General features: G+C 41.1%; 1 protein-coding gene across 1 annotated transcript; it reads left to right on the forward strand.

Annotated features, from left to right (window-relative positions):
* Positions 1–21,500: 21,500 nt before the first annotated feature.
* LOC149302969 (protein fem-1 homolog C) lies at positions 21,501–32,748 on the forward strand. The gene is made up of 2 exons (XM_089481879.1): positions 21,501–22,044; positions 31,439–32,748. The coding sequence occupies exons 1-2, from the start codon at positions 21,501–21,503 to the stop codon at positions 32,746–32,748; spliced, it is 1,854 nt and encodes a 617-aa protein (XP_089338005.1).
* The last annotated feature ends 32,367 nt before the right edge of the window (positions 32,749–65,115 follow it).

Raw genomic sequence — 65,115 nt, forward strand, 5'->3', positions numbered from 1 at the left:
TGAGAAAAATGATTTTTTTGTTTTTATTTCCTTCTATTTGCCACTCTGCCCCAGTTATGCACATCTGCCCTCCCAGATATGCCTTATATGCCACTCTGCCTCCAAGAAATGCCTTATACCCCATATATGCCACACTGTCTCCCTAATAAGCCACTCTACCCCCAGATATGCCTTTTAATCCCTTATTTGCCACTCCGCCTCCCAGACACGCCTTATACACCCATATATGCCACTCTGCCTCTCTGACATGCATCCACCCAGGTATGCGTTATATCCCCTATATGGCACTCTGCCTCCCTGATAAGCCTTGGACACACCTGCAGCATTACCAATATCAAGAGCCCCTATATGCCACTCTGCCTCCAGAAAACCATTCAACCCCACCCAATGCCACTCTTAACCCCCCATGCTACTCTTAACCCCCCTATGCCACTCTTAACCCCCCCAACTTACCAGTGCATCCCTTTACTTGTGACCCGTGTTCAGACTTCTTGGTGTCTAGTGGGGCAGCCGGTGGAGCTTTGTGCGATGCAGCCCTCTGCTGCTGGTAGCCAGTACTTCAACCGGGTCTTCTATGACTGAGCGCCGGCAACACATGTCCATACCTGGGAACTTTCCGGGTTTAACCCGGAGATTGCCAAGTGAAGCACCGCTTCTCCAGTTCTCCGGGTCAAGACCCGAATCCTCCAGGTCGCAGGAGTTGGGTCTTGACACGCCCCGCTCCCCGCCCATTTTCCCTTAAAATGGGGGTGTTTCCCACTGACGTCAGGGGGACTCCCACCGGCCTCACGGGACCGCCCGCTGACGTCAGTGGGCCGTCCTGGCCACATTCTGCAAGGGAAGGCTCCAGGTAGCCGGAGCCCAGAAGTTTCAGGGTATTGCATTACATTTACATCACATTTATTTATAAAGCACCGGCAGATGATCTTCCGGTGCTCCACCATAGAAGCCCCGGCAGCAGCAGATGTTGTCTGTGCGCATCCTGCAAATGTTCACCAGCTGCGGGATGCGCACAGACAACCTCTGTTGCTGCCGACACTTTCGCCGGGGCTTTTGTGGTGGAGTACCGGAAGGTCATGTGATGACGGCGCTTCGTCATAGAAGCCCCCAGAGGAAGTGCAGGCAGCAGCAGAGGCTGCCAGACAGTGGCGTCGGCAGGGGGGGGCCAGAGGGGGCCATGGCCCCCCCTAAATCATGCTGTGCCCCCCCAATTGAAACGCCGTCTTTTTTTTTTTTTTTTTAATAGATCCGGAGGAGAGAGAGAGAGGCGCCGAGCGGTCGCTGAGGAATAAGTTCTCAGCGACCGTTCGGCGCCTCTCACTCTTTTCCGCGACCGCGAGGCCTCTGCCTTGGTCGCAGTGCCGGCATTTCAAGCCGAGCGCCGGTATATGATGTCATATCCGGCGCTCAGCAATGAAGCAGCGCACACTGCGGCAGAACCAGGAAGACAGAGACCTCGCGATCCCGCCGCTGGACTTCTACAAGCCCAAGGTAAGTGAACTTCAAAGGGGGGGGGGAGGGTAGAAAGTTAGGAGGGGGTTAGAGAGTGAAAAGAGGTAGATAGGAAGTGAGAAGAGGTAGATAGGGATACATTGGGAGGGAGAGAGGGGGTAGATAGGATAGATTGGGAGGGAGAGGGGGTAGTTAGGATAGATTGGGAGGGAGAGGGGGTAGTTAGGATAGATTGGGAGGGAGAGGGGGTAGTTAGGATAGATTGGGAGGGAGAGGGGGTAGTTAGGATAGTTTGGGAGGGAGAGGGAGATATTAACATATATTGGCAGCAGGGGCTAATATTAATATTAATTGGCAGCAGGGTCTAGTATTTATATTCATATTGGCAGCAGGGTCTAGTATTTATATATATATCGGCAGCAGGGGCTAATATTAATATATATTGGCTGCAGGGGCTAAGTTTATATATATATTGGCTGCAGGGACTAATAATATATATTGGCAGTAGGGGCTAATATTAATATATACTGGTAGCAGAGTCAAATATTAATATATATCGGCAGCAGGGTATAATTTTTATGTATATCGGCAGCAGGGTATAATATAAGTATATATCCGCAGCAGGGGTTAATATTAATATATATCAGAAGCAGGGTGTAATATTTCTATATATTGTCATCAGCAGGGGCTAATATTAAAGAATGAGAAATAACTGCCTAACGTGTGTGTGTATATGTGTGTATATATATATATATATATATATATATATATATATACCGTATTTTTCGCTCTATAAGACGCACCTGCTGATAAGACGCACCTAGATTTTAGAGGAGAAAAAAAAGGAAAAAATATTTTGAGCTAAAAAATGGGCTAAAATATTTATTACAATAACTGAATAAGCTATGAACACAGTAAGACACACACAGTAAGACACACACAGACACAGTAAGACACACACAGACACAGTGAGACACACACACACACACACACACACACACACACACACAGTAAGACACACACACACACAGTAAGACACACACACAGTAAGACACACACACACAAACACAGTAAGACACACACAGTAAGACCTCCCTCCCTAACCCCCCTTCTCAGTATCTCCCCTCTAACTCCCTAACCCCCCCTTCTCAGGATCTCCCCTCTAACTCCCTAACCCCCCCTTCTCAGGATCTCCCCCCCCCCCGCCCCGGTCACTTACCTTAAACTCCTGTGTTGGAAGCGTGAGGCGTTTGTCTCGGGTGCCGGCGCTTCACTGCTGAGCGCCGGCGTCTGACGTCATATGCCGGCGCCCAGCGTAAAGCGCCGGCACCCGAGACAAACGCTTCCAACACAGGAGTTGAAGCGCTGAGGCAGGCGGCGGTGGCGGTGGCGGCGGCTGCCGCCAGCAAAGGATTCCTGTATATCTGTCAGGCAGAGGGGCCCGAGAGTTGCCGAGCGGTTGTCTTCAGCAACCGCTCGGCACCCCTTGGGCCCCCCTGACTGGCAGAAATCCACGACTCCTCTGCTGGCGGCCGCCGCCGCCTGCCTCAGTTGCGACCCCGGATTTATCGGCGTATAACACGCAGGTAGGGTTTAAGCTCCGGATTTTAGTTAAAAAAGTGCGTGTTATACGCCGATAAATACGGTATATCGTTGCCCCCCCTCCCTCCCTCCCTCCCTGCCTGCCTGCCTGCATGCATCTTCGCTCCATAAGACGCGGCTGATTTTTCATCCTACTTTGGGAGGAAAAAAACTGCGTCTTATGGAGCGAAAAATACGGTATATATATATATATATATATATATAGTGTATATGTACCGTTTTATAATTGGCCCCCATACTTTGGTTCCTGGCCCCCCATGTGCCCCCCCTAAATATGAAAGCTGGAGACGCCACTGCTGCCAGAGAGGAGGATCCCGGTCCCCTCCAGCCCTGTGGGGGATCTGGATCTTAGTCTTGTAGTCAGACCTCTCTTTGAGGTCTGATTAGAAGACAACCTCGAATATAAGACGGTATATATAAAATCAGTAAATACCAATACTTTGGTACATAGTGTACTAAACAGTTAAATGTAGGATTTGAGAGCAGCTATGACTCCAGCTTGCTTTTAGTGTAACTTTTATTTTTTCCACTGCCTAATAGAAGACAATGGACTTTCAAACTTTACGCATTACATAGGAAATACCTGGGTATTTTAAGAATTTTGTAGCAAAAGAAAAAAGTTCCGTATTATTCTGGCCATGTGATCATTTTAAAAATCATGTGGTTATACATTTCTCAACATTTGCACTTCCTTGTGCTTACATGAGGCTGAAGACAAAAACGTGGAGTTATGACTTCCCCAAAAAGATTGTGAAGAACATACAAGGTTCGTATATCGTTATTTCACCAAGATATCAATGTCAGGCAGAGAGAAAGAACAGCACCGACAAAAGACGTAAGTATTAAATATATTTACATGATCTGTGGTTTCCTAAAAAAGACCAGCATGAGGTTTGGTGGGGGCAGCACAACATTTACTGTGAAACCTATTACTGTAGTAAAGTTTATGGTAGAAACTACAGGAAGAAAATGTTGTACTTGCCTAAGACGTATCAGGATCTGTTATATGTGTCAGGGTACAACAGTTTACTAAAGTGGACCTCTCAGCTTACTGGGGGCAGCTAATGAATACTTCTTCTCCTGAAGAAGACTAAGTTGCCCTGTCACTTCGAGAAAGAGAAGAGAAGAGAAGCATTGTCAGCTCAATACAATTACGAACAAGAAAGTACAAACCATAATTTGTCATGGACGCACCTGCAGCATTACCAATATCAAGAGCACATTGTATGTCAGAGGGAGAGCAATATTAATCCCTCACTCTACAATATTTGCAGTTTCTATATTCTAAATATAGTTATTTTTAATCAAGGTTACATTTAACTACCGGTAGTTTCTTGACCATTTGGCAAATAAATATTAAAGATTTACAGGTACAAGCAAGAGAGGAAATTTGAGGAAACTGGGAAGACATCCTAGAGAAAAAGAACATCATGTGACATATGACAGGGAAGGATATTAAAAGGGAGAAGAAGAAGGCCCATAGAGGAGTAAAGTGAAAGAGGAAGAAGTGAATAAAATTACCGTATTGGCTCGAATATAGGCCGCACTTTTCCCCCCCACTTTAAGTCTTTAAAGTGGGGGTGCGGCCTATATTCGGGGTCTAGCGCCCGACGCCCAGGACATGCAGTCCTGGGCGCCGGGCAGGGTTAGGATACAGATCCCCGCAGCGGTGCATCCTGCATCCTACTCCCCGATACGCTCAGACAGCCTCCCCTGCCAGCACTTTCCACGGGGGGGGGGGGTGCCGGCACGGGAGGTTGTCTAAGCTTTACCTCTGCCCCCAAGACTTACCAGAGGAGACTCCCGGGTGTCTTGCGGGGCCGGCGGGGGACATCTACGCAATACGCATACACAACTTCCGGTGCCGGCACATCAGCTGAGTGCCGGCACCGGAAGTTGTGTACGCGTATTGCGTAGATGTCCCCCGCCAGCCCCGCAAGACACCCGGGAGTCTCCTCTGGTAAGTCGGGGGGGGGGGCAGAGTGGCAGCATATCTCGGGGGGGGGACAGTGGCAGCATATCTCGGGGGGGGAGGAGGACAGTGGCAGCATATCTCGGGGGGGGAGACAGAGTGGCAGCATCATGTTTTTTTGGTGCTTTTTTAAAGAAAAAAACTTTTTCTTTAAAAAAGCACCAAACTTTTAGGGTGCGGCCTATATACGGGGGCGGCCTATATCCGAGCCAATACGGTAGATTTTGGGGATGCCCCTGCATAAATTTCTCACATTGATTTGATGCACCTGTTCGAAACCTTTGGGACATTAAAATTGAAGTGCATGATCTGCAAGTGTCCTCCTGATTTAGCCATGTAGTCCACATAAATGACTTATGCAAACCCCTGAATTTGTCACAAGCCTACCTGGAAACTCCAGGGGAAGAGCTGTTTCCACAGGGCTCCAGGTTAGTGTTGTCTGGAAGCAGCATTTGGTCATAACCAGGTTTGCCCAGGTTTCATCAACTCCCCTGTCAACTCTGCATCCACCTCCCACTCCTATAAGTCTAACTGGGGCTAGCCCTGCCATTGGAGTGTGGGAGTTAGGGTTCCCAGGTATGCAATGCTATGTGCTATGCTTATTTCTTATTTGCTTATTTTAGAATTTGAGACACCTACCATATAATGCAATAATTCCTATAAGGCAGCCTTTCCATATGCCTAAAACACTAATTATATAAGTCCCAGGAGGCAAATGGATTGGTATTGCCCATTGTCCTCTCATCCACATCCGCCCCATCTTGCCAAACCTCTACCTGTATTGAATATGCTTCCCTTCATGTCCACCCATGTCCTGCTTGGGTTCCAAGAATCCTTTCCAAAAAAAGCACTTAAAAATGTGTAAGAGGTATGAGTAGGTGAGGAAACTTTGATGAAAGTTCACTGATTTAACTGTACATTATAAGAGGACACCACAGCCCTTTTGCAGCTGAAGCTCACTGGGGTTGGCTCTTTATAATTCCATTTCCTGCCCTTTTGGTTCCAAAAATGTGAAGGTCTTTTTTGATTCAGAAACAAAATTTGCTGTTATTCACCCTCATTCACTCTTCCAAACATTCTCTCACACTCTCTCACTCTTTTTCAGACTCTCTCAATGTCTCCATAGCGCTTCTTGTCTTGCCTTTTCTTGTTCGCATCTTCTGTTTTCTTTCCTGGTTTGCATCTCCCCGCTATCCGCTATGTTATCAAGACCTCCCAGGATGCTTCTGCTATATTGTTGAAGTGATCCGGGAGGACAGGTTAGCTTAGCAGACAATGGGAAGAAGCGGACAAAGAATGAAGGTATAACAAAGAATACAGAAGACACAGGGACACAGAAGTGGTTGGCAGAGAAAGGAGAGATTGAGAGAGAATGTGAGGAAGTGTGTGAGAGAGCATGAGTAAGAATGAAAGAGAGAAGGGATAGTGAAAATAAACGACAGAATGCAAATGAAAATTCAGAGCTCTCTGCTTTGTTTTCATTTGTTTCGTTGGTATTCCTCCTCATTTTCAGACTTTTGTACGAATTAAGGAAAGTTAAAAATTGTACAAATCCAAATGCACTAGTCTATTTGATATTTATATATACATCTGATTATCTTAGTCTACATACACTAAATTATTGCATCGCCTATGGGTTGATGCCCTATATACCCACATGGATGGTGGTGGGGAGAAGCAGATGTAGACAGAAGACAGAAGAACAAAAAGAGGTAAGAGAAGAAGCACAGCTGTGGGAAATGGTTTCAAAAATATATTTGCAATTAGTTCTTGCTTAATCTTTTTTAGTTGAAGATTGGATTGATTTATACCTTGAGGCTTAAAAACTCTTTTGTATGTTTTCATAATGGGATTTATTGTTATATAACAAAGTACAGAAAGCAGGACAACATTTTATCCAGCTATATTAGTCAGAGGCTATCCACACAGTCTAGATGCATATATATATATATATATATATATATATTTATTTTTTTTATCATTAATTACAGGTTACATGAGAGTTTTTTAGGTTTAGTTATATAACTAGACAGCATGTACTATCCGTGAATTTAAAATGTTCTTCTCCTTAATTATTGGTATTATTGGGACTTCATGAGGCAACCTTGATGGGGATAATAAATGCTATTGTGTATACGTAACCAGAAAGTACTCTAATAATGCAATATATTACCCAGCTATAGAAATAGTGATCTTGTTTTATAACAACACGATGGCATTTCCATTAGAAACACTCTTTATGCCGGCCAACCCCCCCTCCTTGCTAACCTTGGCAACCTTGCATGATTCACTCACATCTATGTCTTTCCTATAGGTATTGCTATCCCAGTATCTCTGATTAAATCTGTACTTAATACCAGTACAAATAGAACTAATTGTCACTAAGCAGTCACTCAGCTGTTAACAGCAAAGTTCCATGGGAAATGTATTACAAAGATCACTTAGTAATACTAATCAGAGTTGGGATGTTTAGGATCCATGCTAAATTTTAGGTGATGCCAGTAGTGTATTTTAGTTACTTTAGGTATTTTGCAATGTTTATCTTTACCTTACACCCTGCTTTAGTTGTTTGCTAATGCCTCCAAGGTATCAGCTAGTGGATCACAGTGGCCCATTTCTAGAAACAAAAAAAGGTTTATGGAGCCTGGTTCTGACTCCTATTCCCATACAAGTGAAATAAGAGTTTGGGTGATCTGCAATGCCTGGTGGTCTAATGGGAGGAAGAAATTAGATTTGTGAGATATGTGTTTCTGGTGGCATAAAAGTTTCCCTAGTCCTAATCAGGCAACTTTGGCCATTTTAGGCACCTGCTTAGGAGCAGGGTTAAAGAGATCCATGCAAACTAATGCACAGATCATGCACCACTCAACCACAAGGCTAGCAAAAAAGCATACTAGGAAGTAGGAATGCAGGATTTATGCCACTTGATACGCCCATTTATACATGCATGCCTGTAACAATTTTTTTAAAAAAATTCTCCAAAATTACATATTATTATTTATTTTTTTTGTATTTGCAGCATGATGGGAATGAATCATTCATGCAGAAAACATTCATATAAAACATGTCAAAACCAAAAAAATACCAAAATACAAAATGTCAACTCCACTGAAGACAGCATGTGGAGTCTAGCAGTGAAGCTTTCAATGGAGAAACCCGGAGAACATGAAACAACAGAGACAGAGGAAGATTGCAGAACTGAAGATGTATTTTACAAATTTGTTATCCTCCATGCTGAAGCTGATATTTCAGAAGCTCTTAGAATTAAAAACATGCTAGAAAATGACTTTAGCATCAAACCAGGCATCGTATTTGCAGAGCTGCCCGCTGGAGGATATGTTCTTAAAACCCTGGACAATGCAGTAAATGGTTCTGCTTGGACTATTCTGTTGCTCACCAAAAATTTTCTGACTGAGACTTGGTGTGAGTTTCAATCTCATGCCACACTAATTAATTCCATTAACATGTGTCACAAATATAACACTGTCATCCCAGTAAGACCAAAAAAGAATTATCTGCCAAGGGAAAACACTCCTTTTATTTTGAAGCTCATCAATGCTCTGGAAGAAGGTAGCCCAGGGTTCTCACAGCAAGTGCAGAAAACATTTCAGGAACAGCTGTATCTTAAACAGCATGCAGTGTGGAAGGCGGAAAAAGCGAGAAGAGATCAGCCTGAGCAATGACTGTCCTTTACTTGCTATACCTCATATGTCCAGTATGAAAAGCTTGCGTGGCTCTGTATTCAAGGATTTCCATTTGTAATATGACCAAGGACATTTCTATTTCAAGTTTATGTGGGGTGTCATGTGCTCATGCTTTTGTATTATTGTTGGGCTTAACCATTGTAACTTAGTAGCATTAAATTATTTAACTTTATGTGTATGCCTCAAGAGGAGTCATCTTTAAGTTTAACTACAAAGTATAGGTATATTTTAATCTCCCAAAGTCACTATGCTTTATGAAGAGTTAACTCCAAAGAAGCTTCTTTTCCAATAAAGGCTGAGTTGACATTCTTAAGAAATAATGATTTCAAGAAATTGACCATTTTCTCAACTGTGAGCATCGCCAAGAGAAATTGTATATGTTGATAAGGGCTATGCGTATATGTTACAGAGGTGCACAACTCTTGTCCAATAGGAAGACAAACAGACCAGGAGTACTGTAGATCTTTGCCTGAAAACAAGTAGTTTAATGAGTTTTTAATTGATATGTCTATGCTCGAGCTAGGCTGTCCAAAATTGTCTCCTTGAAGACTGGCGTTGTGCAGCCCTGATATAATACCTATGGTAATGATCATACCTGGAAAGTTCCCAGGGTAGGCTACCTGGAGCACACCCTCTTATGGGGGGCTTCATTTAGGGGTGGGGCTAGCCCGAGACAGCCTTTAGTTGGCATGAACTTTGTGGGAACAGGGAAAAATGGGGAGTAGGTGGAGTGTGAGCAGGGGAGTTGGTGTGGCCAAACCCCACCCCCTTACACAGAGAAAGAAATAGCCTGCCTGTCCTGTGCCACCTGTTCCCCCTAAACAGCCTGCCTGTCCAACTTCTGCCCCTAGACAGCCTGCCTGGGCTACTTCTGTCCCTAAACACTCATTCATTCACCCATTCACTCTTCCCCACCCCCTTACCTCTCTTGCAGATTTCACTGGTCTGTGGGTCTATTTTGGTAAACAGCCTAAATAACAAACCTTGTGTCAGTGTCTAAATATTTCTGGACCTAACTGTATATTTACAGCAAGCAAATGTTACTAAAATCAGTATAAAGGGGCATAAGAAGTGATACATTTTTCTTGATAACATGGTGGAGAAAGACTGAAATTCCTTGACACATTTTGGCAGTGCTACAAATGTAAGCTCATGTTCTGCCGGTTGCCTAGCAGTTTATGTTTTGTTTCTCAGCTAAACCCACTAGATGTTGCCCATCCAAGTTGCAGGCCTATGCTAATTTATGTCTGGCTAAAAATACTACAACGTTGTCTAGATTAGAATCTGGCCTTATAGTGACCTTTCAAGCAGAGCTGTAAATAATACCAACACATGAGATCTTTAATTATATATAATATGAAACACTTTTTTTTGTTGCAAAAATTTTTTTATGGTGAAGAATATATAAATTTACCAGAACTGCTGTTCCCATTGTAGCCTATCATGCTCTACAAAAAAGAAATACATACGAAAGCCACTACAGAATATATGTTCAAATGGCTTTTGGCTCTTGACTTACTCTGCTCATGCCTTGCCTTCATGTCCTGTCCAAAAAGCGTGTTTCATATGTCGGTGTACCGGTGTTTATTATCAGTGCTGAACAATGGAAACTGTTTACATCTAAATCAAACGAAAAAAACTGCACCTACTTTGTTTGATAATTAATTAATGTATGGACATTTTTGGGTTAAAGAAAGGATAGTGAAGTTATTGTATGAAGTCACAAAGTATAGAACACACAGTGGACCTGAGTTGTGGAAGATCAAATCACAAAGGAGATCCTCCATGTTATAAAATAAAGATGGAACTTTCCCCATTGTGGCTTTTAAAATGTACCTATTTGCAAACCTTACATAACCAGCATATAAAAATGACATAAAATAAAGTTAATGCAAATAGGTTTATAAAAAACATCAAAAGCCTAGAATGGTAACAGTTTAGAATTGCTTTTTTCCAGCAATACAGCACTGTTGGTGTTTAAACTCTTACTCATGTATGAGTCAAAAATAATAACTGCCATGCCTCACCAAACAAAGGTTCCCACCCTAAAGTAGTACAGTATTTCAGGTGTACATGGAGAAAAGATATATATTTTAACTGTTTATTCCTCGTGTATGCAGTCCGCATTATGTGATCTTCTAACACGGGTCGAATTAAAGACAATGCTTCCGTTTAAAATCTTTTGTACAAATTACTTTGTAAATTAGGATTAGTACTAATAGTATATAGTTTATTTTTACATTTTAAAACATACTTATGTAATAGAATATGGTTACTCAATATGAGAAAGCACACCCTCCCACATGCTAAAGAGTGACAAAGATGATAAAGAAATGGTCATTTTTGTTCTGTGCTAGATATATTTGGTTCCCAAACTGTAATGCTGCCCAATCATTTTGAGTTTGGTGGGGAATGTGGGTTGACCAGGGAGGGAAGGAAGGGATTACATATGCCACAGGGAGTGTGGCCCCTGAAGAAGGCAGGGAATCTGGTGTTCCTCACCATGGCACATGCACCTCACTTACGGGGGTTAAAGAATGACACCACATGCTAAATCACATATTGGTTTCCATTAGCAAGTTGGAATGGGGATAGGATAGCATTTATCTGGTCATCTATCCTGAGGGACATAGTGTGTGTATATATGTATGTGTATTGTGTTAGAGTGAGTGGTTAGGGTGAGCAGACTGACCCCAGCCAGTCAGTCGACATATTGATTAAGTAGCCGGCACTCAAGCTGTTAAGGGTCAGGTGACACAAAAACAGGCACTGATAGGATGTTGTCTGTAGGGGTAGAGCCTGTCCCCATTTAGTGTGCCGTGGTTCCGCTCCTTTGTGAAATACTATACTATAATATACTATTATTCTGGCTTCTTGTAATGCCTCCACAGCCTCTTCCCCGTTCCTCCAAATCTAGCAATTTGAAAGAAAGGGAATATTCTTCTGTGAAGTAACTAACAAATTTTAGAAATACACATAACCACATTGTAACAAACAAACTTAGTAGTCATGTTATAAACACTACACATATATAAATTATATATAAATTATATCAATTTTGACATCACTGTTTCTTCAGCGATTTTTGATTGCATTAAATTTATGAAGTCTTTCCAGCTTATGGTGACACTGAACAGCTTATCGTAACTACACTATATGGACAAAAGTATTGGGACATCTGATCATTACACCAACAGGGACTTTTATGACATTGCATTATAAATACATAGACATTAATATGTAGTTGGTCCCCCTTTTGCAGCTTTAACAGCTTTCACTCTAATAGGAAGGCTTTCCACAAGATTTTGGAGTGTTTCTGTGGGAATATTTGCCCATCCATGCAGTAGAGCTTTTGTGAGGTCAGGCACTGATGTTAGACAAGGAGGCCTGGCTCACAATCTCTGTTCTAGTTCCTATCAAAGGTGTTAGATGGGGTTGTGCGGGCCAGTCAAGTTCTTCCACACCAAACTCAGCCAACCATGTCTTTATTGTTTTATGGACTGGGGCACAGCCATGCTAGAATAGAAAAGCACCTTCTCCAAACTGTTCACGCAAACTTGGAAGCTATCAGGCTTGCGCTGCTCGGGCATGGAAACCCATTCCATGAAGCTCCCGCCACACAGTTTTTGTGCTGATATTTATGAGAGTGGCAGTTTGTAACTTTTCAGCTATGGAATCAGCAAAGCGTTGTCAACTTTTGCGCACCATGCACCTCAGCACTTGGCGACCCCGCTCTGTGATTTTACGTGGTCTTCCACTTCAAGGGTGAGTTGCTGCTGTTCATAGACACTTCTACTTTCCAAACAAACCACTTACAGCTGACCGTGGAATGTCTAGCAGTAATGAAATTTTACAAACTGACTGACTTATTGCAAATGTCAGTCCTACCCTTGAATTCACTGAGCTATTTAGAAGGTTCCATTATTTTCACAAATGTTTGTAAATGTAGACTGCATGGCTAGGTACTTGATTTTATATACCTGCGAGTGATTTAAATACCTGAATTCAATTCAAGAGGTGTGCCCCAATATGTTTGTCCATATTGTGTATATATTTTAAAAATATATATATATATTTCTGCCTGCACTTTAGTCAAATACATGTGAATGTTGATTCTGAAAATCATAATGGATTGTACAGCAATGTAGACAGCACCTGTAACTATGACAACAGCTAAATCCCAACTTCCTCTAGAAATATTCATAAAAGAGAAAAAAAAAATACAACTAGAAAAAGGGGGAAAAACACATCAAAATGTAAAAGGATAGGTGTAATGTGATGTTACAATCCATTTGGACTGAGTAAACAAACTGCTCTATTGTGAAATAGGGTTACTTAAAGCATCCTGGCATTTGGGACACAAAGGGGGACTCTCCTAAAATCTGGACTTTGGCCGTCAGGATTCTAGTGGCAGAGAGTAGTTTATCTAAAGGGACACTTCAGCCATCATATGCACTTTAATGTTCTGCCTGATTTCAGTGGAAGTACTTTTTTGCCAAAAAGTGTCAGGAAACTAGACCACAGAGGGTGGTGCACTGCAGCTCTAGAGCTGTAACTTCCCTTAAAGCTAATTATTATTATTATTTGAACATATTGAATGTATATAAAGTACGTAAATATTTGTTTGTTGGTGGTGAAGCTGCATTGGACACTAAATTGATTGCTTCAAGCAGCCAAGGCTGACATGAAAAGTCAGACTGTGAAGGGGTTCGTTTTTTAGCAATTCTGCAGCTGCAGCTTTCCCATACGACTTTTATTTTATTAGTTGTCCAAATGAATGAAGGCAGGTTTCTTGAAGACAGCATGCACAAGAGAGAAATCCTCTAATCTTGCTAGAATAAATTAAAGCAGCTGTAGGTGACCATTTACAGAGGAACAGGAAGGTATACTGTAGTATTGTTAAGTGGTAAAAATAATACTTTTATTAAATTACACACACTTTAAAATGTTCCTTTGATGCAAACTGTTGTTCCTAGTATCCCTTATGTCATGACTTCTATGTATCCAAGTGTTGAAATCTATTTTGACTTGTTTATTAACCACAGCTGAGTAAAGGCTTATATATCTGTTTACACTACCATTCTTTTCTGTCTTAGCTTGTAACCCCACAGCTATGTTGATAATCTTATTGCTAAAGAGGCAAATAAACTGGGATTTAATGTTCTGTTTAATTGTGGCTACAAGTACCCTACTGTCCAATTACTTCATAGAAATGTTGCTGTTCCTCCGTAAGAGGGCCCCGCAACTGAAATATAAATTACTACATATATACCAGTATATACATAATTGTTAATTGGTTAAACAGTTTTACTTAAATATAAGTGTCTGATTTTACAAAAGGATTTTGGGCACTTCAAATGTCAGAATTGTTTTTCAACAATATTTACTGGTCTGCTTTTTCTACCGTGGAAACATCAATTCATTTCTGGCTTTTTTAAACACTGAAAGCATATGTTTGTACAATCACTGTTTTGTTCACACAACATATGTGTTGGATTGTAAGCTTGCAAACAGGTTCCTATTTACCTAATGTATCGGTTTGTGGTAGTCGATTCTGGTTTTGTCATACCCTTTGAATGTATGTTCCAGACTCACAAAGTATAGAACACACAGTGGACCTGAGTTGTGGAAGATCAAATCACAAAGGAGATCATCCATGTTATAAAATAAAGATGGAACTTTCCTCATTGTGGCTTAGTCAAAAAAGAGGCCAGACCCCCACAAAGCCGATGAAAATTAAGCAAAAAAATTGTCAGAAATCATCGAAAGCAGCGCCGTCTTGATGGATTTGCGACAGGTTATGTCCACAGATATGGGGGCCAAGATAGAAGATAAAACAGAGAAGATGAAGAAAAAGAAGATGCGAAAGTGGAAGCAGAAGTGGTTGGCAGAAAAGGTAGGGGAACATTTAGAGAGCATGAGAGAGAGTGAACATGAAATGACTGAAATGAGAGTGTGAGAGAGTAAATGTGGGCACTGGGCAACAAAGTATTTCTCATACTACAAGTTGGGTAAAACATATGTTATCTGAAGAAATGTGATTTTTTGTTTAAATATGTCAAAACCCTTAGACACAAAAAGGTTAACTAGCAAGATGAACAATGAGATACAGACAATACAATAGTATCTAGTTACTGAATATCACTACTTGGCAGTGGAATAATTATTAAAACCTGGCACATTCAGAGGAAATCTAGAGCCAAATTAGAAAGAATGCACAAGGTCTACAATGAGTAAAGCACATGTTTAAACAGAACTACATGACGTGTCTACCTCCCGAGTAATCATATTTGGTCTTTTTGTCAAACTGACATCTAAACTTTATTTAAATGTAGGCACTCTGCTAGGAAATAAATTGTGCAATAAATAAAAAAATATTTAATGCACTGAATGTGTTTCCGTTCCATTACAAATAACAACATTTTTTTTTCAAATTTAAATACAGGTGCTGCTCCACATACTTTGATTAATTTAATATGATTATGACTTAATACAGCAGTAGAAACATCTTAGTACTGTGGAATGCCTGAGCCCTTCCCAGAAATAATTATTTAAGTAAAATGTTGTATTAGTCATATGTTTTCCTAGGAACACTTAATAGTCACTGGACACAAAGGCAGGCACTATTGGTTGTTTTCATATGACTAAACCTTTAGATGAAAAAAAATGACAGATGTGCTAAAATTTTATCTATTTTTGAGCTTATATGGTGGATAAACATGGAAAACCATCGTTAGGGAAAGGTAAGAGTGATTAGGAGGTGACAATTGAGAACACCTTGTTTAAGAGACAAGATTTTCCTTTCTGCCAGATAGGGTCGCCATCAGAAATTTCGGGGCCCCTTCCAGAACAAATGGTCTTGGCCCCCTCCGCAGATGGCTACCCCACACACACACCATCAGGATTTTCTCTCCAAACCATCTTTTTTAATGTTGAAAGATCAAAAATTATATTTGAAATTTGATTTGAACAGTCATTTTATCTGGTTTAAAATATGGCATTTTTTTTTTTTATAGAAAAGAGTATCTTCATCTACAGTTTGACAATCTGCTGGGGGCATTGACAAGCTGTTTGGTGGTAAAGATGGCACAGACAAGATGTTTGGGGGAAAATATGGCATAGATAAGCTGTTTGGGGGCAATTTGAAAAGCTATTTGAGGAAAAAATTTGGTGCAGACAGGTGGTTTGGAGGTACTGACCAGTTGTTTGAGACATAGATGACACACACAATCTGTTTGGGGGCAATGATCAGTTGTTTGGGGCAAATATGGCACAGACAAGCTGTTCGGGGCACTGAAAAGCGGTTTGGGGATGAAGATGGCGCAGAAAACCTGGTTAAGAGCACTGACAAGCTGTTTGGGGACAAAGATGGCACAGACAAGCTGTTGGGGGCACTGACAAGTTGTTTGGGGACAAAGATGGCACAGACCAGCTGTTTGGGGACACTCGCCAGCTGTTTGGGACAAAGATGGCACAGACAAGCTGTTTGTGGGCACTGAAAAGCTGTTGGCGGCAAAGATGGCACAGAAAAGCTATCTGAGGCCACTGACCAGTTGTTCAGGACAAGGATGGCATAGATAAGCTGTTTGTGGAGCAATTTGACAAGCTGTTTGAGGACAAATATGGCGCAGACAAGCTGTTTGGGGGCAATGGCCAGTTGTTTTGGGTAAATATGGCAAATTAAAATAAAACAATTTAAAAAATAAATAGAAATGTGGTGAAAATAATACCCCACTGATGTCACCATGAAGGAAACATCCAGCTCCAACAAAATGTAAACAAACAAAAATTGTCTGGAAAAAAAAAATATATATATATTGTGACAAACCCTGTAGCATGAGGGCCATAAATGTCACATTTATGGGGTCCTAAGCACAGGCCTCTAGGGCAATCAGAATCAGGAACACCAGCTTGTAGCAAAATAGCGCTTTATTTTAACTGTTTAAATGCAACACCCCAAAACAAAATCATAAAAAGAAACACCTAGCTCCCAATTGGAGCCCTCTCTAACTGTACAATGCTGGTCCAGACTGACCTGCCTAATCACCCACTAACTTTTTTCCAGAGCTAAGCCAGGCTCTGGAAAACCTCCCCCAGACAGCACACAGGTAGGTATTGCCTCACTTGGCTCAGGAATGGTCGTCTTCAGGGCCTCTCCTTACCCTGGGAGCACAGGGAAACATCCTGTTCCCCAACAGTCTCTCTAAGTATCAATCATACCATAGGAATCCTGGACCGGATCCTGCAGACTTCTAGCCACTTGGAAAATCCGGCATGGATGTTCCACAGAATGGAGGAACGGAGCATTGGCCTACCCTGCTCTCCAATTGCTCCACCCCAGGGACCCATATGTATGATCTGCATAGCAGCTGTATCCAGATGCCATGCCAATCAACTCCCTGGGGTTCACAGTCTCACAATATATATACCGTATTTGCTCGATTATAAGACAAGGTTTTTTCCAGAGCAAATGCTCTGAAAAATACCCCTCGTCTTATAATCGGGGTCGTCTTATAATCAGACCTCAAATAGGTCTGACTAGGAGACGAAGATCCAGATCCCCTGCAGCGATGCAGGGGACCTGGATCCTCCTGTGTATGCCCCCCCCAACTTACCGGTGCTTCGGAGTCCTCGGTGCTTAGTCTGGGCAGCGTGTAGAGCTCTACACGCTGCCTGGACTAAGCACCGGGGACTCAGATGCAGGGGACCTGGATCCTCCTGTGCTATGCCCCCCGCCCTCAACTTACCGGTGCTTCTAAGTCCCCGGTGCTTAGTCTGGGCAGCGTGTAGAGCTCTACGCGAATCGTGCAGAGCTCTACACGCTGCCCGGACTAAGCACCGGGGGACTCAGAAGCACGGGTACGTTTGGAGGAGGGAGGGGGAGGGAGTGTTAAATGGGGGGGCATAAGGCATTTCTGGAGGCAGAGGGCTCTGTGAAATGCCTTTTAACCCCCTTAATGCCACTCTGCCGCCAGAAATGCCCTTTAACCCTCTATACGCCACTCTGCCTCCTGAAATGCCCTATACCTCCCTATATGCCACTCTGCCCCATAATATGCCTTTTAACCCCCTAAATGCCAGAGTGGCATATAGGGGTATAAGGCATTTCTGGAGGCAGAGTGGCACATAGGGGGTCAAAAGGCATATCATGGGGCACAGATGCATATAGAGGGTTAAAAGGCATTTCATGGGGCACAGTGGCATTTAGAGGGTTAAAAAGCATTTTTGGGGCAGAGTGGCAAGCCTGGGGGCAGATGTGCATAACTGGGGGGGCAGGTTGAAAAAAAAGGAAATAAAAACAAAATATTTTTCTCAATCATAGCTTTTATTAACAAACAATTGTTCACATAGTTTACATGAATTAACATTTACTGGTAAAACTTTTTTCCTATAGGGTCATCTTATATTCAGGCTTTTTCTTTTTTTCATACATTAATATTCACATTTTTGGGGGTCGTCTTATAATCAGGGTCATCTTATAATCGAACAAACAAATCGAGTTTATCTTTATGAGCAAGTCCTAAAATTAGCACTATATATATTTACAAAAATCCTTGCAATACTTAAACACGGGCATTTGAAATACCAATGGGGGGGGCTAGTTTTAAAAAATTTATGATTTGATGTCCCAAAAAGAACATGGGCACAGACTTACCAGATGTCAAAATTCCAAAGAAATGCACACCTCACAAATGTGGCCTTTTAGCCCCCAGTAAACCCAACAAACTTATCCATTGTTGGTATCACTGTACTCAGGAGCTGTTGCTGAACATATATTGGCATGTTGTTTGACAGTGACATATACAGTAAATTTATACCCAGAGCACAATGTGTATGAAAATAAACAAACAAAAAAATACTACCACATACTTGGACAATGTCTGGTAGTGGAATTAGTGCATAGAAAGAGTTAGAGGTGTCTAGTTTTCAAACATAAATGGTTTGATGGGGTAAATTGAACTGACTGGTTTCAAATATGTCCCAAATAGGACATGGGGCAGAATTTTCAACATGTCAAAATTCTAAGTTGAAAAACTGAGTTATGCATGCTACAAATGTGGCCTTTTATCCCCCAAACAACCTGACAAACCCATGCATGGCTGGTATCACTGTACTCAGGAAATGTTGCTGAACACATATTGGGGTCTTGTTAATTGACCTATTTCTATTTAGCATTTTTTTTCATTTACTTTTGTAAATTAGTAAATTTGTACATTTTTCAAGTCAGTCAGAAAAAGTCCTTTTTTCTATTTTCACTATATTTCATGTGTTTTATGTAGTGAATTTATTATTTAGGTATTTATGTAATAGAGTATGGCACTTAGAAAAATGTATTTTATTTACACAGTTGAAGTTATAAACACATTTCCTGCTGTTTCTATAAACATTATATAGTGTCGAAGAGCACTCAAATACATTAAACATTTTTTTAGATAATGGAAATAGGTTCATAAATTGAGGAAAAGGGGATGAAGGGACTTAAGGTCAAAAGAGGGACTTCAAAAAAAAAAACACTTGGGTGTTATGTTTAATACCGAGCCGTCAGTGTAGTTCACATGAACCGTTTTCTAGTATATTGCTGTTGGAGGCAAACAAATCTTTGTATAAATAACAAAAGAAAAAAAAAACATTCTCTGCAGAGTTTTTCAGGAACGTTCCATGGCAGTCGCTGCACTTTCCAGAAACATTCACCTGTAAAATGTACCGTGAACGCGACCGACACAACAAGGTGTAACTTAATGTCACGTGACTAATCATATCCCCTATAATCGCTTGTATTGGCAGCCGTTCCCTCACAATTCGATACCCATTGTTGTATTCCGCCCGTTACGTCACCCTAAAGCCATCATTGTACCCAATCCTCTGCGCTCTCAACCAAACCCATTGCGTAACGACGTCAACTACACGTCTGTTCCCATCAACTCCCTCCCCTCTGTTCTGATTGGTTCCTGAGCGGCTTGGTGGTGAGTAACCGCTGGTGACAAGTTAGATGCGCTCTCTATCAGGCAGAGGGGAGCCCCGCCTGCCCCGTCACACCGGCCGCGGCTCTGCGGAAGCTGGACCTGGGGAGACACGGAGATCACCGAGCGACAATGGCAGCGGTAATGATTGCTAGGAGACCATAAGAGCACCATATGATTTTTGAGTATGCGGTAGTCACACTGTCAACGTCAGTAGCCCTGTTTAATGCTTGTAGTCGCCCCGAGCGAGGGTAATTGTGTAGGTTAACAGCCATTTCTACGAACGCTCACGATACTTGACACTTGTCAGAGATCTCGTTTTCCTGGAATCCCTGCGGCCAGCGCTTATATACCGATTATTCCCGGTTTCTGGGCCGTCTTCTATTTCATCTGCTCTTAAAAATAACTTTAGGCAAGATACGGTCTGTGTTCATTGACCTTCCTGTAATAGTTTTCGATCGGCCTTTGTAGTTTTAGTAACTCTTCCAGATCCTTCTAGATGGCAATAAAAGTAAACATTCGGAATCCATGTACAAGTTAACCATTTGTGCTGAAGCAGCTCTTGTGACTTCAGGAGACCCAAAGGCCTGTCTAATTTTTTACATAGAAATTCGTACCTCAGGATCTTCTAAGACCCCCTGCAATATTCTGCTAATTAAGGCCTGATCTATGGACGGTGACAGCAGAGATCCATTACTCCTTACACAACAAAAGCCATGCTTAGGTGCGCCTTCTCTTGCTTAGTTAGCAGGTGTTGGGGAAATGCCTGGCGCTTATAGTTTATTTAGAAAGCCTCACTAATAATATAAATAATAATTTCCAGAAATTGTATGTGTCCGTGTCTCTCCTCCTACGGCGGCTTTAATGTAAATTATTACACTCCTGACCTAAATCTGTAATTCTTAATAGACTTGTGGATGACCTATAGCATATACTAGATAGGCGATGACCTATAGCGTATGCTATGATAGGCCTGCAATGTAAAGAGCTTATGTTGATGAAGTAAACAAAGAAAAATGGCTGCTATGCCACTGAAGGCATCTAAGGTGGTTTATTCACTAAATGGTGAGATGAAAAAAATGGGAGCTTGTTGGCTTTTGTATACTTTATGTAGGTCAAGTCCAGTGAGTTTCTTCCTATTATTATTATTATAACCTTTAATTTATTAAACGCCAACAAATTATGCAGCCCTGTACAACTACTTATGCAAGAAATGCATTTTTTCCCCCTTGTATTTTAGTTAATGTTTATTTAGCGAACAAGCCCCCTATTCAATGAACTTACATGTAATGACTAATGATTTTTGATGCATTTCATCCAAAAAATGGAAATTTTTGCTGTCAAATGCCAAAACCTTTCCATGTTATTAACACATCCACGGGAATTATATGCCCTATCATTAATATGATGTAAATGCTTTTTGAGGGCTAGCCTATATATTATGTTAACAGGTTGTGTGAGTGAAGCACGTGCTATTCCTGTGGAGCAGAGAACGTTTTTGGTTTTTTTTTTTGCAAAATGATGTTCATGTATCAATATACATAGTGTGTTAAGGTAATATAACTCCTACGGTGAGGAGTAGGTGTCAATCTTTTCAGATGCGTGGTTTTTAAAGTAAATATGCTAAATGCGGTTTTTTTCCCCCCCTCTTCAGCTTTATGCATCTGTGAGACCGTATTTATGCTTCTCGTGAGACAGCAGACAGGATTTCATACATTGTGTTCTTTGTGCCTTGCCTGGAACTTCTGGCTGCCATTGAAGCAGATTGGGTCCCCTCTGCTACGTACACCCCGTGACAGTAGAGCAACCATGGATCTGAAGACTGCGGTATTTAATGCAGCCCGTGATGGCAAGCTGCGCCTTCTTTCCAAGCTGTTGGAAAACAAAGCCAAGGATGAAGTGGTCGTGCTCATGTCTGAGAAAACAAATGGCGCCACGCCGCTCTTGATGGCTGCCCGATACGGTCACCTTGACATGGTGGATTACCTGCTGGATCAGTGTAGTGCCTCAGTGGAGATTGGGGGGTCTGTTAATTTTGATGGGGAAACCATAGAAGGAGCACCTCCTCTTTGGGCTGCATCGGCTGCTGGGCATCTAAAAGTGGTTCAGTCGCTGCTGGATCACGGGGCATCTGTGAACAACACCACTCTCACTAACTCGACACCTTTGCGGGCAGCCTGCTTCGATGGGCACCTGGCAATAGTGATGTACTTGGTAGAGCACAATGCTGACTTGGAGGTAGCCAATCGTCACGGGCACACGTGTCTGATGATTTCCTGCTACAAGGGGCATAAGGAGATTGCCCAGTTTCTGCTTGAGAAAGGGGCTGACGTTAACAGGAAGAGTGTAAAAGGTAACTTTAAAATATTATGTTAACACAATTTGCGGCAATTCATTAGCAAGGCTGGACAAGTGTATGTAGAATGTATAAGCCAGTTAGTCGGAAAGGTAAATACCTATAGTCGTCGATTATAAAGTAGCACAAAATGGCAAAAGCAAAACACTTTCTTAGAGCCTTGGCTCCCGGCCCTGCATTATATTTTATTATAAGCAATATGCAAGACTGCACAATGTCACATATAAACCGTTAATTGGTTAATAATGTTATGTCACATGCATACAATTGTTATATATTAAATGTATTATTCTTATTTGTTTTACACATCACCATCATATTCCGCAGCAATGGGTAGAAGCCAAATAGTCTTTTAAATAGAATGCATTAAGCATACCTTGGGGACTGGAATGACCAGCGATTAAAAAGTCTAGATGTCAATGGGTTTTTCTACCTAGTGTGCAGAAATTAAGAGCGTTAGCATACAAAATGTTAATGCCTGCAAAAGCTGCCCGTTAAAACAGGTGTTTGAAAATGTGAAACTAAGTGTGCTGCTGCAAGCTTGTAGACCATGGGACCACATACGCTTTAATTGGTAATATCTGAATTAGTTGAATTAGTTCTACTTTGGGGTGCATTCACTGAACTAAGAGTTTGCTTCAGGGTAGAGCTGAATATGTTCTGATACGTTATTGAAATTCATCTCACGGATACCGATTTGGCTCTTAGCTGGGACAGCTCAGCGCTTCATGCAGTAGGTGATCGCTGGGTTATACCCCCTGCGTAATATATTGTGATATCCGGGAGCTGCAATCTTCCGCTCTCCTGCAAGCACCTCGGTTGTTGAAACATACTTTTAAAGTGCTGCATACATTCCCCTTATTAATATAAAGTTACATAAACAAAATGAGGTTAAATGTTCGCCTAAAGAAAAAAAAAATACAAGTCTTGGCTAAGTATTCTAGCATTCTTGCCCCAAAGCAGTAGTTTACCGATCAGCAGTTTATAGAAATTAGTCCATATAGGGACGTGATAAATGTCGTTTCATTGAGCATATTCTGTTTACATGCACATACATGTTGTGCTGTGTGCGACTGTGCAGTGTGGAAGAATTTTTGTTAGGTTAGCATGAACAACATTAATGCTATTACTACTATTACTGTGTATCCATTCAAACAATTATTCATTGGTCACCATGCAGTGTTTTTTTACCAAGTAAAATGATGGTTGGGTGACGCTAACAATTCACTGGACTAAATTCACAATGAAATGTGAAGTGCTTTAAATTGCTGATTTTGAATAATTTTTTGTTCCGTTTTCTTATTAAAAGACATGCTTTCCAGTGTGTTACTGACGGCAGATGAACGCATGCACACACACCTTCTTCAGCTGCCCTCTGTTCCAGTGTACTTTTGTACCGGCGTGCAGTGGAACATTTGCATTCTTTTCTAATGAAAATGGTGGCGTGCATGTAATCCTAATTTACCTACTACATTTTAGGAAAGCAGGTTAACGTTCATTATTCACAATCTGTAGTCAGTGTAATTTTTAACATTGATAATACCTGTGCCCAAGCAACCTCGCACAGTCCTGATGTGATGGACTACCCATCCTATGATCAGCCATCCAATGCCTATCGGTCATAGACTGACTTAATCGTTCTCAAGTCTTGCAGAGCTTCCCATACCTTTGTGATACAACTCCATAGGTAAATGTTGTTGTTTAATTAGTGACGGTGTCAGTGGTGATGTGGGAAGATGCAGAAAAGCGGAAATGTTGAAGCTTTGAGCACGAGAGTTTGGAGAACAGTGCTGTATTTATAGGGGTGCGTAAGTTCCAGGGAGCAATGTTCGCTTCTATTCATGCAAATTCTTAACTGTTACACTTACCTCCTGGCAGCTGCCAGATGTCCCGGTGTCAGGAGAATAATCCTGTTTTTTGTTTGTTTTTTTTTTGGGGGGGGGGGTGCCCCAAAGAATTGTATCTGGATTGAATTTGGCGTGCTAAATATTTTCTTATTGCATTAGGTTTCTTACTGGTTTCCTGATTCACCTTTTATGTCTATGGACATCTTTCATTAAGATTCAGAAAGATTAAGTGGCAGAAGCAAAATGCTTTTGGAGACTTGGTTGCTCTGAAAATCCTGGTAACCTTCTAGCGGAGGGAAATCCATGTGTAACATTAACATAAAAATTACCTTTTTGTCAAAGCTGCCATCTTGCTATCATTTTATGATTGTAGTTTGCTAAACACATTCAGGCAAGGTCCAGAAACTGCTGCATTGTCCTACCAGGGATGATTTAATTATCTTTAATTAATCTAATTCTGAATAAAATTCAAAATATTACCTTTTAGTTGGAGCATTTGACATTGATGAATTGCAAGCATTTGCCATGGCTGTTCTTTACTACAATAAAAAATTGAGGTTATAAACCTAATGTTGAGGGTACTCTATTTGCCATATGATGGTGTGTTATCAGTTTGGTCATATAAATATTACAAGTGGCATAACACTAGAGTTTTGTGCATTTGGATTCATACAAAATTTGCCAGTTTCGTTAATTTGTACAAACGTCCGAATACGCCGAGGGACCCCCACAAAGCAGAGAGGACAGAGAGTCTCAATGTCTCTACCAACCCCGTCTGTATCGCTGTCTTCTTTTAACACTTTTTTTTTTTTTTTTTTTCTTCCTCTTCTCCCGTTATCAGCACTGTTGATCAGGCCTCTTGGAGTGCTTCTGCAAAAGGGCGGAGCCTCCTCACACACCCTCTCCCTTATTGGAGAAGCGCCGTGGCTCCACCCTTTAGCAGAAGTACTCCAAGAAGCCAGAAAAATACAGACTGATTTGCAGAGAGAGAGGTGCAGAAACGCTTCTCTATCTCCGCAGATCTTTTTGGATAAGAGTCTGGGTAACACCTAGTTCATTTCTGCTCCAGTGGACTGCTATTGGACTCCATGGTAACTCATAGAAACCCCATGCTTCTAAACAGCTGCTATGTTACAGTATGCAGGAGTAAGTGGCCAGTCCCTCCATGTAAAGGAAGCCATATCTTCCTGTATATACATTAAACTGTTTTAGTATATCTGTAGAGTCTATCGGTTTCATTCCTAGAATGAGTAAACATTGCGCAAATATACATATATTTTTTTCTAACCATATGATTATTTTAAGAAACATTTTTAATTGCTCAGTAGGGAATGTGAACAGTTTACACTACGCTTCTGCTTACGTAACTTCCCGAGCCAAGCTATCGTTTTGGTTGATGGCATTACATACAGTATTCAAGAGTAATAAGTAGTGGCTTCCACACAGAGAGCTAGACTTCAAAAACTTTTTTACGATTATTTCTGTCTTTCATCTAAGTACTCTCCTACCCATGATCTCCTTCTGTCCGAGAAGCTGTTTCTTGAAACATGGAAGCCTCTTGATGATCAGAAAACACACTCTTTATGCAAGGTGCTATGCAATCAAGTAAATATTTATGCTGCTTACACAAGCCATGTATTGATGCAAAAATAGCCGAATGCGTCCGTACACCCTGCACATCTGATGTCAGATTACTTGGAAAGGCAGCAGTCCGCTGTAGTGAACACTGGATGTACTGCATGTAAGTCACTGGAAACTAAGAGACACTCGCACAACGTTTCTGCCCTTCTACTTCAAATTACAAACACCTACTTAGCACACATTGCTAGGTACCCTTGTGACAATACCAATATACCACATTTGTCCATTTGCACTCCTAAAGGTCATACATTGTGCACCCCTGGCCTTCTTAATCTTTTTTTTTTTTTTTTTTTATAAAAAATTATTATATAGATTTATTTTTTTTTGTTTGCAGTTTGAAAAGCAGGCAAGTATAATTGTTTCTGTCTAGACTGAGCACTGTAGTGGATGGACAGGCAACCTAAATACTCCCCTGAATGCTCTTGGACTTTTTAATGCTTGACTAGTTAATGACTCCACGAGGGGTCTAGCCTTGCACACGAGGCAGTACTCCGGAACCGCCATTCAGCCTGCCAGTGTCGGAATGTTTGCACGTTACTTCCAATATTAATGCAGCATTGGGTTCTCAAACACGGTCCTCTCCATAGTTAAAGATAGTTAAAAATGTATGCCTAGCATTATCTATAAATGTTATGCTCATTTCACGTAAGGTACATGCTGCTGATCGTTTAAAAAGTGTGTGTGTGTGGGGGGGTTAGATCAGCTGGCTGGGACACTGAAAAAAAACTCTGATCCCTGCTGTCAGGCCAAGAGAATCAGACAGTATGGCACAACCATCCCCCCCCTCCCCCGACTACCTGCAAACGAATGGGTATTTTGTGCTTTTGGGCTGCAAAACAGTTCCTAATGAGACATAGGCATCGGGAAATAAAAATTGAAAATTTTCAAGTTTGGAAAAGGTAACGAGCAAGTTCTATTTTGTGCCCCATAACTTAGAGAAAAAAACAAAAACTGAATGTCGGGTTTTTCAAATTCAAGCCACTAACATTAATGTATTTTGTTCAACTGGACTCGTTTGTGGACTGTTTTCATACTAGAGTAGAAAGCTCTATCTGTCCCTGGGAAAAGAAAATATTATTTATGTATGTGGGTGCATGAAAAAAGGACAATGATGGCTAAGGGGACATAGTGTAAAAATTGTTTTGGGGCACAAAACACTCTCAGTAAAGAAGAGGCTAAAGAGTCAAAATAACAAGCTATTGGCAGTTTTAATAAACGTAGTAAAGCTGTGAAGGTGACCGTTCAACTTTAATATGGTTAGGAACCAGTGTGATCTGAGTGGGTTTGTAATAAAATCTTATCCTGCTAATAGAATAAAGTTTGCAGCAGACAATCCGTACACAGCGGAGGTCACAAGGTGACTTTAACTTAACCATATGTATGTGCTGATCTGTTGCCCGGCAACCGTATTTCTTTCAACCCCCCATAGCATGACGCATACTGCAGAGCCTTTGACATACTGTGAAGTTTGCAGCATTCTTCCCTCAATGATTGGGCCCGACAAAGAATGTTGTATAAATTTAATAGGACTTTTTCATTAAACCACAACTGACAAAATGTCACTCCAATCCAAGTGATGTACTCTTTCGTTTATTTTTTTCATTTAACCCTTATTTTCCAAAAAAAAACATAAAAGGTTTTTTTTATGTAGTTGCCGTGTCACTGCCATTCCCATGCTATCACAGATTTTCCACTGGAGTAGTGAGAAAGTTCAGGATCGCTTCAGCCCACTCGGCTGCCGTAGTCAGAATCAAACCATGTTGTCAGAACACCCCTGCGAGATCACATCCAGTCTGAGAGATCGCCAAGCTCCATTCTGTTTGCCGTTACCGTAGCTACCCAGCATTTGACTTGCATCTATTGGGAAGCTCCGAATAGTTTGTCTAAACATAAGCATGTTCACTCTGTAACTGTGGTGCCCTTGGATTAGCCCCGGACACTGTCTTCTCTAGCACTTGAAGGCCGATATGCTTTTGAAGGAAGTCCAGTGGGGATCAGTTCTGTTTTTTTTTTTGAGTCCTGCTACCTGACTAGGATTTTTTCCCTTGCATAGTAACACCGGCTTCAGAAATAACTTCTGGGGAGGTGTCCACACAGGTTATTTATTCCTGTGGAGGAGGGAGTTGGCTGCACCTGGAATGTGTATTACTCTATCACTAGTCATGCACCATCTGACTCCAGTTAGGGCTATTTCAGGGCTTTAGAGGACACTGGAACCTGACACCTTTTCAGGTTAGAGACTTTTACTGTTTGATTTCTCGCACAAAGTATTGGTGTTTTCCAGTGGGAGATGTGACCATTATTCACTATGTGGGCATACGTTAACGCTCACCTTCCTCATTAGTGTTAAAACTTTACTCTCCTTTAACACCTTAGGGTATCAAACTTGTTAGATGTTTGGCAAAGTGGGACTAGTCGGTTAAAAGCAGTAAAGTGATCAAATGAAAACAATCTGGAAATAACGTCCCAGTTATACCTCTTGTGTACAATCAACAAATACAAGGCCAAGAAAGTTAGTGTACTGCTTATCAGTCATTGATCAATGACCAGCACCTCTCAGAAGTACAAGAAATGATGCCTTTCATGCCTATAAGCAGTGGTCAGTGCATGGAATCTGGAGCTTAGAGTGAAGTTGCGTTCCATGATAAAGTCCCTGCACACAGGCAGCTGATTGGTGACTATGCAGGAGCAGATATCGGACATTGCGACCCCCGGCTACAACCGTGATGTGAATGTATATCAGAGTTAATAATTGTGCAAATATGTATTTTATGCTTATATTCATGTACATTCTACATCAAATGTCTCCAGACCCCAGCAGTCTTCCCATCAGAAGCATCACTCTTGTGGAAAGAAACTCTGGAAACTCTGCGCAGCTCCACTTTCCATGGTTTGGCACACTAGCCTTTTAATCAGCGTCTATGGTCACAGCTGGTTTCGTGTTTGAGCCTAGCTGCTTGTGAAGAATGGATTGTGGCTCTGACTCTGCAAAACACCTGGCGGTGCAGAGAAGTAAAAGGAGCATGTTATTCGCAGACGGGGATCAGTGAAGGAGATTGCTGTAGGTTAATAAAATGTCTAACCTTGAAAGGGAACGTCTACCGTTTTGTTTAGTAGTTGTTTAGTCAGATTAAAAATACATTTTCAAAAATACTGAACTCGGCTCTGGTTTTCATATAATACAATATTTTCAGATAGCTGCATATTAGCTATGTGTTCCAGCTCTGCTGTTTTCTCCCAATCTATTAGATAAAAACCATGCTTCCTTATGGCCTTAATCACCCAACTAGACAATCTGACCAACGCAAGCCTTTGGAGGAACGGACTTTACTAGCATTGTCACAAAGAATCAGCTCAGTGTGGTATCGGCAGGGAAAGTCACCCAAAATATCGCATGACTGACAACAATGGCAGCCTCCAGGTCTGCAGGTAAAGATAGTTAATTGGAACCAAAATACTATTATATTATACTATACAGAGTTGTGTTTTAGGCTTAAGGTGAGACCCCCCCCCCATGGGACTTCCCTATAATATAACATTGGAATCCTTTTTGCTAGCAGGTGAGCACTGGAGGCACATGTGGTTTATGTGAATAAGACATTTTATATAAAATTGTGAAAGGACAATCCATTTTATCTGTGGGATTTTTCGAGGGAAAAAAAACCCCACTTTCACTAAGCAAGTTGCTTTAAACATTCGTATTAATCGCAGGTCCTATTGTGTTTCCTCCGTTTAGGAGCACGGAGGAGAAGTAGAGAGTTGGGATCTGCTAATTATTTGGCAGCGTACGATGTAAACAGTCAGGACACTGTACATTTGGGTTCTGGCTGAGGTACGGGCACATTCCTCATCTAGGTGTGTCTGCAAATTGTTTGAAACGTTTCTACAGTCATGTGGCCAGGGTCCGAGACTTTGTGTTTGATGTTGACACGATGAAAAGGGGTCTCGGATACCTGACTTGGCATCCGTAATCTTTCCAGGGTTTTAGGATTTCTGTACTATTTTTTTATTGTTTCGCTGACCAAATCTGCGAACTCTCACACATTCCACTTTTATCATCATTCTATTATTGGAGGATGTATAGTACATTTTAACCCCCTTCTGTGTACATGTGATACTTGATATGCAACGTGCATACAAATTAGCAATAATTAGAGATGTGTAAAGCATGTTTTGTGTACGTGATTAGATCCTAATCTGTGATGTGTCTTGTTTGTAACCTTTGGAGTGATCACCTCTTTCCGTAGAAATGAGGCACATTCAGCCTGTCTAGTTTGCCGTCGGTTTTCTTCTACCTGTTGCCTGCTTTTGGTATATTCACTTGTGCCACTTACACTGAAATGCTCTTCCACTTACCCAACACTTATTTGTTCAGGTAAAGATAATATCTTTATTGGTTAACTGACGTATAATGGATTGCAAGCTTACCAGACTGTCTAGGTCTCTTCTTCAGCACATAGTTCACACAACACAAAATGCCTGAAGAAGAGACCTAGATAGCCTTGAAAGCCAGCAATCCATTATATGTTGGTCAGCCAATAAAAGTATCCTCTTTACCAAATTTACTTTTACTCTTTATTTATTCACTCTTGGAACTTTTTCTCACTTTGATCCCTGCTTTTTGTACCAGAACATTCGCGGATAGTTTTGACAGTGAAAACGCTCCTGTAACTAGCCGTGTAAACAACAATTATCCGAGGAGTGTTTCTAAGAGTATATTTAGGATCCCATCCTCGTTTCTTCTCTGACAGCACGAATCTGACTCATACTGTGTCTCTCCTTGTATTAAATCTATACTTAAGGATCGGTGTCTTCTAACCTCTGATCATTTAATTAGGATTCTCCTGCTTAGCTCTGCTTTGCCTGTCTATTTTCAGCTTGCACTTGTGGAAGGTGGTGACGGGGAAAGTACCAAGAAAAAAACTGATCAGCAAACCCCCAGAATATATTCAGTGTGATCCTGTAAATACAGATCTTAAACCTTGTCTGTCGCAGCAGTTGTGGCTACATATGATTGTTTCATTTGATAGAGACTCCTACAGTTAAGCTGACAAAAAAAAAAGAATAAAATATAGATATTTTTTATGCTCTGTCCTTGGATTAAGTGCATTTGCTAAAGCTTTATTATGTGTGCTTGTGCCAGTCTAAGACCGGATGGTTTTATGAAGCTCAGAAAGTAAGGCTTCTTCTACATTGTGTCTTATGTTTATTTTTTTTTCTTTTACACAAATAACAAATTGACTCCAAGATAATGCAGCTAATATACAGTACTGGGAGGTAAAAAAAAAAGCTGTAAAGTGAGAATGCCTTCACAAATAGACATTTGTTTTTTAAACAAATATTGATTTGATTTAGATATTTTCTTTGCATTTTTTTAAATGATAAAACAAAACTATTAACATGTCTATTTTTGAGAGCATTCTTACTTTACAGCATATTTTTTTTCACACCTGCCTAAAACTTTTGCACAGTACTGTACATAAATGGCATATAAAACATAAACGGAGTTTACTATCGCTGACTCCAGCTACTGAAAGAGAATGCATAATAAACTGCTCTGTGAGGTTCCCATCATCTGTTGGAAATAACAGTATGTTGTGAGGTATGCAAAACACAAGGATGGGTTTGACTGAGTTTTGCATAATTAAGTTGATTAAAAAAGTAGTCCTAGGGGCTTGTGTTTCTCTTTTACAATGTAAGCTTTTTGCATCCGTTAAGATGCTGTGAGCTTAAAGCTAAATATCTGTGTGTTTATTACAGTCCCCAGTTAGGGCTTGTGGCCGATTGAAAAATACTAAAGAATTTTAAATATTGATCTCCGATATATTTTATATATCATTTTTTTTTTTCTTTGACCGGGTTTCTTACTTTTGTGCCTAATGGCAAATCTTTTCTCATTGCAGGAAATACAGCATTGCATGACTGTGCTGAATCTGGCAGCTTGGACATCATGAAGATGCTCCTCAAATATGGTGCTAGGATGGAAAAGGATGGCTATGGCATGACACCACTCCTTTCTGCCAGTGTTACGGGACACACAAACATTGTGGACTTTCTCACTCAGCACCCACAGACCAGCAAAACTGAACGTATCAACGCACTAGAGCTCCTCGGAGCTACTTTTGTCGATAAAAAGCGGGACCTCCTGGGTGCCTTAAAGTATTGGAAGAGAGCTATGGACATGAGATACAGTGACAGGACTAATGTTATCAGCAAACCTGTTCCAGATAATTTAATTATGGCTTATGATTATGCCAAGGAGGTAAATACAGCAGAAGAATTAGACAACCTTATTGCTGACCCAGATGAAATGAGAATGCAAGCTCTTCTAATTAGAGAACGTATTTTGGGCCCTTCTCATCCGGATACATCATACTACATCAGGTACCGTGGTGCAGTCTATGCAGACTCTGGGAACTTCAAACGATGCATCAATTTATGGAAGTATGCTTTGGACATGCAGCAGAACAACCTGGATCCTCTAAGTCCAATGACCGCTAGCAGCTTGTTATCATTTGCTGAGCTTTTTTCCTTCATGCTTCAGGATCGGGCAAAAGGTCTCCTCGGTACAACAGTGACATTTGATGACCTAATGGGCATACTGAGCAAAAGTGTATTGGAAATAGACCGAGCTGTCAAACAAACAGTGTTGCCTCCAGACCAAATCCAGCTAAACAAGGCCCTCTCTATTATTTTGCACTTGATCTGTTTGCTGGAAAAGGTTCCCTGCAGCATAGAACAGGAGCACTTCAAAAAACAGAATATATATAGGTTCCTTAAGCTCAATCCCAAAGGAAAGAACAACTTCAGTCCTCTTCACCTGGCTGTTGATAAAAATACCACGTGTGTCGGCCGATATCCTGTTTGCAAATTTCCCTCTCTTCAGGTGACTTCTATCTTGATAGAGTGTGGCGCCGATATAAATGTTAGAGACTCTGAGAGCAACAGCCCTTTACACATCGCTGCTCTCAACAACCACCCAGATATCATGAACCTTCTCGTCAAATCTGGTGCACACTTTGACTCTACTAATTCGCACAACCAAACTGCCTGTGATCTACTGGATGAGAAAGAAATGGCAAAGAACTTGATCCAACCCATTAACCACACAACACTGCAGTGTCTTGCTGCGCGCGTGATAGTGAAACACAATCTACAATACAGAAATGAAATACCTGAAAAGCTGGAGAGCTTTGTGCTGCTTCATAGATGATGCTTTGCTAAGACCTCTATGGCTGAAGGACGTGCGCTTGGTTGTTGGTTTCTTACTCAAGCACTGTTGGTGTATCACCATTCATGCTTCAGCAGATCATGTCTTGTCATTTTCCAACACGGGCACCACCCAAGTCCTTAGGTGGCTAGTCCTGCTTAAATACGAACATACTCCATATAATTTGGTTTTGTATGTTCTCTAAAACTGTAACTGCTGCACCCATCTTTAAATAATCTGCCAAATTCTGTTTCTGGTTGGTTTGTCTTCTGCCTCTTGGTGTTGGGGCGAGGGACTAAGTATCTTTTTTCTTTCCAATGCCTTTCCTGGTGGCTTCTTGCTTTACGCTGGTGTGTGGATTTTCTTTAGTTTAAGGTTAATACTGCTTGTTTCATTCAGACTTTTCAGTGGGTCTCTTTCTATTAACATGGACCATTGATATGTTGTAAGAGCTTTATGAACATGTTAATGTTTGCAATTACCATAAGTGCTTTACTTCCTCTATGCACTGGCTTAGACATGACTGTTGTGTGTTAGCATACTTCTATGCAGCATTTTGCCAATCTAGGTTCAAAATACTCGATTCTAGTCTATTTCTTCTCATCACGAAACAGCATGGCAGTGTTTGGTGCAGTATTTCTGCTGCTGAAAAACCAAGCAGGACAACCCCCCCCCTTTTAAACATAAGAATACACGTCTGTTGAGAGGAGAAAAAATAGTATTATGGCTTTTATATTCCATTCAGTGAACTGTAACACTGCAACTCTACGCTCATGCAGTGCACCTAATTTTCCATAATTGCTTTCACATAGTACCTTAATTAAATTTGCAACAAGGGCGATGGTTGAAACCCGTGCACCGGCTCAAGCCTTTGTATGGCATGCTGCATCACCAGTCAAAACTAACGCATATTAAGTAAGACTAAAAGTTTGATAGGAAATGTTTTCTAGCCAGGGCGTCTCATATCGTGTTCATGTCTCCTGTTATTTTCACTAATTGGTTCAGGTAAACGTTTGCATGTTTCGGTTTTGCCTCTGTCTGTTGACGGCAAGTGGGACGCGAGACCCCTCAGTCTATTAGGGGATCAGCAGCAGCAGGCCTTCAAAAAAAAATAAAAAAATATCTAGATCCTTTTACACGTTGGGCTCCTACACCTAGATTTTTTTATGCTCACCATGTTTGTTTTTCTTGGCAGGAAGGGCTCTGTAGACTTGATCAGGAAAACAGGAGTGTAGAGCGCACGAGTAAGCTTCAGGTGACTAATATATACAGCACTTTACTGTTGGACTTACATTACATACGTTGGAACTTATTATTGTCAGAATAACATTTATAATGGCAAATTGGCCCTGCAAATGTCTTACAATAAAAAACAAAATAATTAAAAAAGAGAAATATCTTGCTTTTTTTGTTGTTGAGATAAATGTATGGTGATGTGTGTGCATGTTTCTCTGAAAGACTTGGGCATTTATTCCCAAAATAATAAAAATATGCTAGTTTTTATATCATCGTAAAATAGAACATGATGAGTAGGATTTTGGTTTTAAGCTCAATGCAAAATGCAGTGCAAAAGCCAAAAGGTACTCAAAACAGTAATGTTTGTTACACGGATGATTTGGGGTCTGCGTGTCCAAGTCAATTAAATCTTAGTAGCCTGAATTTCATAGCTTATGTATAGTTGGAGACAGAGGGTCTTATTCATACTCTCCTTCAAATTGATGGCCACGGTCTCGGTATGATGTGGATATTTTGCAGAAAAAGAGTCAACTTAAAAACTATTTGAAGTAGACATTCCACCTTTTTTGTCAGGAATTTTACCATAATTTTACCTTTAAACACAAAGGTGACACAGCTTTGTAAGAAAAAAAATATGTATAAGTTAATGAAGCTGTGTGTCTCTCGCTCTCGCTCTCTCACTCTCTCCAAAGATACCTCTGAAAAGCAAAGAAGCTCAAGAGAGAATATCATATAGTAACGCATATCCATTTTCAGGATAAGGGACAAGATAAGGAAAATGAATCCTGAGAAAAGCTCTAATGCACTCTAAGGGGAACCATCATATTCACAGCTTTTAAAGTAACTTCATTCCTCTGTTATAGCCACCTGCAGCTACCAGTGTAATGGCTTTAGTTTTATCTGGTTTAAAAAGTGTGATGGCACCTTGGCATTTTCAGCGTAATGGCATCCTGTATAAGGTGCTTGGTCATTTGATTTAATGGTGACTACTGCAAAGACGGCTGTTTGTACCAGGATAAAAAATAAGAGGTGTAAATCCTGAATTGAACTAAGATCTCGATCATCTCTCATTCTTTCCATTAGGCATATTCCTCTATTCCTTACGTTTTTATGTTCTGGTTATTCCAAAATATTTGTATTTGCTTTTAGGTGAAACATACGTTGCGTTTTGATTACTAAATCATTGAATAAGATAAATAATTTAATCTGTAAATGCAAGTCGGTCAAAATAAATAAACCACTTTTTGGTCTTATGGGTCTGGATATCCAAAAATCAAAGGTTACGCATTCCCAAATTTCAGTTACCTGCTTTGTTTTTTCGCAGGCTTGTATTTGATGTGCTTTTTTTTTCTTAATTGAAACAATCTGTAGATTTTTATGTTAATGGGTTTTGTTTATATATTCATACAAAATGCATACCTCTTATTAGCAGCTCACTATAACATTTGGAACATTTTTTCGATAAATTTTGAGTTGCAGGACTGCTGAATATTGCAAATTGCTGCTATAACTAGAGATGTATAATTTCCGGAAATTTTGACGCCAAGGAAAAAAACGGAAATTTTCAGAGAAATTGAAGAACAAAATGTAGATTGGTGTCATTTTACACATTTAGAATGATTTTGTTACACTGGGATCATGAAATGCAGTGTATATAAAATTATAACGCTTGAAATAAAAGTACAGCTTGTTAAGTAAATAAACAAAATTTGCTTTTTAAAACTTTTTTCGTTGCAAATGGAACAACGAGGTATGTATATGTTAAGAACATTTCAACTATACATGAGAACAGGTAACACTCCCCCTTTCCTCAAATGCAACAATATAATTGAAGAAACCACAAAAAACAAGATCTCCTCTAATACTCCTACATGAATTGGACGGATAGAGCAATCACAATCACCTTAGCACCAATTACAAATGAAAAAGTGAAGTAACTGGGATTATTTGTGCGTCTTTTATAAAGGTCTTCATGTAATATAGTTTCAATGGCATGTCATAAACATATTACTTATCATAAAAGAAGATATTCCACACTCCATTTTGTTCCCCCCCCCCCGACCTTCCCATCTCTAGCTATAACTGTACATAGCGAATCACCAACTCTAAGCTTTTTCTGCTCAAACGGTTGAGTTGTCTTTACTTATCTGACATGCGTCGATCCACTAGACCTAGTGGAAGTATTCGTATTCTCTCTTTGAGCAGCTCCTCTCTACGAGACGGCACACACTCGGCTGTCGTTGCCGTTTCATACTTGGTTAATTATTAAAACATTCACCCTGTATGGCACTTGTCACACGAAGCTTGACCTCCTGATCCTTATTTTAGGTATAAGTATTACATGTGAAATATTTTTGTTTAGTGTTTGAGAGAAGCGATGGCATAAAGTTGCCTTGACTATATTTAGTTTTTTTCTTTTTAATAACTGAACAATATCATAAGTCACATACCAGATGTACATTTATCTGTGGGACACAGATAAATGTACATCTGGTTGATCGAATAAGCGAATATAAAAGAACCATATGGTAACATGTCATACTGGCCCAAACCCCAATAATGGGCCAGCCTGAAAACCAGTCTGGGGCTGCAGTGGTCTTTAGATTTTATTTGCTTGAGGTTTCTTTGAACCTTTTGAAACAATCATTATTCTTTAATAAAACACTATGGTGTCACAAACTACTTTCTACTTTACATGATTCTATTTTTGGACTCGACCTCCGTAGGGTGCAGTGAAAACGTGTTTGTGATCGATCCAAGTGACTACCCCACGCAACAAATATCCCTGTGTGCTTCGAGGGTCATGTATGCAATGAGGCCATAAACCTGATTTAAGGTCTGTTTATAGGGGTACAACACACAGAATCTCTGTGAAAAGCCAATTTGTCCCATTTTCATGGCCAAGCCTCCAGGCATTTTCCCATAAAGTCTGTACATTTGTTTAATATGCATAAAATATAAAATATCTGTCAAGTGGAGTGTCACGAAAAGCTGAATCTTAGTTGAGCGATCGTTTGGGTTCAAGCATTTACAAAAGAACAGGTTTCCGACTCAAAGTAGAACTTGTGAGGAATGTACATTCCATTCTTTTTTCTAAACACGAATTCTTAATCCCCAAGAGAAGAGGCAACAATGTGTTTCGTGTTGTTCTAAGTGTGAAGGTTGTTGCTAAGAAACTGATTACTGAGTGTAATGGACTATTGCAGCCTATTTTTTATGGCAAATTTAAAGGACAAGATAAATGAGCACTAGCAAAAAAAAGTCAAGGTAACAACGGATTTTTGAAGCCACTGGGAATATCAACAACAAATAATGTTTAAAGTAATGCGAAACAGGAATGTTTTTTAAGCTGCATTTTTTTGGGTTTATTTTTTTTTATGTTTATTACGTAATTACCTCATCTAAGGTCAGTTGGCTTTTGCTGTATTGTTCAGGATTCAAGTGATCGACCAAAAGCTGACTTGTGTTTTGTACTCTGGGCAGTGTGTAGCAGTCTACAAACCCATCTGTTTACCCAGTATATAAGTGTAGCTACCTACAACTCATCTGAGAATTACTGAAATAGGAGACGGTAAAAAATAATATATATATATATATATATATATATATATATATATATATATATATATATATATATATATATATATAAACCTAGTATGTCAGTAGTTGGTAATGGAGAGTGAAAATACCAGATTATTCAGAGTGAAGGAAGAGACGTGGGAAGGATGGGAAAAAATAGGGTTCTGGTTTTTTTTTTTGTTTTTTTTTTTAATTTGGAGTATGGAATGTGTTCTACAATGATAAATGATATACGGCATTTATGACATGGTATTGAAACTACAACATGAAGACATTCATGAAAGGCTTCTGAGACGCAAATGCTGGAATACAAATACTGAGAATGCAGTTTAGTTTGGCTGGTGCTCCATCTTGTTGGTATATAGAAATTGATTGGTTCTGCCTTTCAGACAGGTAAGAGGTTAAATTAGGTTACCTTTAAAACCTTTATCGAAATGATTCCTATTAATGTTCTCCCCTATCACAGTGTAATGTTTATCTATAATCCGTGTGTGACCTTGCTCCGCAATTTACAGAAATGTTACATCTCTAGGAAGTGATACAGATGATCTGCCTGCACTATTAATATGCACTTGATTTTTGGATTAAAAAAATGCCTTATTTTTTTCATGGCAGAAAAAAAATGGAGTATATTAAAAAGTACTTTTTACGATGTTGCTCTACACCGTGAAATATGTAAACTCACAAGCCTTGTTTTTAGGTGCCGGCTATTCTAATTCACATAGGCGAGGGCTGTAGATGAGCCAGCCTTTTAGGGCAGCACGTGGCAAAACACTTTGCAAATGTTAGAAAATGAAGTTAACTGACTAGCTTGCTGTTAATTGGATAAATCGTAGAAATCCGGGAGCAGTGCACGCCATGTATTAGCCCGGCTGCTCGCTGAAACTGCCAGATGCAGGCTGCCCTTGCTTTGTTCTCTCGTCTGCGGATATACAATGGGATTGACTGTTCTGGACGGACTTGTTACATGTGAATGAAGCTCCTTTCATTTTACTTCCCAATTTAATCTGCTTTGTGAGCCGGTATACTGATTCTGTATTTGTTTTTCATAGGTACACGTTTGCTGACTCTTCGGTACACAAATCTTGGCCATCGGAAATTCATTGGTCATTGCGGAAACACCACTCTAGACCAGTCACCTCATTACTGAATATAGCTCGGTATAATGGAGAGAACTCCTAGACAAATGTAGGCAGTTGCTGGCCTCTATTTCTGAGTATGGGAGCTCAAGTTTAAAAATAGGCCGGTCAAAGCTTAGAGAATTTTTACTTGTAAAGATCTCCAGTTTTGTTTTTCTACATAGTCTATGACTAAAGAAAGAGAATCCAGCAAGGGCTCACAAACACACGAGCTCTTCAGGATGACACATAACAAGCTGCCTGGGAATACAAAGTACGTGGGGGTTACGTTTATATAATTATAAGGTGAATCATTATTTAATTGTTTCTTAAGGTGAGAGCATGTGAATGGGCTAAAGAAATATGTCTAAAATTATAAAACTGGTCTTTACTATTAAGAGTTGCCAAGAAACCAATTATGGTTTTCAACCTTTTAATATGACCAGTTTTATACTTATCCCAAACTAATATATATATATAATATATATTATTTGGAAGATTTTCCTTTATTGCTTTATTATATGGAAAATGTAAAGGGATTATATACAATTTGGTAAAATCCACAGTAAACAAATGCCTAAGTGAGAGAGATGCCGCATACATTTTTCTGTCAGACTGAAGATTAGGTAAGCAATTCTGAGTGTATATAACATTATATAAGTATATACTCATATATAATAGTCTATCCCTGTGGGTTTTTTGTGTGTGTGTTTGTTCCCTGTGTATACATGCTGTTTTAGCTGGTGTAAAGTTATCTCTAGAATTGCACCGTAAAGAGCATCACCACACATTCATAGCGAGGGTTTCTAATAATAAGTCTCATCAGCACCATAAAATCCTATCTGCATCTACGTTGATCTCTTATGCACTTGTTACTAATGAAATGCAATCCTCTTCATGACGTGGGGTTTTCCCTCCCTAGTGACCAAAGTTCAATCATGATTCCTTTTTTTAGTTTACATATTGCATTTTGGGAGGAAAATTATGACATTATTTTTATATTATTGTGTATGTGTATTACATCATTTTGTATAACTTTTCTGCAATTTCTTCCACAAGTTTAGGTGCTGCTGATTAAGAGAACATAAGGATCTCTTCTGTAACCAGATTATACCCTATTTTTTGGGAGGCGGAGAGGCATGGTAATTGTGGTACTTAAAGACCAGTGTTAACATCATGAGGGGTTTAATGACTAAAGCGAGTTTGCAGGAGAGTTGTGGTTTTAAATCTCTTATTTCATTATTCATTATCAAGGGCCAACATTATCTCTTTTCTTCTGTGTGAAGGGCTGAGCTGACCCTGTGTAATGCATACTTAAATGTACAAGGAGACTGAAGAAAGCTTGTTAATTTAATTATACATTATACAGTGCCTGCCAAGCTCTTCCTGCAGTAGAAACTGGGGTTGGCTTTTCATGATGTATAGTGAAGTAAAGTTGCTGAAACACAACTGAGTGATAACTACAGAAGCCTTATGTCTGGGTTCTTTATTTCATACATTAATTACACGCCACGGAAGAAAAGAATCATCGTTTATGGAATCATCAGTACCAAAGGTTCTGTACTAGACTAAATGTAGTAATTGTTTATGTTCTTTACAGTACATACAGGACCTGTCTCTAGCTTAAAAAAAGCCCAGTTTGAAATAAACCTTCAGCATTAACATTCCTTCTTGTGAGTCTATCTAGTAGTGTGGATTTACATAAAGTAACTAGAACAAATCAAATTGGCTTAGAAGAATTAAGTGAGTATTCCCGGTGGTAATCCATGCTGTAATGACATAAGAGAATTCCATTGTTGAGATAGCATTACATTAGCAACTCAGAGGTTTATCCCAATAATTCCTTTTAATGTCATTTTAGGACATGATTATATATTGGGGTGTGCATGGTTTAACCTTGATTCTCCTCTTCTACACAGGCAAGTTATAGAGGCATTTGAAGTGATGTATATATTACACAGTACTTGTCCACTACCCTGGAGACTCCCTCACTGCGTGCGGAGAAGCGATGTCGCTTCTGAATGTGCAGTGTCAGTAAGGTAGGATGATTGCTGCACATTGCAGGACCCAGATCACTGATTTGTGGGACATATGAGGTATGGACCATCAGAACGCCAGGACCTATCAAAAAGCATAGGACCTGGAGTAGGGGAGGGCTGGCAGCCTAAGGCCTGGGGGGCAAGTCTAGTCAAGTGGCCCGTTGCGCCACCAAATCAGCCCACCATCCATGCCCATCTTTTCCTGATTTTCTAACACATATTGATGTTATGTGATGGGATTGGGAGTAATCAGTACACTTATAAAAAAAAATAAAAAAAAAAAAAAAAAAAAAATCATCATACACTGAACGCCTGAAGCCACAATTTACTTCCACTAATCCTTTTAAAAAAAAAAATATACAGATTGAAATAGAGTAAACAACACAAAACCTTTACCCAAACACACGCACCAGAACAGGCTGTGCCACACCGACACCCAAACACACACACACACACCAGGAGAGGCTCTGCCACACCGACATCCAAACACACACACCAGGACAGGCTCTGCCACACCAACACACACCCACACCAGTACAGACTCTGCAACACCAACACACCAAACACACACCAGGACAGGCTCTGCCCCACCGACACCCCAACACACATGCCAGGACAGGCTCTGCTACACCGACAGCCAAACACACACACCAGGGTAGGCTCTGCAACGCTGACACACCAAACACACACACCAGGACAGGCCAAATCTAGAGGTGATATATTCGAATATTCACATATTTAAATGAGAGCTATGTGTTGAATATTTGATGCCGAGAAACGTACTAGCTACTTTGTAGTAGCTTCACAATGGGTTGAAGCCAAAGTTTAGCCACTAATTGGTAATTAATCATTTTTAGTCCTACCAAAAAACTACAAGTTTTTTATTTGGTCCTTGGTCATGTGTTAACCATAGCCTTATACCTACCCCATGCAGCTTGACTATTTTCATCTCTACTACTACTCCTTCATTGCCTGTGTGTGTGTGTGTGTGTGTGCGCGCGCGCGCATTAAGACATACTAATACAGAAGGAGAAGGCAGTCCTGCTCATGTGAGCTTACAATCTATTAGGAGGTATAGAAAGGGAGACAGAAGATAAGGGGCTTCTCGGGTCATCATAACTGAGCCAAGTCAGTCCTTTTCTCATTGCAGCCATGTGTTTAGTGGTAAAATAACTAATTTAACTTTAAGCCACAGTATGTGGGTTGTAACAGTTTTCTTCAGTCAAGAACACAGAACAGACTGTACTAGAGAGCTGGTTAATCAGACTTGCCAATCACAACCTACTCTTTGTGATCCATATGACCATATTATTAACAAATGAGAATGGCTTTTATTTATTCATTTTAAACGCTCCATAGGGATCTGGTCAATTTCAAAAGCAGAAAGAAGAAGAAAAAAATTAAACATGCTGAAGAATAATATAAATATGCCAATGATGAGGACCTAATGTTTTGCCTTTCTACTGAATTCCTTTAGTATTCACTTATTGTTTTATAGTACAAAACAATTATGCTACTTAACTATTCTACTGTACTATTGGTTTGAATTAATGATCTAAAACATGTAACGGAATACTCCAGCCATCATCAGTGTTGATACTGGCCTAGTATTCCTAAGGCGGCAGTCCTCCGGCTGCCAAAATGGGAAGGGGTAGATCGCTCCCAAGTGTGCTGCTACTTGATTATATATAATAAAGGAGGAGCGTACGAGATCTCTGGCAACATCTCCATAAACTCCACTAAAAGAGAGACAGAGCGCTGGGCCATGACATCATATGCCTTTAACATTAAAACCCTTGAAACATAACCCCTATTGGCCACAACTAGGGGGCAATTCCACGGGCTTCTTTTTTGTGCCACAGTAGTGTGGAAACCCTACTAGGATAAACAGTGAACCATGCATATCCCTCTTCCACACCATATAGGCTTTTTGAACACAGGGCTTTTAAGTGGGTGCCATGTTTGGACTAAGTGGATTCACACACAAATTGTCACAAATAAACACCAAAGTGTCACTGGGCATTGGTTTAAAAATGGCGTTGGAATCAGATTGTCCATGTTCTTAAGTTTTGAAGGGATAGTCAAGCATTTTTTTTAATTTTAAGCTATAGTTTATCAGAGCAAGTATTATTATTAACCTTTATGAATTAACTAACAAATTCAGCAGTCCTGTACAATTTAGATATGGCTTTGTTAACATGGGCACAGCAAAAAGGATACACGGATATAACAGTTCCCAGCAATAATGGTGGGCTTCCGAGAGCCCTGCAGATTACCATATGCTCACCAAAATTCACTGTTTAACATTTTATTTCTGTAAATGTCATAATACCAGGTTTTAGTCCTGAACTTCAAACAATTTGGGAAAATTAATGAAATTACTGCTGTTTTAAGTTGATTCCTGTTAGCCAGATGTGCTTTTAGAAAGCTACACTGGTCCTGCTTCAATTAAAGTAAGATTATTTTATGTGGGTTTATTAATAGTATGCTTAGAACTCATGTACTTTATCGTCTGCATATATTAATTTGTGTCTTGGCCATCTGCATTGTGGGATCAATGCCCTGTGGTTTATTTCCCTTCTTCCTTTCCCAGCTGTTCTAAGCACCACTCGGTGACGTTCAGTTCCTAGAATGTCACAGTGGTCACGTGTGTACAGGGTTTCATGACATTCTTGGAAATCTTGAAGGGCACTCAGAAGGTCAAGTACGAACAATCTGAAGACAACGTTTTTTGATGTAGTAGATCAAATTAGTTCCAAAAGAACAGACAACCTTTTGAAAAGCCTGACACCTTTACGGGTTCAAAACATTTGACGGCTGAATTCTCCATTATGTATTAAATACTGGCATACTAACTTGTTATCTGGCAAGGAGACAATATTCAGCTCAGAATAACATGTGAAGTGGAAAATGTTTCACGAACACTTCTTTTAATTAAGTCAATACCAATTGTGAATGTCTAACTTTTTTTCTTACTCCTCATGTTGGCGTGTATTTATAATAAAGGTGTGTCATTATTACATAATGATCTCCGAGAGTACATGTGTGCGGTGCCAGCTGGTCTCCCTGATGATCCACCTCAATGCCAATAAATCTGCGTGAATTTAAGGTGTATCTGAAAGCCATGGGATTTTTTATTCCCAATTATTAAGCGCAATGTGCAAAGAAGATGTGCGTTCAAAGATGGTTTAATACACATGCATGAACAGCATTAACAGTAAACCAGAAATATAAGATCTGGCACAATTCAGCATGTATTGTTACATTACATTTATTTATGCCAGCTGATTTAATGTTCTCACAGAGAGTCCACTGTTATATTATTTTCTGCCCCCCTTACGTTCATATCAGGAAAAGCAAATATTTTGGCACAAGAAGATCATAGCATTTGATGAGTAAAGGGATTTTTATGAAATTAGTAGGGGACAGATTTAGTCAATGTCAGCGGGAACGCCCATTAATGTCAGTGGGACCGCCCACCAATGTCACCGGGACCTCCACCAACGTCACGGGACCGCCCACTGAATTCAGTGTGCAGTCCTGGTTGCTTCCTGCAAGGGAGCCCAGAAGTTCCCAGGTATGACTATACTTCTGGGCATTTTTGGAACTTACATAATTTTGAGTGCACAGGGAGACCAGGTTCACAGAGAAACGAACAAAGAAAAAAGAAGACATAAGAACATGAAGATGCAAGAGAAAAAGCAGAGTGCTGATACAAACATGGGTACAAAGATGGCACAGATCAGATGTTTGGCAGCACTGACATACTGGGTACGAAGATGGCACAGACAAGCTGGTGGAAAAGATGATAAAGACAAGCTATTCAGGGGCACAAATGGCACAGACAAACTGGGGACGAAGATGGCACAAACAAGCTGGGTACAAAAGTGGCTCAGCCAAGCTGTTTGAGAACAAAGATGGCACATATAAGATGTTTGAGGGCACAAACAAATTGGAGACAAAGATGGCACAGAGAAGCTATTTGGAGTCACAGGGAAGCTATTTGCAAGATCACATCCGCTCCCAGCACACATACGTCATCAAAGCATCACAGAAGACTAATATTACTTCTGCAAGTGAATGCTCCAACCCCATGCCGTTCTAATTGGTGTTCAGTGATATGGCTGTTGCTTTTTTTTTTTTAAGAAGTGAAGTTGCGGCTACTTGTGAGATAATCAATATGAGTTGTACTCAAGTTTATTTTGTGTACATTTTCACAATGATATTTGAAATAAAAAGTGTGATATAGATAAGATTTACATTTGTTTAATTAATTTATGTAGGGCGTACTCGTGAGATAAAAGCCTTTTCGTTTACATCATATTGTGGCAATTCTTGTCTAAGTTTTTTGTGGCTATTTTGCCAGATTAACTAAGTATTGTAAGAATTATATAGGTAATGTATTTGTGACCAAGAGTCAGTATTACATTTACACTTATAATACCACAACATTCAAAAAGTGATAAAATAAGTACGAAATAAAATAATTAAAATAGTAAATAAATAAAATGAAAACTTAATAAAAAAAAGACCCATGCCATGTCACCTGTTAGTAACAAAAAAAAAGATCTCTGTGGCATACAAATACCCCAAGAGACTCTCTAGTCATGTTGAGTGTGTTGAGGGCAGTAGAAAAAAAAATGTATACAAAACATTTTTTAACCACTTAATGACAAAGCCCGTACATGTACGGGTTCAAAATTCATTGTTTTCAATGGGTTTAGGGACCCCCCATGGTCCTTAAGGGGTTAAAAAAATTAATTAATCTCATACCCATCTCAGAATAAATATGAAATAAAATGTCCAAAATAAAGGGTTCTCTACATGGAACAGCACCTTTAAAGGTGGGCTTGGCTGCATAGAAGAACAAAATGTGTCCAAAGTAAGGGTTAACATTCTCTCTACATGGAACAGCACCGACATTTTATATGGTTGGATGGATTAAGGGGTGGGCTCCTATGCGCTCAGAGACTGAACAGACGGCACTTGACATTCCCAGTACATAGAAAACGTCCGATTCTTGCATACTAATGCAAGCTACTTATAAAAGTGTCATTAAGAAAGCTTTAGGCATTTAGGACGGAATTATAAACAACCAAATAATAGATCCATAAGTATCAAAAATACATTCAAAAAAATAGACCATTGCCTATGAACCATTCCTTTTTAAATAGCAGATGACAAAAAAAAACAAAATAAAAAGCCAAAAATGATTGCAAAATTCTACTAAAGTCCAAGATTGCAGTTGCTTGTTTTGTTGGATTCAATGTAAATCTATATGAAACTAAATATCATGAAATTCCAAACATGGTCCAAAGTCGTCCTCTTTTAAGTTGGCAATCCCAGTTGTGTATTTAACATTGTGATTATAATAGCACCACAAGCGTGTTCTGCATCATTATATACAAACTTCTTGATAATAAGCACTGTGGAGTATGTTTGTCAGTTATAGCTAGGTAATAGTAAGGAAAGAGTGTACCTTTCCCAGTGTACTTTTGGCAGAACAAGTATTAAAAATAACAACAGCTTAAATTACCAGTCAAGATGAGATGGAGTCCACTATGGTGCTTTAATGATTGGGACTAGGGATAACAGAGTAACAGCTGTGGTTATAACTGGCGTCATACATTCTTTTTCCTGAAGTCATGATCTTAATGTTGAAAGGGTGGCATTTTAACAAATCCTGTTGTTTTTTCGTTGCCATATAGTGCTAGAAACATTGCCTGGCATTCATAGATTCAATTAAACGGGAGGCCTGTTATGAAGATTTTATATGTGTATGAAATAACTTTTAAAATCATAATGATAAAACATTTGGTATTACAAGCTGCAAAGTTTATTTAGTTCCTTGTTAGTGCATGAAATATTAAATATTATCTGCAAACCTGGGTTCCTTGCTGTAGGTTATCACAGGAAAACCCCCTACTTACAAATATTCTGTGCGTATTTTTTAAAGTGCAAGAGTTAGATTATGGAAATGGTCCTTCAGAGGGCCCAGAAGAATGTGTGTATGTATGTATGTGTGTTCTATGTTTGTTTGTCTGTGTTGGTAAGCATGTTAATAATGTCTACATAGTCACAGAACAACCATTTTTAATTATAGGCTAGCCAAGGTTTCTTGTGAAACAGTGAAAAGGGGAAATCCATGAGCCATCAAGTCCCTAGTCTTCTTCTTGGAACCCCATTCTTTCCCTCCCCAGCCAAAAGGCCACAGTGAGGGATGGATCTTCTGGGTCCCCTGGCTCTTTAAGAGGAGAAGGTGACCAAAAGGCTAGCACGTCTTCTCCACCAAAAAGCCAAATGTTCAGGGACTGAGGTCCACTGTGACATTTTCAGTGCATCACAGCATCATACAACCAATATGGGAATGAACATATCCAATAAAAAAATCTGTGGAAAAAAATATTTGACCCACATCCACAAAGAAAAAGGTGCAAATTGCAAGATATTTCACAAGTTTAAGGATAACCCAGTCCTGCTTTTAATGGTTATTTCTGCCATTAGTTTTATTTGAATTTTTATTTTGGGAACTCACACTGTCACATTTTAAAGGTAAGAGGGAAAACAAGGACAGATACAAAAGTTTATTTCAATTTTAACAGACGTGTTTTACATATGTGGAACAGACTGTTAAATCCCTTTCAAATTTTGCTATTTAAATATTCTGTCCACTGTATACTGGATAACAACCTTTGTCCCCACACAAAGCCTCACATAGTCCTGAACACGCTAGCCACCATAATTATCATGCAGAACAAGTTGCTCTCAAAGAAAGAAAGAAAGAAAGAAGCAAATACCAGTAACTTGTTACATGTTCAACCATAATAAAACTGACTTATAAATCAAGTTTTATGACATAATGCTATATTGACACCTGTATGGACAATGTATGGAGTACATTTTATAAGAGCTAAAAAAACTGACAAAGTTCCATTGATTTCAAAAAGGTTATGTAAGGTGAACCCTTTGGCATTCAAATCAGATATGTCACCTTTCCTAACTCCTACATTTTACAGTCCAAAGAAATAAATAAACCAGTGTAATGGTATTTGCAGATTAAATATACTTTATATGTTTATTAGCTAACGCTATACGCTTACACACACTAACATCAGGCACATGCATACTCTACTGCCATACAGTAACGCACACTCACTCACGCACACACTGTCTCTCTTTACTATCATCAGTGCAGCTTGCCAGCTCTCCCTCCCAGTACCCATACCCCTGTCATATCTCCACGTCAGAGTCCCGCAAATAGTTATCCAGGAGCCAGAACAGCGAGGTAACAGAAGATCCAAGATGGCAGGCGCCAGTAGGAGGAAGCAAGAAGGAGTGCTCAGAAATTTTCACCCAGGTTGCTAGGGATGGAAATGTTGCTATGGTGTTCCTTGATTACCTGTTCCCTTGATCTCTAGATTTCATGGCCCTTGACCTCCTGCTTGCACCTCTACTACGATCCAAAGCCACCAGCCCAGACCTCTGTTTTTGCCCTTGTGTACCCACTATCTTTGAAGTTGCACTCTCCATGCAAGCTGCTGTCCTACTGGGGTGGGGTCGGGTCACATATTACTTGACCCTGCTGGGCACAGGTTAGCGGGCCCTGGATATCTTGCACCTGACTTGGGTTGTCCCTGCTTCTTTTTTGTTGGCAGGTACTGGTTGATTGGTTCTAGCAGCCTTTGTGTGGCTGGGTATAGAAATAAAATATACTTTGAAACCACATATCTAAACTATTACTCTGGTTACAAAACAGGCTGTAAAAGCTATGACAGGACACAAACAAAGGGCAAAGGCTATTTGCATTTCACCCTGGGGATAAACTGAGTGGTTTTACAGTCTAATGCCATAGATAATTTGGTGTCATTTACAAATATCTGCATGTAGATTAGCATGCAAAAATAACATGGTGACTCACTGCAACATCCTTTTGCTACATCTGCCTTGCATGTAATAGGCATGCTACAAATATAGAAAGGGGGTTTAACCCTTAGTGTGCCATGTACATACATGGTATGTAGTTAGGCTTTAGATGTCAACTACATACCTAGTCGGGTAGCCCATGACATCCTCAGCGTAAGCCTTGCATTAACAATGGATCTTTTGTGTTTACACTTAAATGCTAAAACTTCATCAGGGAAGTAGGGAATGCTGCTGAAAAAATGTATTAATATCTGCTCAAAGGTATTTGTATAAATAAATGTGTTTTTATTCTTTAACATGTGCACAGATGGCTACATCACAGATGGGATTACGCAAATGACATGTTCTGGTGACTAGAAGTGGTTTGCCCTCTCTTATTTCAGTTGCTTTATTTAAACCCTCCCTCCTTGATCAGACGTTCTGTACCTCCCTGGACTTATTCCTGTGCGTTTCTTTCATCTAGTATCGAGGCCAACTGCCTGATCTTGACCTACCCATTCTTAAGCATGTCCTCACCTTTGGTCTGCATAGCCACTTCTCTGTATGCTCTTTTGGATTGGAATTTTGTGACACTTTGACCCCTGTCTTGTTTATATTTACCATTTTAGATTAGCCCCTGGATTTGTTACATGAGAATTTTAAAAAATTGGCATGGCTTCCTAAGGGAAAAAATGTGTCCTGACACTCAAAAGGTTAATCATAAAGACAGACATACTCTCAAAGGTTGGTAGAACATTTCATCACATGGTAAATGGCTATGCCGATATATGGAAGTTGCCCTTCTGTTTGCTATGATGTGTGTTGGGGATTTGTGCACATGTGCTGCACAGGTCATGTTACTGTATATGGACCATTGTGGTGGAGCATTTGTAGAGTAATGAGAGAAACAAATTCCCCAACCAACTTTAGTTTGGAGCAGACTGGAAAACAAGGAAAGGATTTCCAAATCCACATCAAGATTTTAACGACACCAGCAACAGGTGCAGGACATGAACATTTAATCTCCCTGAAGCACAACCAAAAAATGAGTTTGCTGTACTCCCAGAACAAGAAGAGGCTCTTCACATATCCATCAACCAAATGAGGTCTCACTTTCTGAGAGTAATGTCCAGAGATTCCCAGGGAGGTTTCCAAAACATGACTTAGTTAACTATAGTTAGTTAAAAAAAAATATATTATTAGTGTCATAGTTAAGCTGGACAGGGACATATGTAATAAAAATAGAGCCCCCTGCAAGTCCTCCTTGTATTGGCTTTCCAATAAGCTTAAATTAGAGGCCCCCAGCCCAGTTGTACCTTCACAGAGCAACACATGACCACAGTGAATCCAGCCTCGATAACACAGGGTTAAAAGTTACACCAGGGACCAACATTTGTCTTACCGTAATAAAGAACAGCTAATGCTTTACCTGAAACAGCCTTGACTGTTACATTTTCACATACCTGTTTCATGCAAGTACTCAGCTACCACTTGTACTCATGAAGTTTGTCTGTGTGACCAGAAGTCTTCCTGAACACTGCACCAGTTACCTCATGTGACACCAGCTATCCTGTTGGATTTGTTGTGCCAAGTATATAATTACTTTGTATTTAAGAAAATGGTAATTGTTAAATATTTTAAGTATATGGGGCGTGGCTTGGCTGGCAATGGAGTAGGACGCATGGTGGTGGAGCTCCTCCAACATTCTTATACAACGGCCCTTTTTATTTCTTTTTTCCGTACTGACTTATGATTTTTCGATACTAATTGCATCCAAGATGTCTGCGGGCAAGGCAAAATCGTCTGCTCACAACATACCTACTTTTTTCGAGACCAAGTCAAGGAGGAAGACATCTTCCCGCGCTTTGCCGGTCATCCAAGATGGAGAGGAGGACTCAGACGCCTCGCAAGGCCTGGATGTTGTTCCTCCTCGGCGATCTCCTTCACCCTTAGCGGAAGATTCAGACCATCAAGCCCTAACCATCTCCGCTATGAAATTGCTACTCGACGAGATGCGCCTAAAATTCAGACATGATATGACAGACGCTCTCTCTGAGATTCAGAAAGACATCCGTGAGCTTGGAGGCCGCACTGCGCATCTTGAAGACAAGATGGAGGAATTTACGTCGGCACACAACTCTGTGGTCGACACGTGTAATTCTTTACAGGATGAAGTGGACTCTCTGCGTCTCAAGCTTAGCGATTTAGAGGACCGCTCTCGTCGAAATAATTTGCGAATCCGCGGTATACCCGAGGATGTTGTCTCAGAGGATTTACTTACCTATGCCACCACGTTGTTCCGCTCGGTGTTGGAGCTTCCCGAGTCTGAGGAGGTCAAAATTGACCGTATCCATAGGTTGCCTCGTCCTAAAACGCTGCAAGGATCACCCCCACGAGATGTTATCCTTCGGATCCATTTCTACGAGCTCAAAGACAAATTTATGCAGAAGGCAAGACACAAGACTGCTCTCCCGGAGCAATATCGTGATCTGCAGTTTTTTCAGGACCTCTCCCAGTACACTCTGCAACAACGTAAGGCTTTTCTGGCCGTTACTGCTGCGCTCAGGGCTCACAAAATTCCCTACCGATGGGGGTATCCCACTCGTCTACTCATCAACAGAGATGGCACCACGCACCTGGTTAAAACACCGGCCGCAGGCTCTCAATTACTCTCTGATTGGGGCCTGCTTGAAGCTCCTTCGTAATTCTCCTCTGCACGGGATCCGCTCCCACCCACCACGTCTCCCCCCAAGCGGCTCGCCCGAGAATGGGATGTAGTGCACTCCAAACGCTCTCCTACGCACACGTGAACTGCTCGGATATATCTCATGCCTATATGCAGGCTATGGTCTAGAGTCGCCCGGGACGTTGTATTCACCATGTACCACCTTTTATTTTTCTTTTCTTCGATATAGTTTTTTTTTTTTCTCTTATTTTCAGCTTCTCTTGGTTCCGATATGCTTCCATCGTGACTTCGATGTCGACGCTTCATCCCACCTGGAGCGTTCGTTCCGCTGTTTCATCTCTTCTGCTCTACACCACACTTGCGGATGCTGTACCCTTGTGTTCTGGATGTTCCCAACCATCCAACGACATCTGTGGACTGTTCCAGGCCTCGACTGTTGGTCCTTTCATGTCATCGGACAGAATAGACTCTCGCTTACTCCTCTGCTTGGATTTTGGTTTTTGCGTGCGCTTCAATCAAGTCCTTCCACGGTTTTGGAGAACTATTCCTGGGCTGCAGTGGTGAGACCCGCTGCTTTCTATTATACTTTAACCCGATTTTGTTTTTTTCTCTTTTTTGTAATTATTTACTTTTGTTCTTTATTTTTCAATTGTTTCATAATCAGCTTTTTACACCACACTGGACACAACGTTACATATGTTTTCCCGGAGGCCTGTGGCTTGGACCTTATGTAGCCCCATCGGGCTTACATACCACCCTGCACGACATCTTCACTTTTCCCTCATACATTTTGCGCTGTTTCGTTTACATGTGGCTTTACGTCTCTGTGTATTCGATCTGGTGCTGGGGACATACTTGACATACTGCTACACATATACCGTATTGGCTCGGATATAGGCCGCCCCCGTATATAGGCCGCACCCTAAAAGTTTGGTGCTTTTTTAAAGAAAAAGTTTTTTTCTTTAAAAAAGCACCAAAAAAACATGCTGGCACTCTGTCTCCCCCCCCCCGAGATATGCTCCCACTGTCCTCCCTCCCCGAGATATGCTACCACTGTCCTCCCCCCCGAGATATGCTGCCACTGTCCTCCCCCCCCGAGATATGCTACCACTGTCCTCCCCCCGAGATATGCTGCCACTGTCCTCCCTCCCCGAGATATGCTGCCACTGTCCCCCCCCCCGGAATATGCTGCCACTGTCCTCCTCTGCCCCCCCCCGACTTACCGGAGCAGACTCCCGGGTGTTTTGCGGGGCCGGCGGGGGACATCTACGCAATACGCGTATACAACTTCCGGTGCCGGCACTCAGCGGATGTGCCGGCATCGGAAGTTGTATACGCGTATTGCGTAGATGTCCCCCGCCGGCCCCGCAAGACACTCGGGAGTCTGCTCCGGTAAGTCGGGGGGGCAGAGGTAAAACGCATCGTGCAGACGGTCCGCACGATGCGCTCAGACAACCTCCCGTGCCGGCACCCCCCCCCTGTGGGAAGTGCTGGCAGGGGAGGCTGTCTGAGCGTATCGGGGAGTAGGATGCAGGTCCCCTGCACCGCTGCGGGGGATCTGTATCCTAACCCCGCTGCCTGCCCGGTGCCCGGGACTGCATGTCCCGGGCGTCGGGCGCTAGACCCCGAATATAGGCCGCACCCCCACTTTAAAGACTTAAAGTGGGGGACAAAAGTGCGGCCTATATTCGAGCCAATACGGTATATTCTGCACTTCATAACAGCTCCTCCACGACCACATTATGTCATATTATATTCTCTATTCTTATACAAGGTAGTGATGGCGCATTTTATACATACTTTTTTGCTCCATCACGCCTCCCTTGCCTGCACACACAAGTATTTTCACATAAGTCACGACATTTTTGTTTAGTTGCTCAAATGGGGTCTTTTTTTTGTTCTCCCTTTTACATATGTTTGAGGTCTCCCCCTATCCTATTTGGGAACGACCTTTCCTTCCCTGTGTAGTCTCTCTACACGGTACGGGTTCTCACCCCCCCTGACGGCCCACAGCTGTATGGGCCGATTAAGTTTTGAGTTTCATACCAGTTTTGTGTTTTCTTTGATTTTTCTTTTTACTCTGGGAGCGTTCACATTATATTGCTACATCTTTGATGTTTGTTTCCATGTAATTGCTGACCTGTCAATTATGTTTTATTTTCTTTTAAGTGCACCACACATGTCAACATATTATTTTTTCTTTTGTTCTGGACGTGGCTCGTCTCACTGTATACCTTGGGATTTTCTTCCTTGGGGGTCTCTGTTGAATTTCTTTTCCACTACCGTATTTGGTCCCTTATCTTTTAATTTTTACCACTATGGCGTCCCTTAACCTTTTGTTATTAAATGTTAACGGCCTGAATACTCCACATAAGCGGAGAGTGCTCCATTCTGAGGCCAAGAAACACCACGCTCACATTCTCTGTGTGCAGGAAACTCATTTTAAGCAACCTTCTCCTCCACATTTCTTTTTAAAGGATTTCCCGTGGCACTTTCATTCCATGGCAAAATCGTGTAAACCCGGAGTCTCTATTTTTATTTCGAAACACCTTTCTTTTCAGTTAATTAAAAAGACAGCAGACCCCCAGAGTAGATATCTGATCATTAATTGCGTCATTAATTCTATTGATTATATTGATGGTTTCCTTTTATGCACCTAACACCTCTCAAACACATTTTTTTAAGAAATTGTTATCCAAAGTAGACTCCCTTAAAAAAGGCCATCTTATTCTGTGCGGTGATCTCAATGCATTTTTTGACCCCCTCTTAGATACCTCCTCTGCCCTAACTGGCACATACGGCAGACAAACGAGATCTCTTGGTAACGCTCTATCCACCACTTTACATTTGTTTCAGCTTTATGATGTTTGGCGCCTTCGTCATCCCTCTGACTATTCTTTCTTTTCTGCACCACACAATTCTTACACTAGAATAGATTGCATTTTAGTTGATAAAATTACACTTCAGGCAATCCGGGACTGCTCTATCGGCGTTATTAACTGGTCTGATCACGCTCCCTTACACTTACACATCCTTTCCAAGGCAAAGGCTCCTGGCACCTTAATGACTCTCTCCTTTCTGACGATTCCTTCACATCACAAATTCACTCCCACTTAGATATGTTTTTTGTGGACTCGGTTGAAACCTTGTGGAATGCCCATAAGGCTGTGATTCGGGGTCGATGTATTAGTATGACAAAACAAAGGGAGAAAGAAGATGATAAAGACTCTTTAATTCTCCAACTATATGACCTAGAGGCCTTGAATAAATGTTCTCCGTCTCCCCTGCATGCTGCTGAGATTCGACGAATTAGACTAAAATTAGATGAAATTCAATCCCGCCACACAGCATTGATGATGTTGAAAATCAGACGTTTTTATTCCAAAGGAAATAAGGCAGATACGATGCTAGCTCACAAACTTCGACATTTTTCAGCCCTGGCACGTCCCTCCTCTCTTCGCTCCTCGCAGGGAATGGTTTTACAAGATCCGTCCCATATTGCTAGCGAGTTTGCTAATTACTATTCCTCTCTCTATAATCTTTCTACTGATACTTCTACTCCTCAGCCTGCGGCCGACTCTATTAACGCTTATCTTAACTCTGTTTCCTTGCCCTCTCTCACGGATGATATGAGACTTAGTCTCGACGCTCCCATAGTTTTAGATGAAATACAAATCATCACACGCCAACTTAAAAACAATTCTGCCCCTGGCCCGGATGGATTGACAGGTCTATACTACAAAACTTTCTTCCCAATTCTTGGCCCTCACCTTCTTTCTCTCTTCCAATCTTTCATGTCCAAGGGGTGCATCCCGACTGAAAACCTTTGTGCACATATAGTTACCCTTCCTAAGCCAGGCAAAACCCCAGATAGATGTGAGAATTTTCATCCTATCTCGCTGTTGAACAACGATATTAAGATATATGCCAAGCTATTAGCAAATAGGCTTTCCGCGATTCTCCCTTTCCTTCTCAACTCTGACCAGGTGGGTTTTGTTAGACACAGACAAGCGAATGATAATACCCGCAAGTTTATTGACCTTTCCTGGGAGGCCTCGCGACGCAAAACCCCATGTCTCTTCATCTCATTCGATGCGGAAAGGGCCTTTGACAGGCTGCATTGGCTTTTTCTTTCATCTGTCCTCAAGAAATTTGCTTTTTTCACCTTCCACGGTTCGCTCCATTATGGCCCTCTACTCTTCTCCTTCTGCGTCTGTTCTTTTTTCGGGTTTTCTCTCACCTCCGTTTTCGATTTCTAATGGGACGCGTCAGGGTTGCCCACTATCCCCTCTGTTGTACACATTGGCCCTGGAACCACTGGCCCAGTCTATTCGCTCTGACCTGTTGATACAGGGTTTCCAGCATGCTGGTGGACACGAATCTATTCTTGGTCTCTTTGCAGACGACATCTTAGCAGCTATCACGAATCCCTCGGTTTCCTTACCTGCATTATTGGCCCAATTCACACAATACTCAGCGGTGTCTTACCATAAACTAAACATACACAAGACACAGGCAATGCACATACACCTCCCGGCTCACTTATCCGCCCCGCTTCAGGCCACATATAATTTTGAGTGGCGGCGAGATTACCTCTCTTATTTAGGAATTAAGCTTCCTAAGTCCCTGTCCAAATTGAATGATTTTAATATCATCTCTATGTGGAAACATATACTCAACACAATACAAGGTTGGCGGTCGTTCGACTTTTCCTGGCTCGGGCGCATCGCGTCAGTCAAAATGATGGTCCTTCCAAAATTGTTGTATGTTTTTAGAGCAGTCCCGGTTGCTATCCCTTCTCAGTTCCTATCGCGCATACAAACCTCGCTTAATGACTTTATTAATCTGAGTGGTCGCTCAAGGATCTCCAAACAGTCCTTTTTCTCTCCTAGGTTCAAGGGGGGTATGGGTGCACCGGACATTGTGGCATACTACAAGGCCGCGATCCTCTCACAAGCGGCTGCTTTTCATTACCGCAATTACATCCCTCGTTCGGTGTTATTGGAGAATTCCTATTTGCACCCTTATTCAGTAGCGCAGCTCCTATGGCTTCCGCCACGCTATATTCCGCCTCTCCCTCCTCTCCCACCCACTACACTTTGTACATTTCGGATATGGTCTGGGGTTGCTAAACGACTTCCTCCATTACAACACCTCACTAGGGCTACACTGCTATGCTCCTTGGAATTGTTAATCCCGCACTTACACATACATGCTTGGAAGTCTCACTCCCCCCTCCGTTTAGGTGACCTTTTCCACCGCGGTTCTTTACGCCCATTTTCTGATTTGTGTGCCACATTTTTGTTTCCACCACGAGACTTTTACAAATATTTACAAATTAGACACTTACTTCAGTCTCGCAACCCTTTTCTGCCTATTAATATTTCCTCCTCACACCCAATCGTTCTTTTATGTTTATCTTCTGCTCCCCGTAAAGGTGCAATTTCAGTGTGCTATGCCTCTCTCCTATCTGATCTCTGGGAGAATAAACTCCCTCATATGTTGGCGTGGGAAAAGGAGTTGGACACTACATTTCCGCTTGAGAGTCTGAGGAGGCGATGAGAGGTGTGACGCATTGTACCAACCATGTTGAATTACAAAAAAAGCTAGCATGTAGATGGTATTTGACACCAAAACGTCTATCACACATGTTTCCCTCCTGTTCCTCCCTATGCTGGAAGGGCTGCCACTCTGAGGGTACGATGTTGCATGTCTGGTGGTCGTGCCCACCTATATTAGCAGTATGGCAGAAGTTGTTTCATTTTCTTGAGTCCTCCCTAGAGGTTCGCCTCCCTTTTTCACCACAGCTTGCGCTTCTCCACGTTTCCCGACCATCTCCCTCCCCCTAGTAGGAAATTGATTATACATTTTTTCTGGTGGTTAAACTACTCATCCCCCGCCACTGGAAATTGATAGAGATACCCCGTATATCGTCTATACGACAACACTTAGATCGTATCCATGTATTGGAAAAACTTTCTTTCAGGAATGACCACCAAATGATTCAATACGAAAAAGTTTGGGCTCCTTGGCTTGTCATGCGTGACGCCACGTTTTGGGAGGGTGACTAGTCCCAGGTGTTGACGAGCTGCGCCCAGGTGTTATTGTCGTTTCTTATCAGTTTTCTTTTTGTTAATGTTCTCTCCTGCCTAAGGCTGTGGTTTACGGGATGTCCTATTCCCCATCCAAGAGGGCCTGCTTATGTCATGTTATTTATTATTTTTTTGTACATGATAATGATCATTATTCCGTATAACCTCTACAGATCTACATTACCTCAGGTCAATACGTCTAAGGTGCTTCGCTCCCAGGGTCAAGTGTTGGTTTATGTTTTTGTTTATAACTCCTTCCGGGTGCCCCGTTGTCCTGGTTGGCTTCACAAAGGCACTTTTTTATGCGGCTTTCAGGCTGTTAGTGTAACAATCTTCATTTATAATTACTGTCACCGACTTAACATTGTCATGATGCTATGTGTTATTTAACAACTCTCTTATATATATACTTTATATAATTGCTATTCTCGCCTTGGTGACTATGTATCATGATGGGGCTCTTGTTCGATGCTCCTTCTCCTGTTTATTTCCTCATGCTGTGGTTTGATGCTATGTATTCGCCATTGTACGTCCTGAGAGTCTGTTCATGTATCATTTGACTATTGTGCCTTTTTCAAAGAAACAAAAATAATTAAAAAAATTAAATTTAAAAAAAAAAATATTTTAAGTATATAAAGTAGTAAAAAAAAGAGTATAGATTTTATGCAATAGACCAGGGGTGTCCAAGTTTTTTCTGCAGTGGGCCACTTCATCAGAATTGTATACGTGCGCGGGCCGCACTCATTTTTCACTGTGACAAAAAATATGGCCTTTAATAAAATATGCAGATTAAAATAAAGTAAAATGACACAAAACCTTTACTCTTCCTCTCACTGATTTCTGGGCCTTGAAAGTTTTGCGACTACAAATTCAGGATTCCCTAGATTTATTCTAGGGATGAACTAAAATGAAAATTCTGGACCAAAACATTCAGGGTTCACTTAGCCAAAACCAAAAATGACCCCCACCTTTAAAAATAATAATAAAAACTCACATGTTTAATAAAAGTAGGTAACACACAATTGGACAAAATTAGCAATATGACTTGGCATGATAGGAGTGTGATTGCTAACAGCAATCACACTCCTATCATACCCAGGCAACCAGTAAATGCTGGTACCTAGGCATGATGGGACTGTGCTCGCTGTGATTGCTGTTAGCAATCACACTCCTATCATGCCAAGTCAGCCAGTACATGCTGGTACAGGGTGGCTGTAAGTGATGTGACTGGCTGACTTGGCATGTACTGGCTGACTTGGCATGTACTGGCTGACTTGGTATGATAGGAGTGTGATTGCTAACAGTAGTCACAGTCCCATCATGCCTAGGTTCCAGCACTTACACATCCATCCAGTAAATGCTGGAACCTAGGCATGATGGGACTGTGATTGCTGTTAGCAATCACACTCCTATCATGCCAAGTCAGCCAGTACATGCTGGTACAGGGTGGCTGTAAGTGCAGACCCCATACTGCTGGCAGCATCACTACACAAGGGGGGCAGCTGGCCAGGTTTCAGCATGTACTGGCTGACTTGGCATGATAGGAGTGTGATTGCTAACAGCAATCACAGTCCCATCATGCCTAGGTTACAGCACTTACACATCCATGCTATCACACACACACTCATTTATTCATATAATCATTCATTCACAGATTCATTCCCTCAATCACACACACTCATTCAAACACCCTCCCCACCCCCTTACCTGCACTGCAGCTCCTCGATGCCGCTCACAGACTTCAGCAGGGGGCGCGGCCTCCCTCTGCCTTCTCTGTTAAAGCACAGAGGAAGTAGGATGTCACGTGAACTCCGCTTCCTCTGTGCAGTCCAGAAGACCCTCCCACAAGTAAGTAGCAGGGCTTGAGGTGCGGCTCGCGTAAGATCGGTTGCCCTGGCTGCCGATCTTACGCGGGCCGCACCTCGAGGTCTCGCGGGCCGCATGTTGGACGCCCCTGCAATAGACCATCATAGTAACTTAGGTTAAAAAAGCCGCAAGTCTATAAAGTTCAACCTTGCTGGTAATCAAGTTGAAAACCCCACACTGAAGCAATTCCATTCTTGACTCCAAAATAGCAGTCTCATTTCTCACTGGATCAATAAGCTACGGTTAATCCTGTTCGTATAACCAACTATATCCCTGCACATTCTTTGTTAAAAAAAATAAAATAATAAAAGGCATATATCAAATTTGATAGGAAGGCGAATGTGGGTAGTAAATTCCACATCTTTTTTGTTCTTACTGTAAAGAACCCTTCTTGCTGCTTTAAGTGGAATTTTATTGTCCTTGCATTGGTTACTAGAGCTTGTCCATAAAGAAATAATGACAAGAACCAAGCATTTATTTGGATTATGTATGCCCATAGTGCTTAAGAGTGGATACCAAGTACCTACTTGTATATTTTGTGTTTTTGTGCACCGTTTAAAATGTTTTATGTATTATTTTAAACGATAATCTTTAAATAAAACAATGACAAGTGAAAAGTCAACCATTTTCACCAAGATCAGTCATCCATGTCAACTATATTCATTTCTTGCCCGACAGTGTATAACAGTGTATGTAAACACAATCCAGCTTGTGCATAGACACTGAGCATAGGTGGCAGTAAGTGACCCCAGCTTGTCACTGGCCAGTGCCATTTTTGTCTACAAGCAGATTATCACTGCCATATGTATACCCACAAACTTTATCAGTGTTATATTTGCTCCCAAGCAGCTTAACAGTGCAATCTTTATCCCCAAACAGCTTGTCTCTGCCATCTATTTCCCCAGACAGCTTGTCTCTGCTGCCATTGTACCCCAAAGCTTAATAATACCATCTTTATGCCAAAACAGATTGTCTCTGAACATACAGAAATCCAGAAATAGACCACAGCAAGACGACATGCAGCTCCGCATTAACAACAACTCTATAAACACTATCTTTAAGCTAGTTTTCATCCCAGGTACAATAAGTTGCCTAAGCCTATATTCAAATAAATTACATACATACATACATACATTACTTTGGTCTATATTATTGCTCACCTCTTCATAGAGTCCAATTACGTTAGTATGACACATTATGTCGATTATAAAACTGTTTGACTGTTGGAAAAAAATATATTGCTGAATATTACCAAGCTTTCAAATAATTCCCCCACTACAGATATCAGGCTCATAGATCTGAAGTTACTTGGTTGAGATTGTGATCCCTTGATATTGGTACCACTTCTGCACTATATGAGACATATTTATTTTTACTGTCCCTTTAATTTTAATTTCATCCCTGGTAGACATTCCACACACAACTGTAAGGTGTATTATTGGAAAGTGAAGGGTTTAGGAACAGAAGCAACTCAGCCACGAAGCAGAAGACCACAAAGTCACAAAGCGGGGTTACATAGAGCTAAGGTGCATGGTGCATAAAAGTCGCCAACACTATGCTAATTCTATAGCTGAAGAGTTCCAAACTTCCACTGGCATTAATATCAGCACAAAAACTGTGCAGCGGGAGCTTCATGAAATGGGTTTCCATGGCTGAGCAGCTGCACGCAAGCCTCAAATTACCAAGTACAATGCCAAACGTCTGATCGAGTGGTGTAAATCAGGCTGCCACTGGACTCTGGAGCAGAGGAAACGTGTTCTGCGGAGAGACAAATCACGCTTTTCTGTTTGGCAGTCTGATGAGCGAGTCTGGGTTTGGCAGATGCCAGGAGAATGTTGCCTGCCTGACTGCATTATGCCAACTGTAAAGTTTGGTGGAGAAGGGATAATGGTTTGGATCTGTTTTCCAGGGTTGGGCTCTTTAGTTCCAGTGATGGGAAATCTTAATGCTTCAGCATACAAAGACACTTTGGACAATGCTATGCTTCCAACTTGGTGGAAGCAGTTTGGGGAAGCCCATTTTTTATTCCAGCATGACTGTGCCCCTGTGCACAAAGGATGGTCCATAAAGACATGTTTTTTGGCGTTAAGAAGAACTTGATTGACACATCAAACACCTTTGGGATGAACGGAGATTGTGAGCCAGGCCTTCCATCCAACATCAGTGCCTGACCTCACAAATGCACAAAAATTCCCACAAAAACACTCCAAAAATCTTTTGGAAACCCTTCACAAATGTGAGGAAGCTGTTATAGTTGCAAAGGGGGGGCCAACTTCAGATTAATGTCTATGTATTTAGAATGCAATGTCATAAAAGTCCATGTTGGTGTCCCAATACTTTTGTCCATATAGTGTATCACAAGACTGAATGGTTAAAAATATATTAAATGTATCAGAATAATACTATTTTCTGTTCCATTGTAATAGTGTTTTTCCATGTTCGCATAAGGGAAATGTTTCTTTTGGTTAGTCCAGATGGTATTCGCTAGCTAATTAATGAACTCCACCGTGTCTAAAAGAAGAACAAAAACTGGAGTAACTCCCATCAGTATTTCAGCAGTGCAATTAATGCCAGCTTGTTATTTCTATCCAGCAAGGTGTGGAGGTGGTATAATGTTCTTAAGTACACACATTATCATGAAAATTGAACAGAAACTTGCTTCAAGGCTTTTTTTTACATATTTGAATTCCCCCTGATTACTTGGAAATCTTTAATAATGTGCTTAATCATCACCATCCACCATAATATACCAACCTCTGTGTGGTGTTTGCATAGAGCTGGAAGTTTTTGTTCTATTTGAACAGATGTAAAACACAAATTTTCTGTTCCCAGGCGACGATAAGTAACTGTGAATCAACAGACGTAATTATTCTTTTGTTTTAAATGTGATCCACAGCAAAAAGCCTTTCATTTTACATGTTATTATCCTTAATAAGATATTTGCTACCTCTTTAAAGTAAAAGTGGTAGCTTTATGAAAGAATGTCTGTGAATACATATTGTAATCGGATGTATGGACAAACTCTTGCCCACTGCACAGCAGCCCTTGATACAGCTTTTATCCCTGAAACACATTACCTGAAATGCAATAGGGCAGATCCAGGGCTGGCCTTTGAGATGTGCGACCTGTGCGACTGCAGTGTGTTAAACCCCAGAGGGCGCCCTCCCAGCAGCTCTCTGCGGGGGCAGGTAGCCAGACTGTAAGAAGTGTGGACTGAGAGGAGATCTGAGACTACTGTGGTTACAATCTGGGTGCTAGTTAACTCTTGTGTATGCAATCCGGGCAATGTGGGTAAATCATGTGTCTAGGGGTGTAACTAGAAACCATGGGGCCCTGGTGCGGAAATTCCCCCTGGGCCCCCCAATTTCAACACACAATTACACATCCATGCTCACAGAGCAGGCCTTAGGTGTTCTGGCGCCCTGTGCGGACTACTCCTCTGGCACCCCCCATCCCAAAAAAAGAAAGGAATAAAAACTTGTAACAAAACCCCAATCACTATATACTACGCCAAACATTGATGTGGTCTAGGCCTACCACTTAATTGTCTGGCTTAGTAGTAGGGATGCACCGAAATCTGAATTCTGAACTGAAACCGAAAGTGCAGCATTTACCTGGCCAAAACCGAATATGACCCCCCCAACACCATAAAAAATCTAACACTTTTATTTAAAGTAAGTAACACACCAAAATAGGAGAAAACAATTCAATAATATTATATATATATATATATATATATATATATATATATATATATATATATAAAGTCCAAAAATAGTTACCGGCACTCCAGGGACTTTCCAAATAACCACACAAACAACTTCGGTTTTCAAGTCTATATATATCATATATATATATATGATTAACAGCAATCACATTCCTATCATGCCCAGGCATACCCAGATTCCAGGATTTACTCGCAGACTTGGCATGATAGGAGTATGATTGCCCTATCTACCCCTTCTCACTCCCTTCTCCCTATCTACCCCCTTTCCCCTGTCTCACTCCCTTCTCCCTATATACGCCCTCCTAACTATCTACCCTTTCCCTCTTTGAAGTTCACTTACCTTTCAGGAGTCCTGCGGTGGGGGTGCAAGGCCTCTGCCACTGTATGGAACAGTATAGAATGATGGGAGTTATGATGTACTTTTAGAGCATAATTAGATCATGAAAAAGACATTGGAAATGGTACAGCATAACACCCATCACTCTCACACATTTACCAATCCACACATATACTAATCCACACGCATACCAATCCACACGCATACCAATCCACACGCATACCAATCCACACGTATACCAATCCACACGCATACCAATCCACACGCATACCAATCCACACGCATACCAATCCACACGCATACCAATCCACACGTATACCAATCCACACGTATACCAATCTACACGTATACCAATCCACACATATATACCAATCCACACGTATACACTAATCCACACATATATACCAATCCACACTTACCAATCCACACACATACCAATCCACACATACTAATCCACACATATATACCAATCCACACACATACCAATCCACACACATACCAATCCACACGTATACCAATCCACACGTATACCAATCCACACGTATACCAATCCACACATATATACCAATCCACACATATATACCAATCCACACATATACACTAATCCACACATATATACCAATCCACACACATACCAATCCACACACATACCAATCCACTCTCACTGAATGCTTTCCTACCTTTCCTCTTTTCTCCTTACAGCTCCTTTTCCTCCTCTTCGTTCTTCTTCTTCAGTTCTTCTGTCTTCTTCCGGGTCAGAGGGCACGGACAGCGGTGGGCGCGGCTTCAGTGTTGTGCGCCGGGATCTGACAACAAACCCCGGCGCACAGCAGCTGTTGCCGCGCGGATCACAAGGGAGCGGTATCGGAGGTCTTTAACAGACCTCCGGCTCCCTTGAGTGGTTTTAAGCCGGGTTCAAGGGTTGAACCCGGCTTAAAATCACTCAAGGGAGCGGGAGGTCTGCTAAAGACCTCCGATACCGCTCCCTTGCGAGCCTGCTCCTCCAGCGGCGGACATTACTGTCCGTCTCTGGAGGGGTGCCGGGTGCCGCTCGCCCCCCCGCCCCCGCCCCCGCTAGGTACGCTGCTGGCGGCAGCGGTACGCTACGGTGGCGGCGGCGCCCCCTGGAGTGTGGCGCCCTGTGCAGTCGCACAGGTCGCACACCCCAAAGGCCGGCCCTGCATGCTCACACACATACAAGTACAGATCCATGCTCACACACAGGTACACATCCATGCTCACACATGCACACAAGTACACATCCATGCTCACACACAAGTACACATCCATGCTTACACCCACACACAAGTATACAATCATGCTTACACACGCACACATGTACACATCCATGCTCAAACACACACACAAGTACACATCCATGCTCACACACAAGTGGACATACCATATATATATATATATATATATATAAACACAATATACATACAGGCCAAACACCCCTGCTTACCTCTCACCACTCTTGCAGCTTGCTATCCGGCTGCTCACACTCTGTGCGAGCAGCCTCAGTTTCACCGGATACGTGCCTGTCCCCCCCCACGGTGGTTCAAAATAATTTAAAAAGGGCTCTTCTGACCTTTATCTGTGTGGTCCAGGTCAGAAGAACCCTTTCTAAACTATTTTGAATCGGCACGAGTTCAAAATCTGGGTGCTGGGGAAAATCTTGTGGGTGCAATCTGGGTGATGAGTAAATCTTGTGTGATGTGTGAATCTGGGTGCTGAGGCAAGTCCTATATGTGAAATCTGGGTGCTGGTCCAATTCTATGTGTGCAA

The sequence above is a fragment of the Sceloporus occidentalis genome, unplaced genomic scaffold, assembly GCF_023333645.1.
Source record: "Sceloporus occidentalis isolate IW3139 unplaced genomic scaffold, rSceOcc1.0.p SCAF_16, whole genome shotgun sequence".
Lineage (NCBI taxonomy): Eukaryota > Metazoa > Chordata > Lepidosauria > Squamata > Phrynosomatidae > Sceloporus > Sceloporus occidentalis.

What these genes read in the sequence shown, in the direction of transcription:
- LOC149302969 (XM_089481879.1), top strand. Translation starts at nt 21,501, where the DNA reads ATGGATCTGAAGACTGCGGTATTTAATGCAGCCCGTGATGGCAAGCTG. An exon ending in TAACAGGAAGAGTGTAAAAG is followed by an intron (nt 22,045 to 31,438) that starts GTAACTTTAAAA and finishes TTCTCATTGCAG; the next exon opens with GAAATACAGCATTGCATGAC.